The sequence below is a fragment of the Myxine glutinosa genome, chromosome 1 (genome assembly GCF_964187855.1).
Source record: "Myxine glutinosa chromosome 1, kmMyxGlut1.1, whole genome shotgun sequence".
In the NCBI taxonomy this organism is placed as follows: domain Eukaryota; kingdom Metazoa; phylum Chordata; class Myxini; order Myxiniformes; family Myxinidae; genus Myxine; species Myxine glutinosa.
Genome location: NC_136261.1, coordinates 75,174,585 through 75,246,673, shown reverse-complemented (window position 1 = coordinate 75,246,673; position 72,089 = coordinate 75,174,585). Strand labels below are relative to the sequence as shown.

At 44.5% G+C, this 72,089-nt stretch overlaps 1 protein-coding gene across 3 annotated transcripts; it reads right to left on the bottom strand.

The window, feature by feature from the left end:
* Nucleotides 1-17,449: 17,449 nt before the first annotated feature.
* RPE65 (retinoid isomerohydrolase RPE65) lies at nucleotides 17,450-54,200 on the bottom strand. Of its 3 annotated transcripts, none has more exons than XM_068113345.2 (13): nucleotides 54,098-54,200; nucleotides 44,217-44,367; nucleotides 44,007-44,114; nucleotides 43,668-43,809; nucleotides 35,812-35,959; nucleotides 33,386-33,467; nucleotides 32,977-33,109; nucleotides 32,622-32,761; nucleotides 29,642-29,777; nucleotides 29,235-29,349; nucleotides 22,973-23,067; nucleotides 21,140-21,251; nucleotides 17,450-17,598 (listed from the first exon to the last, which is right to left on the bottom strand). In XM_068113345.2, the coding sequence occupies exons 1-13, from the start codon at nucleotides 54,198-54,200 to the stop codon at nucleotides 17,450-17,452; spliced, it is 1,614 nt and encodes a 537-aa protein (XP_067969446.2). The 3 variants fall into 3 exon arrangements, with proteins under 3 accessions (XP_067969446.2, XP_067969455.2, XP_078629556.1); XM_068113354.2 differs by having other exon boundaries at nucleotides 29,648-29,777; XM_078773430.1 differs by lacking the exon at nucleotides 44,007-44,114 and having other exon boundaries at nucleotides 29,648-29,777.
* Nucleotides 54,201-72,089: the final 17,889 nt, after the last annotated feature.

Here is a 72,089-nt window from a genome sequence, read left to right as displayed (position 1 = left end):
CAGACTAAGCGTTGTCTCTGTCGAATTATGACGTCATAATTATGGTACCAATGAAATCATCGTTAACAACACCAATTCCCCAATGGAGTTCTTTACAATGAGCCATGTTTAAATTTTTTCCACGCAGCGGTTTTGGAGATATAGAGGTGCAACATTTTTCGGTTTTTCCAAGATGGCACCTGTACCACATGACCTATGACGTCATGATTATCATTAAAATATTCTGCAGGAGGAGGCGCTCCTATGATGAAAGTTTCGTGCCCATCAGACCAACAGTTGCTGAGAAAAAAGATTCACAATGATCGGATAAGTGTTGTACTTGTCGAATTATGACGTCATAATGGAAGCATCTATGACAACATCATTAACATATCTTATTCCCCATGGTGTGTACTTGACAATGAGCCATGTTTCAATTTTTTCCATGAAGTGGTTTGAGAAATAGAGGTGTAACATTTTTCAAAGATGGCGTCCGTACCACGTGACCTATGACGTCATAATTATCAGCAAAAAAACCTACAGGCAGAGGCGCTCCTACAGTAAAATTTAATGTCAATCGGACCAACGGGTGCCGAGAAAATGAATTTTTAAAATGCAGACAGGTACGGCACACGGCACACGTACAGTGCATTCAGAAAGTATTCAGACCCCTTCACTTTTTTCACATTTTGTTATGTTGCAGCCTTATGCTGAAATCGTTGAAATTCATTTTGTTCCCTCATCAATCTACACTCAATACCCCAAAATGACAAAGAGAAAACAGGATTTTAGAAAGTTTTGCAAATTTATTAAAAAGAAAAAACTGAAATATCACATTGACATAAGTATTCAGACCCTGTGCTATGACACTTGAAATTTAGCTCAGGTGCCTCCCATTTCTCTTGATCATCTTTGAGATGTTTCTACACCTTGATTGGAGTCCACCTGTGGTAAATTCAATTGATTGGACATGATTTGGAAAGGCACACACCTGTCCATATAAGGTCTCACAGCTGACAATGCATATCAGAGCAAAAACCAAGCCATGAGGCCGAAGGAACTGCCTGCAGAGCTAAGAGACAGGATTGTGTGGAGGCACAGATCTGGGGAAGCCCACAAAAAAAATTCTGCTGCATTGAAGGTTCCCAAGAGCACAGTGGCCTCCATAATTCTTAAATGGAAGAAGTTTGGAACAACCAGGACTCTTCCTAGAGCTGGCCGCCTGGCCAAACGGAACAATCGGGGGAGAAGGGCCTTGGTAAGAGAGGTGACCAAGAACCCGATGGTCACTCTGGCTGAGCTCCAGAGATCCTGTGTGGAGATGGGAGAAACTTGCAGAAGGACAACCATCACTACAACACTCCACCGATCTGAGCTTTATGGCAGAGTGGCCAGACGGAAGCCTCTCCTCAGTGAAAGACACGTGAAAGCCCGCTTGGAGTTTGCAAAAAAGCACCTAAAGGAATCTCAGACTGTGAGAAACAAGATTCTGTGGTCTGATGAAACCAAGATTGAACTGTTTGGCCTCAATTCTAAGCGTCATGTCTGGAGGAAACCAGGCACCGCTCATCACCTGTCCAATACCATCCCAACGGTGAAGCATGGTGGTGGCAGCATCATGCTGTGGGGGTGTTTTTCAGCAGCAGGGACTGGGGGACTGGTCAGGGTTGAGGGAACAATGAACGGAGCAAAGTACAGAGATATCCTTAATGAAAACCTGAAACAGAGCGCTCAGGAACTCAGACTGGGCCGAAGGTTCACCTTCCAACAGGTCAATGACCCTAAGCACACAGCCAAGACAATGCAGGAGTGGCTCAGGGACAACTCTGTGAAGGTCCTTGAGTGGCCCAGCCAGAGCCCTGACTTGAACCCAATCGAACATCCCTGGAGAGACCTGAAAATGGCTGTCCACCAACGGTCCCCATCCAACCTGACAGAGCTTGACAGGATCTGCAGAGAAGAATGGCAGAAAATCCCCCAAATCCAGGTGTGCAAAGCTTGTCGCGTCATACCCAAAAAGACTCGAGGCTGTAATCGCTGCCAAAGGTGCTTCAACTAAGTACTGAGTTAAGGGTCTAATACTTGTGTCAATGTGATATTTCAGTTTTTGTCTTTTTAATAAATTTGCAAAACTTTCTAAAATCCTGTTTTCTCTTTGTCATTATGGGGTATTGAGTGTCGATTGATGAGGGAAAAAATGAATTTAAACGATTTCAGCATGAGGCTGCAACATAACAAAATGTGAAAAAAGTGAAGGGGTCTGAATACTTTCTGAATGCACTGTACGTACCCGAATGCCTAACCGTGATTTCGCTTCGCGAGCACAGGGTAACTACTCTCTGAGTGAAAGACCCCTGCCTTACTACCGTCTTACATCTCCTCTTCTTTACTCCCAGGTGATGTAAAAATGTTGTCATCGAGGTGGGGATTTGAGCTAAACTAAATACATGTACCATGATCCGTATGTGCCGATTAGATAATGAGATCAAATGGTCTTGAGGTTTTAGGTGAAAGTTAAGAGTAAGCAAAAGACAATGGTGGCGGACACGTATCGGTCGACATCGCGATGCCCAATTATGTCCAGTTCGATAATGTATTTAAATCATAAATTTCGGGTTCAAAGAACCAAAATAAAAAACAAGAAACCAATGCTGTAGTTGGGTGCAGCCAACTCTTATTGAGAGCTCATTTGGGAATCAGCACTGGGACTATTGAATGTTCAGGTGACCATCAGTCGGAACATACCAGGTAGATAGGCCTATATAACCAGCACAGCACTCCAATATGCTTCCTTCCATAAAAAAAGTGATTGAATTAGTACATGATCTTGTGTAATACAAGTAAAGGTCAGTATTTTCTTGGAACAGACGCTCAGATTGAGTTGTGTCAACAGGAGGCGCTGAAGCATCGTATCGGATACTATTACACGTGCCAAAGGCTAAGACTACGTTGTGGGTCATTGTCCTTCGGGATAACATCAATTTATCTTATCCTAGACCAGAGGTACCGTAATGAGCTCTGCAGAATCATCTTAGATGTTGCATCCTAATGTTCACAATCAGTAGCCGTAAATCTATTACGTACGCAAATATGGAGGAGATTTTTGTTTTTGGTTTTAGTTCCCTTGAAAGGAATTTGTGTAGGAGGAGGCCATCGGGCCCATCAAGCCTATGCAATGGGTGCCAACCTATGGTTGTTTGTATCCATTTCAAATGCCAAGCATCAAGCAAGTAAGCAGCACGTGTCATTTTAAGTCTTTGCTATGAGTCGGCCTGGGTCAGGTTCAAACCGCCGGTCTCCATACTCAAAACGGATGCTCTAGCCATTATTCAAATGGAGGTCGAATGGCTTGGTGGCATAAAGAAAATATTTAGCAGATCTGTAGAGTCTGTCTGGATAATAGAGGGTCACTTGCCTGGTGTTGTGTGGGCTGATGCTTGTGTGTGCTGTAACACAACCAGATAGGGGAATAGTTTTTGTGTATTAAGTTATTATCGAGTTCATCTGTCTGTCTCGTGCTTCAGGAATCCTTTTGTTGTCTCTTCCCGTCATTTTATATAAATAATACATGACCTCTGACCTTTGCCCTTTGACCCCAAAATATAATCAGTTCATCTTTACCTCATTATACATACCTGCACCAAGTTTGACTAAGATCCCTTTAGCCGTTCTCAAGTTATCACGGTAACAAAAACCTATCACGGACAGACGGACGGACAGACAACATGAAAACATAATGCCTCCGGCGACTTGGTCGGCGGAGGCATAATTATTTAATTTCCCAACAATTCTTGCCCACAAATTATCAGGCTGTTTGCACTTCCCGGAGGAGGGAAATTAAGGTCAATGATTAACTCTGGGAACAACAGCACGCAACACACGCTAAAGTTGACCTTAAGCCGGCTGTCCCCTGAGTATTGCTGCTCTGACATTTGCAGTTCCTACCTCGGCTGTGGTCACATGGTTGGACGCTGGCTGGAAATGCTATCTCCCCGGTGAGCCATTCAACCCTCTAACGTAGGTCTTCAACCTATGGGGCCAATCAGTGCTCCCCATGCCAACTAGGCTCCTCCCTTCTTGCCCAAGTGTCAGTGAGGAGCACAAAATGTCTATGGAGTCACAATCCAATCACATCTCCACTTACCTGGCATTGTCCAATGGCAACCATGTGGGAACACAATTACACACACCTTAACCTCTCTGCCTACTAATATGACAAGTGCCCTCAGCCAGGAACCCACAAAGAGGACGTATTGATCCCTACCACGTCCTTACTTATTTTGATAAAAAGTACTGAAACTACACAAACATCCTTACAGTTTTAAGACTATTATCGAGGCCACCTCGATAAACAACTTTATTTGAGACAACTATCGGGCATGCCTCTTCGTGGTGGTTGTATGCTCCAACACAAGTCGGGTATTTTTATTTTTTGTACTTATTTTTTCTTATTTCTGCTTTTTATTCACTTTGCACCCTTTTGTACCTTATTTTCATTCTTTGATTATTGTACTTTTTGCTTACTTTGGTTTTTTAACTCTATTAAAAACGTTTTGTACTTTCTTTTTCCTTTGCCTGTGGTTTTATTTACTTTGTTCAAATCTTTTACTTTTGCTTTACTTTTCACTTTATTTATTTTTACCTTTTTATTTTTGTATTTCCTTTTATACATTTTTACTCATTACTTTTTTTAAAAACTTTTTTCCTTATATATATTTTTTGTATCTTTTTAGTCCCTATAAAAGTTGATTTGGCATTTTTAAAAGCTATTTTTCTTTTTCCTTTTTTAAAACCTTTTCTACTTTTTATTAAAGTTTTCTTCTTTTTTGTACCTTGAATTGTTTTTGTTGCCTCAAATTATTTTGCCTTTTCAATTTAAAAAGATTTTACAAATATTTTACTTATCGTTTTTTTGCTTTTTCTTCTTTTTTCTTTTTTAACCTTTTTTTATTTTATTATTTTGCTTCCCCCCCCCCTCCCTTTTTAAGACTTTTTTTTCTTTACACGAGTGGGGCTCATGGAAGAGCAAGATAGAACTGACAGTTGGACAAACACCAAGGGAATGAATGAAGAGGAAGGGATGAAACACTGGGACTAACAAATTAAATAACATGGTTTAAGGGGCACAAAAAGATCATGGCTCAGAATTTGGGATGACAAGAGTTGGGAGTGCATTGGTTGCTTGAAGTCCTGGAGGGAAGAGTGAGTCAGTGCAGCCTCTGTAAGGGGGTTGCATGGATGGAAGAAACAAGGAATAAAAGAGATGTTGTGTGCAGTCAGCCTGGACTTTGGACGTTTAACTAGGAGCGCGTTAATAGAAGAACAGGTGCATCCTGGAATTTCTGGGGAGGGTCAGAGGACTGAGAGAGAGCAGAGGGAGCAATTTTAGAGAATATATAGTGGAAAACAAGACACCACCAACCTGCCAATAGTCTGAGAACAACAGACTCTGTGCTTCAACCTCATCACAAGAGATTCCAATAATTGAGAGCATTAGATTCCTCAGAATCCAGGAAAGAAAGATCTGATATGGGTTGGACAGTCCATAGTGGAGAGCAGTAGTCCATCGAGCTACAGACAAAGGTCTTGTCGACTATGTGAAGCTCGGATTCTCCATGGAAAGATTTGGATCGAAGCATGTTGCCCTGTTTGTGGATAACTTTGGAGGCCATATTTGCTGTGTGGTCAGCCAAGGAAAGGTCATGGCTGACGGTGAGGCATAAAGGTTCAAGAGACTGAACCTCTTTCAGTGGAAGCCTAAGGAAATGGGTGGATTCATGTGACTATAATTTCCGGAGTGATAGGGTGAGACTGAGATTTTCCAGAATTTAAGGAGGATCATATGCCAGGAGCCTCTTGAGTGGAGGAGGCCAACGAGCCGACCGCGTGCCTCGTGGTTACAGCAGGTTCATCGGTATCTCAAGGAGATAGGGATGGGCCAGGCATCAGCCTGGGGGATGGCCAGATAGAGGCCCCTGGAGTACCGTCTGAAAGTGGATGCGGCGATGCGCTGCTCCGGCGCATGCTCCCATACCTGACCTGATATGCCAGAGACAGACATGACAAGGCACCACCATAACTTTAAGGAAGGAGTTTGGTTGGAGAGTTTAGCTGTGAAATTTGCAAGATGATGTTTTCTGGTTTGCCTCATCATGGACACACACTTTTTGCGATCCTTACAGAAAGAATAAAAGTTGCCCTCAGTCGGGTTAGCTTTACATGCAGAAAAAAAGCTGTCTCACCACAACTGCCTCCTCACATGATTCATTGTAACAGAGTCTAGACTGGAGGATGGATAGGAAAGTCACAGACAGGTGAGATAAACCAGTGCATGAGCTTAACTAGAATTTTGTGAAAGTATTAAAAGGCAGAATGAATATTAGGTGCTGTCGAGATAGTAGCCCAATCCTTTTGTGAGAGGGCAGAGCAGATCGAAGTCTGAGTTGGCTTCAGTACACATGAGTATCCTGCATTGTGGAGGTTGCTCGGTTGATCCCTTACAATATCCAGAGAGACATTTCCTCTTTTGCTTTATATATTTTTGTCTTTTTAACCTTTTTTGCCTTTTTCTTCTCCTTTTTTAACTTTTCTTTCTTTTTCTTACTTTTTTTCCTTTATTTTTATTTTTACAACACATCCCCCGTGCAGTGGGAGACGAGGTTTTGCGTGTGTGTGTGTGTGTGTGTGTGTGTGTGTGTGTGTGTGTGTGTGTGTGTGTGTGTGTGTGTGTGTGTGTGTGGTGTGTGTGTGTGTGTGTGTGTGTGTCTATCCGGGTCGTAACGTTTTCACCATTTGAGCTTGTGTCATCAAATTTTCAACAAAGTTTTTTTTTGAGAATATGGAGAAGACAAATTCTTAATTTTGTTAACTGGCAGCATCACCTAAAATCATAAATTTTCATCCAATTGACCTGAAATTTCAAATTTATCATTTGAGTTTAGTCATCAAATTTTCAACATAGCTTTATTATGATAATATGGAGAATACAAACAAATTATCTGATCAAAATGTCAAATGTCAGAGTCCCATAAAATCGTCAATTATCATCCAATTGACCTGAACTTTTAAGAATTTGCATATTAGGTCACCAAATTGGTTCACCATTCCAAAGCTAGAAGCCGATTTGTTTTAAGATGAAAAGGTCAAGGTTGCATAAAATCGCCAATTTCCATCTGATTGACTGGAAATTTTAAGAATTTGCAAATGGGTCAATAAATTGGTTTACCGATAAAAAGGTCAAAGGTCAAGGTTGCATAAAATCGCCAATTTTCAATCGATAGACCTAAAATTTATAGCATTTGCAAATTAGGTCACTGAATTGGTTTACTAATCAAAAGCTAGAAGACAATTGTTGTTTTTTTTCAGATCAAAAGGTGCTGAATAAAAATGTTTTTTTGTTTTTGTTTTTTTTGTATACAGAGTCGAGGCTCTTGAAAGAGCTAACATTTATCAAAGAAAGAAATCAAACAAACAAGCAAACAATATATAAAAAGGGGAGCGGTCGACAAGATGGGGAGAGAAGGGGAGGAAGCACACAAACAACATTTGAGAGCAGGGACATCGGGAGATGTGTGGGAGGGAGAGGGCCTGGGGGGAGGCAGGATAGGTATAAAACGGAAGGACACCAAGGACTTCCAGGAAAGAAGACAAAAGTCACCTCAAAAAAGTGGATTTGGGGTGAAATTAGCGGGGGTAGAAAAGATCAAGGTTTTGGATTGGGGAAGATAAGAGATGGTGGTGAACAGCCGTTTTAAAGACCTGGAGGGAGGAGTGGGATTGAAGAGAGTGAGGGAGTTTGTTCCAGAGGCGGGAGAAAAGAGGAATGAAGGAGTGAAGGTGAGCAGAGAGTCTTGATTTTGGCAGTTTAACCATAAGAGGGTTGCAGGCAGATCTTGTGCGACCTGTAGGAATATTTGGGGGACAGAGCCCAGAGAGAGCTGGGGGAGCAAGGCCGGAGAGGAGTCGGTAGAAGACGGAAAGACCACCAACCTGCCTGCGGTGAGTCAGTGAAAGGCCCTCGGAGATAGCGTCATCGCGGGAGATTCCAATGATTCTGAACGCTTTGGTTTCAACAGCGTGAAGACGAGATAGGTGTGAGGCAGGAGCACCAGCCCAGAGGGGAGAGCAGTATTCCATTGAGCTGCAGATGAAAGCCTTGTATGTGGTGAGGAGCTCAGGTGTGCCAAGGAAGGACTTCGCACGACGGAGGATGCCCAGTCGGCGACTGGCTTTGGAGGCCAGCTTGGAAATGTGGTTTTCCTAGGAAAGATCATGGCAGATAGTGAGACCCAAAAGCTTGAGTGACAGAACTTCTTGGAGAGGATTATTCAGAAAGTGGATGGGAGGGTTGTCCAGTCGGTCTTTTCGGAGAGACATCGTAAGAGTGTGAGATTTGTCAGGATTGAAAGACATGTTCCACTTGTTTGCCCAGTCTGTGATTTTGTCCAGGTCTGCAGAGAGTGAGGAGGCTGCAGACTGCCGATCTGAGGGATGAGGAATGGAGCGGCAGAGAGTGGAGTCATCAGCAAAGAGATAGAGAGGATTTTCAAGAGTCAGAGAGATCATTGATGAAGATCAGAAAAAGCACAGGGACCACAACACTGCCTTGGGGAACTCCAGCCTGAACAGGAAGAGGAGATGAGAGAAACCCATTCAGGGCCACACGTTGACTACGACGAGAGAGGAAGTCCGCCAGCCATGCGTGGAGATTTCCATGGATACCAAAGGAAGAGAGTTTGGTGAGCAGAGCGGGGTGCCAGACCGTATCGAAGGCACGTGATATGTCGAGGAAGACGGCTCTAATTTCCTGTTTGACATTGAGGACCTCCATCCATTGTTGAGACAGCAGAAGCAGCATGTCCAGAGTAGAGTGACCTGGTCTGAAACCAAATTGATGATCAGAGATCAAGCCATTGGAGAAGAGGAAAGATTTCATATCCGAAGCAATGATGGATTCCATGACTTTGCTGATAATTGGGAGAAGGCTGATTGGTCTGTAGTTGCTAGGATCTGTTTTTGCACCTTTTTTGTGCAAAGCGGTGATGTTGGCTGATTTCCAAGCAGATGGCAGTTGACCTTGAGCAAAAGAGAGGGTGAAGAGAACAGAGAGAGGGAGTGAAAGAGCGGAAGAACAGGATTTTAGGACCCGTGGGCTGATGCCATCAGGTCCAGTTGCAGAATCAGAGTCGAGGGTTGACAGAAACTTTTCCACCTTGTCAGGAGGAAAGGACACGGAGTCCAGGAGCAGCTGGGTACGACTGGGTACAGAGAGGGATGGGTTTGGGACACAAGATTTGGAGGCAAACACAGAGTTGAGGCATTCTCTGGTCAAGACAGAATAAAATTGTCAATTTTCATTTTGTATTATTAAGCTTTTTACATCATGTTTCGCATACAGAAGAAGAAGAAGACGTCTGAATACAACGCGGACGCTTATACAAAGGATACAAAGCAGGCTTTACATTCTCAAATGCTTTCTCGTTATATTATTGGTTATTTTAATTGTTTTTTTTTTTTGCTTGTTTGAAGTTTTAACCTTGTTAAATTTTAACGTAAATGTTTTGTTCTTTTAACTTCTTTTTTTTCTTACTATTCATGCTTACTTTAAACTTTTTTCCTTTTTAAAATTTAGCTCGACAGTATAATTTGTGATACAAACAAAACTCTGTGGAGTGTCACACAAACTGCTGGTGGTGGTAGTCAATGAAGAAAAAACGAAAAACACAGTGAAGCGGTCCATGAAGCCGTGTAACTATATGTCTACTACTGCAAAGCCGCAATGAGCCGGCGAAGCCAAAGCCTCTATTGAACTTTTTCGCAATTGTTTATGCATACTTACGCATCCGCAAGATGGCGGCCTCCATGGAGCGATTTGGTGCGTCAAAGCTTCGAAATTCCCAAAGGATCCAGCAAAATCTGGCTTTTCAACATAATACGCGTTCATTCACAACACCGGCTTAGCCGGCTATTATTATTAATTACATATTGTCGCGTTCCTGGGGTGAACACTCCTGGGGACGGATAGCCAATCGAGCTTTACACTACAAGGTGTTCAATCCAATGGCGGTTTGAATACGTGGGGGATGAGGGTAGCAAAGCTCTTACCTGCACAGATCCTATACAGGTGGAAAATACGACGCTTTGGCACACAGTTCGTGCGCGGGAACCAGGCCTTAGCATGCTGTTCGTTCACTCCAGCCTCACTCGTCCTTGTCGTCCGCTTCACACAGCACCGACGTCTCTCAACGCACCCTGACGACGCACAGCCAGCACCAACGAGCTAAGGAAAGAACAATGCTGTTGCGCGAACCAATGAAAGCCGGGGATAACGAAGACAAAATGCGCAACCGCGTCCGCCTTCCACGAACACCAGGAAGCGAGAGGGATATACAACTGCTCGTAATGGAGGCCAGCCCGGAGAGAGGGAAAATGTCGGGACCCGAGTCTTTTGTACCCAGGGCTCTTATGTCATCCGACGACATCACGCCATGCCCCATCAGCGAGTCCCATCTCATCGCTCTATCATACTGGACCAATCACTGCTCTTCAGGGCGTGGCCTCACGGACTTGCCTGCTTGATGTTCCGATGTGGTGGCTGGCGGCCCCAGCGGTATTGTTCAATGTCCTGTTCCGGTTGTTTTTATTTAATGTTACAATTCATGCCGATTGCTTGGCTTGGCTATGTGTGTGTAGTGCATTGTTATGCCCCTGCAAGACCGTGGTATAGATGTCATAGCACATGTGCGTGATCCTCAACTAGGCAGTGGGGAGGTACCATACAAGCAAGATGGTGGGGGCGCTTCAGGCTGTGATGCCCACAGTCCAAAAACAAGTCCAAGCGCGTGGGGATGAATAAATCTTTTTTCTTCTTTTTTAGACCTGGAGAGAAAATAGTAAATGTTTTTTTTTTTAAAGGAGGCAGCCGTCAAAAAGGAAGTGAGCGGGGACGAGAAACTAATTTATTTTCCTTGGCCTAATAGAGAAGAGGAAATCAAATTGGTGCTACTTTTGTTCCTTTTTGTCAAATCATAAAAGTCTTTGTTCCTTCATTAGGCACAGTCAATGGAATGTACTACTGAACAGTATTTTTATTCCGATAAGGGTGAGAGAAGGGCAAAATTGTCGGAAGAAAAATGCAGAGTGGAGTGTGAAAGGGAGACGGATGGAAACCGGATGTTGGGGGTTGGGACAGGAACACACCACAGAATTACCCAAAATAGATTTGTATGTTATGGATGTTTTAAGTGAATTGAAGCTCAAAATGAATCACTACTACATTTATTATTCCCAAAAAATTGGAACATTAAAGAAGGAGGTGAGGAGATATCAATGTACAATATTGTCGCACAGACCCCTTCGGTTAACACCAGGGCTCGCGGATGGACCAGAACGGATTTACTTGAGGCGACGACCAAACACGGATTCGGCTATAAAACGCGGGAGGAAGAAGGGAAGTGGAAAGCTGCGGTAAAAGCGCGTACCTGTGGAAGGCGAACGAACTCAAACTGCACAAGATTTGCAGGGAATGGAAAATAATACAAGGGTTTATTTGCAAAGGTCGGGACAGGGAAAACGCGATACTAAATAAAAGTCCTAAGTTGGGATCCCACACACCTCACTTCAGCAACGAGACACAGGAAGGAATTAAAGGAAAAGAAACGTCGTGTGGTTGTGAATGTGGTGCGTCCTTATCTGTCTGTGGTCTGTCATCCCCACTTGGCTCCAAACTAAAAAGCACACCACGAGGCCCCTCGCTCCAGCACCACAGCACCGCGAAGACCCGGGCCAACGCCCACTCCAGGCTCCTCGTCGACCGCCCACGAGGTCCGTGCACCACTCCAAGCTCCAGAAGCACCGATCGCACACGAGGCCCCAAAGCACCAAAAACACCGCTCCAAGCACCACGCAGATGGCGAGCAAACGACCACCAGGACCTCTTAAGACCAAGAAGGACCGCAAGAGCTTCTAACGCACCGAGACACCCAGAAAGCACAAGGGTTCGAGCTGGACGTGCAAGAGGGCCAGAGGGACGTGCTGCACAAGAGAGAACTGGATGTGCCAGAGGGCCAGAGGGACGTGCTGCGCAAGAGAGAACTCGATGTGCAAGACGGAAAATGTTGTTTGGTGCGCCCCTAATATAACCATGCGGCGGTGACATCAGCCTTGGCGCGCCACCCAATCAGTGCCCTCCACTGAATCACAGGCCTGTAGCGTGGTGATAGCTCATGCTACTCGATGTGGCTAGGCCTGCCGGAGGTGTAGCTGGATGCGGCCCATGCGGTGGTGCCCCGAACTGGCCTCTTGCCTGTTTTCTTCCGAAGTCCTTGTCAGGGAAGGGAATTTAATTAATATGTGCACCACAGGGCCTGTGTAAGTGTTTATGTTGGTGTGCATTGCCATAAGGGACAAAGGTTTGATCACCAGGTGTGACACACAGGGGGTTTATCTTAATCCCTACACTATCTAACACTCGAACATCCTGGTATGTTCACAAGCAGACACCTTATCCCGACAAACCGGACGAACATAGAACTTATTTCAGGTAGATTCCCTATCACGACAGTCGAAGCATGTTACCTATTCAGATCTACCTGGCTCTAGATATTGCTTTACCCCACGACATAACAATATGTTCAGATTAATTGCAAGCTCACTGGGAGACGTTAGTGCATTTTATTACCATTAACATCATTAATGTTACTCACCTGTTTATCACACTAGTACACCCGCAGGTTTGATCACCAGGTGTGACACACAGGGGGTTTATCTTAATCCCTACACTATCTAACACTCGAACTTCGGCTATATACGAACATCGGCTACATCAACTGTTTATTGTGAGATCCAGAATCAAATACAGACTACACAGCTCAAAGGTAAGTGCACTACCTCTGCACCATCCTCTCTGACTCTGCTGTTATGCTAAAAGCAATACTTAAAAGAGACAGGAGCAGAAAAAGGTCATTCCTCTTTGGCGTATATAGATTACAGTCGATCTATGGTCGGGTCTCAAGAACATTGGGTGTGTGTTCATTTACCAAGTTTCTTGTGGAGAGATCGCCAAGTTGTTTAAGCATTTGAGCAAGCACTCCATTCAAAACCGCTAAGGAACGGCTGGCTTGGCAAGCGCTAGCTAGCTGCTTGGTAAATGAACACATCCCGAGCTTCTCCCTTTCAGTTTCGTGTTAAACAGCAGGAGCGAGTTTCAAAAGTTGGCTACGAAAAATGCCACTGTAGCGGCAGAAAGGGCCATGTTATTAACCCAACATTTGTGGGTTATATAGAGTACAGTAGATTTTCGCTCAGTTCTGTAAATAAACCTTACTTCACCGATGTCGGGATTCCTCAAAATTTCTACATTTAGTGTTATAAACAGCATTAGTGACTGTTTATAAAGCTAATCATACGTGTTTATGGTTCATATAATATTCATTAGTTCATTACTCCTGGTAGAGGCTGTTGCTCCCATGAAAACACCATAAGCTATTTATATACGTTGACTCGCCGGAAAAACCCCTTGGGGAGGTGGGATATTATTGGTATTAATATTGTTTTGTAATAACATTAATATTACGCTATTATCGTTAATTTTGTTATTCGAAGCGGCCTTGGAAAAATGCCACGATAAAGCTAACTTAATATGGCTATACACCTCAACACGCAACCATTGACGGCAATGGCGGGGAAAACCCACTGGGGGGAAACCCCCTTGGGGAGGAGGGGCAAATGAATGCGCTACAACCTTCATTTTGTAACCCTTGGTCATCCTGTCAAGTTTGGTTGAGATTGGATAACTAAGTAATGACAGAATGTATTTCTTAGTAGGATGATTCATCCTGCAGATAAAGTGCAAGTTTAGTGATGAATTGGTGTCTGTTTACACTGACCCTCAGACAGTGTGATGAGACTTAATTTTATAGTGGAGCTCTTTCTGGCCGCTGAAGAATTTAAATGTTGTGGTGGTACTACTACCACCACCACCACCACCACTACTACTACTACTACTACTACTACTACTACTCCCTATTATGAGGTCAGTTTGGGAGAACTTTTGGCCCAAGCCTTTCACAAACACAATAGCCAAACCTGACCTTCGACTGACAGTGATTTGCAGCAGGAATTTGTAGTTTATTCAAAGTCCTGGTGATAACTACCAGACTTTTGTTAAAGACACCAAGTTGATCTATAATCTCCACCAACTAATGCAAGCAGACAGGGCACCCAGTTTAACGTCCATCTGAGGCATGGCACAGTTTATAATGCAATTATGCATTATCTCTAGGGCATCCGAGGCATGAACACTCCGTAATGCAATACAATGCTGCGAAAGACGAATTCAACTGTTTATTGTGAGATCCAGAATCAAATACAGACTACACAGCTCAAAGGTAAGTGCACTACCTCTGCACCATCCTCTCTGACTCTGCTGTTATGCTAAAAGCAATACTTAAAAGAGACAGCCGAATGGTAAGCTGTGTTGACATGCCGGTAAATGTAAGGGCCCTCTACTTAGTATTCCATCTAAGGCAGGAATGCAATGCTGTCCAAACTGTCACAACAACACATCCTTATCAAGCACATTCGGCTTTTCAATGTTGGAAAATATGCACATGCAGGGCATAGGGGAGATCGATCTCAAAACCTTTGATTTCTTGTCTGTTCACATTGACCAAAGAAACACATGACTTCACTTGAGGACAGACTCAAATCTTGGAACTCTGCTCAAAATCAAAAACACAGTACTTAGTGATGAATTTTCAAAACTGTTTCTCATATGTTTTAATAAACACACCTATTTCCTTCAAAAGGTAGTCACACCCATTGACTTTTTTGACATTTTGTTGTGTTACAGTCTGAATTTAAAATGGATTAAGTTGAAAATTTTGTCCCTGATCTACACATAATCCCGTAACCCCATAATATGAAATTGGAATTAAAAAAAAAATCTTTTAAACAAAATAATTAAAAATGAAAAGCTGAAATGTTTTGAGTCAATAAGCATTCAACCCTTTGCTATAACACTGCAAATTGAGCTCAGGTGCATCCGATTTCCTTCGATTATCCTTGAAATGTCTCTACAACTTGATTGGAGTCTACATGTGGCCAATTCAATTGATTGGACATCATTTAGAAAGAAACATACCTTTCTATATAAGGTTCCACAGTTGACAGTGCATGTCAGAGCAGAAACTCCACCATGAAGTCCAAGGAACTGTCCATAGACTTACGAGATAGAATTGTGAGAAGGCAGAGATCTGGGGAAGGATATAAAACAATTTCTAGTGTTGAAAGTTCCCAAGAGCACAGTGAGCTCCATCATTAGGAAATAGAAAGAATATGGAACTACCTAGACTCTTCCTAGAGTTCGCTGTCTGACCAAACTGAGCAACCAGACAAGAAGGACATTGGTCAGAGAGGTGACCAATAACCCAATGACCACTCTGACAAAACTAGAGTTCCTTGGCTGAGATGAGAGAACCTGCAGGAAGGACCACAGTCTCCATAGCACTTCACAACTCTAAGCTTGATGGGAGAGTGGCCAGACGGAAGCCACTCCCGACAAAAAGGCACACGACAGCACCCTTGAGTTTGCAAAAAGGTAGGTGAAAGACTGAGAGCATGAGGTAAAGATTCTGTGATCTGATGAGACGTAAATTGACCTCTGGCCTGAATGAAAAGCACTACGTCTGGCAGAAACTGAGCACAGCTCATTACCCATATGACAACGTCCCTACCGTGAAGCATAGTTGTGGCAGCATCATGCGATGGGGACGCTTTTCAGTGGCAGGGACTGGGAGACTTGTAAGGATAGAGGGAACAATTAATGGAGCCAAATACAGGCAAATCCTTGATGAGAACCTGCTTCAGAGTACAAAAGACCTTAGACTGCAGCAAAGATTTATGCTCTGACAGGACAATGACCCCAAGTCAAGTATACAGCCAAATCAACACTGGAATGGCTTCAGAACAAGAACGTGAAAGCCCTTGAGTGACCCAGCCAAAGCTCAGACTTGAATCCCATTGAGAATCTGTGGAAAGACTTGAATATTACTGTTCACCGACGCTCCCCATCCAACTTGACAGAGCTTGACATGCAAGGAGGAATGGGAGAAACTCCCAAATCCAGATGTGCAAAGATGATACAGACATACCCAAGAAGACTCGAAGCTGTAATCACTGCCAAAGCCGCTTCTACAACATACGTATTGGCTCAAGGGGTTGAATACTTATGTAAATGAGATTAATTAGACATCTGTATTTCCTTCATAATTGATTTGTAAAGATTTCTAAAAAAAAAAAAAAAAAAAAAATCCACTTTGCCTTATGGTTCAATTATTATTCCCTATTTCGGACTAAGTCCAATGTCCGTCTGTCTGTAGTCTCTTGCTCTCATAAACTTGGTCTCGTCGGTCCGTCTGTACATCAGCAACCATATCTCGGAGATGTATGGAACGATTTTGTTCATACTTGGCAAAAAGATAGCACATGACAGTATACATATGCACATCATTTTGTTTCACGATGCGATCAAAGATGACTGCCTGGCGGCCATTTTAGTTGTAAAAAAAAAAAGCTGATGTTGAACGCGTCCTCAAACATCTCTCGGATATGCATTTTTCCGATGTTGTTCAAAGTTGGCACACAGATAATGAATGATGGCTTGCATATGCACGTCAATTTTTTTCGAGATCAGATCCAAAATTGTCGACAGGTGGCCATTTTGTTACTTAAACGTGTCTCCAACAATTTATCAGGCATGCATGGACCGATTTGCTTTAAACTTGGCACAAAAACAATACATGACTATATACATATGCAGAAGATTTGGTTTCGTCATCCGACCATGTCATGATGACCGACTGACAGCCTTTAACTCCGCATAGCAAAATTACTAAAACTACGGTGGGGGCTTTGACATTTTATGTCTTTTTCTTCTTATATGTAGATCAGTGACAAAAAAACCTCAATTTAATCCATTTTAAATTCAGGCTGTAACACAACAAAATGTTTTAAAAAGCAAAGGGGTGTGAATACTTTCTGAAGGCACTGTACATACAATGTACATGCTTTGTATTATTAAAATCAAAGCAAATCCAATAATGCCAACTTTCTATTCATCCAAATATTTGGAAATTGCACCATGCCTGGAACTCATGATGTATGAACCAAATTCTCATGCATTTGCTCATTGGATTCTTGCCGATTAAATTAATATCTGAGAGTACTAGCATATCACTGTTCCTTCAACAATCCTGATAATCAAGCACCAGTTACACCATGACAGTTAGCCCAATGGCAGCGAAGTGTACAGTATATGAATTCGCGATTTTTATTCGATACTGTACCTCTTAAAATACAATGATATTGAAAACAAAATTTAAGGAAAAATGAAAGGTGATGTATTTTTCGACTCATGGATTTTCTTCAAAGCTCTGGGTTTAATTGCGTTTTAAGATACTGCTAGGTCGACCTATGTCTTGAACATCCCATGGAAAGTGACAGGAATGTTCCTATCGATCTCAGCTCGGGCAAGTTCGGTGAGATCACGGGCATCAAGAAGTAGCAAGAACGCTGGACTTTGCGCAGAGCCTGGACTCACCACTGACGTCACAAGCACACCTGTGCAGGGTTGGCATCAGTGCATGTCACCTGTTAACTCAGCCATTAATATACAAATTCAATGTGAAATCTTTCATTGCATCTCCAAAGTACAACATCCTTTATAATATAATGTTTGACATGCTTAAAATACTGTATATTCAATGTTACATAATGATATTTATAAGCAATTATGCACCAATCAAGACACAATTGTTCCTTTTTACAATATCTCATTCAACAACATCAACTGATATCAATCTTGTTAAACACTAACAATTGGATATAATTTGTTTGTGCAAGCGCCAATCTGGATCAGCCACCATTATCCAATGTCCAAATCTCCCAATTGCCACGCCAACCCCAGTCCCACTACACCTCCATATAAATTCATGCCTTTTTTTACTACTTCCTTTTTACAGCTTCATTTTCCTTTACAATTTATTCTTTGTGGCACCTCTATGTCTCCGAAAGCGCTGAAAAGAAAAAATTTAGACATGGCTCATTGTAAAGAACTCTCCATGGGGAATAAAATATGTTAATGATGATGTCATAGGTGCCTCCATTATGACGTCATAATTCGACAAGTACAAAACTTCATCCGATCAAGATGGAATTTCTTGAGCATAATCTAGGAAAGAATTAGTTTAGAAAAGAAAAAAAATGACGTCATCGGTCACGTGGTTCGGCCGCCATATTTGTTTTAACACAAAAGCCTTAAAAACCACTGAAAATACATCCTGGCGAGGGTTTGCATTCTCCGATTGCTCTTTTCCTTGTTTTTTTTTGTTATAATTCCATTTCCTTTTCCTCTTCCATTTACTTCCACATTCACTTACTGTTCTTCCTACTACTTCTGATGCTTTTTACAATGCCAACTTTTTTTCTCTTTCTCTTCTTTCCAATATTTCCCAAACTCTTCACTCATCTACAAATCCATTTTGCTTTTGAAATCACTCTTGTTCACTTATCACTTGTTCCATGGATGGGGAGAGTGATTTCACAAGCATTGTCTGCCAGGTGGAAACATTCCTCAACTCAAGACAACGCAGATCGATCACAACACCAGCCATCGACACTAGCACATGTCACCCTGAACAAATTACAAATTCCTGTCCTAACTTAAAGAGAGCATTACATCAGTGGCACAGCAACACCGTCAGCCAATGACACCATCCCACAGCCTTGTGCTGCATACAAAAGAAGAAGCCCCAGTGGAGTGACGTATAAAAGGCCCAGTGCCGTTTGTAATATGTCTCGATGCAGTTCGAAGTTGTTATTTTTAAAATATGTAGATAGAGTCAAGGCTCGTGGAAGAGCTAGTACACTGACTGGATCAGGATGCAACAGAACAAAATGAACAGTAGAGAGAGAGAGAGAGAGAGGGGAACCACCATCAGCAGGATTGAAGGACAAACTAGAGAGAGACTTGGACTGCATCCATCCTGTCCACCCCAAGAATCCTCTTCGACCACTCATTCCTTTCCACACCCATTATTTGGGCTGGGAAAAAGAAATACAATGGGTGTGAACAGGAATGAGTGGTAGAAGAGGATGCATGGGGTGGACAAGATGGATGCAGCCGCAAGCTCTCAGGAAAGAAAAACTGCAAATTTGGAAGGTGGACTAGGGAGTGGATTGATGGGTGTAGAAAAGATTAAGGTTTTGGATGGGGGATGATCTGAAATGGTGGTGAACAACTCTCTTGAAGGCCCGAAGGGAATAATGAGATTGAAGAGAATGTGGAAGTTGGTTCAACAGGTGGCACAAAAGAGGAACGAATGAGTGGCGGTGAGCGGTGATCCTGGATTTAGGTAGTTTCACCAGAAGGTGGTTGATGGCGGACCGCGTGAGCCTTGCAGAAACCTGGGGGGGGGACACCCACGGAAAGACCACAGGGTGCAAGATCAGAAAGGAAGTGGAAGAAGACAGAGACCACCGACCTGTCTGCAATGGGAAAGTGTTATGCCCATAGACTCGGCTTCATCGTGGGAGATTCCACTCATCTTGATTTCCTTTTCATCTTGGTCATCTTGGTTTCTTGGCCTTGGTTGCCACAGCATCAAGCTGAGCAAGGTGTAAAGCAAGTCTGGCAGCCCAGAGGGGAGTGCAGTACTCCATCAAGCTGTGGACGAAAGCTTTGTGCAGATGGAAGATTGCAGGATGATCTATTTTATTTATTTACATATTTACATCTATTTTATTTTATTTACATTTACTCTGCACAAGTAGCAGAACCTTTAAACCACAGCCCATACCTTTACAAACGAGTACATAAGAACATCAGATTGCCCTCATAGTGCTACACCAACTCACTCATTTCACACATTTTCTTTCTGTTTGGCCCAATGTAGATCACATGACCTGTTATGGTGTTAGTACCAATGTATGTTGTCCTCGTGTGCATGGAAACATATCCCATTCGCTTTTCTTATTACCCCGCACACGCAAAGCGAAAAGTGGGGTTAAGTAATTGGTTCACTTCTCTCTGTCTGCCAGTCCTTCTGTCTGTCTACCAACGTCAGTTTATGATCGAATACCAACTCAATTTAAATTGAATGTTATATTTTGAACATAAATAGGAAAACGAACTTGTAGTTTAGCAGTACTTTGGCTCTAAATCCATCCTGATCACGCATGCGCAGAGAGTGAGATAATCTTTATAAGCGTTGAAGCCGCTTCAATATTTGCCTATGCCCATCCTTCAAAAATGAAGAAGAATCTTTCAAAACCTGAAGTTTTTTTTAATTCTGAAGGTTTCTAAAAGGTAATTCTAATTCTAATTTCGTTCATTTATAGGCTTTGCCCATTTCATATTAAAAATGCCAAACTGAAGCACTTCCTTCAGACACAGGTGTGATTTTTTTTTTAGTACGTCTATCTGCCTGTCTGGCAGTCAAGCGAAATTGAAAATCATTCCAAACATGAAACTTCCTGTTTTTAAGGACATCATAAAAGACACAAACAACAGGTTACGAATAAATAATGTAATGTGTGAGATAGGGTGGTGTAAAAGACTGCATCAATGGTGGTAAACTTCCAGAATAAATTTTTTATACGACCTTTACAATCTTTATTTTATTTCATTTGAATTATATGGTTGAACACTATGTGGGGTAAGGTGTTCTATGAACTCTCTAGTTGTAACGATCGTTTTTATGTGCTGTGTTTGGATGCACATTCACGTGTCGTATTCAAACTCATGGAAACTCACTCTTATTATACAAGTGTGGTCTTCGATCCACTTCCTTTTACACACTTACATTCCCTGCCTAAGTTTCCTATGCCCTTACGACTCTGTACACCCTGCTTCCCTTTTCTTTTGTATACATAGTCAAGGCTTGGTGCACGAAAAAGGCCAAACCCTGCTCTGCGGGGAAAAATGGCCTCTAAGGGTGGTTCTTCTTCTTCTTCTTCTACACAGTCAAGGCTCGTGGAAGAGCTAGCGAGAACACAGAACGGATCAGGACATGACATTTATGATGCTTGTGGGATTATTGTGAAAATTTGGCGTTTACATGGTAACTCAACACCCCATTACAATAGATTTGGGGCTATTTACCGTCATCCTCCTCTTCACTACCAGGCCGTGCGATGAAGATTGGCTCCGATGGGTATGTGCCAGGGGTGTGCCACAGCAACATCTGCTTGGTCTTCACGTTCAACTTGTAAATCTGCAATCACATGTTCAAAACAAGGGATCAGTGAAAAATATAAAAATAAATGTGTACGTTATGATATAATTATTCAGGGGAAACATCTAAATACGGTGTTCATTTAACACACAAAGGTACGGTACTTTATGAGTTGCGTTCAAAAGGTATTACGACCGAGATAACAATGCACCTCCAGGTATTTCTTTTAAACTCGTAAAAGCCCGTCAAAAGTAACAGGTTGGATCAGCTTATTCGTCAGTGTGCAGCCTCGTGAGTGTGCCAAAGTCTGAAGCCTCGGCCTAGTGTCAGGTGTGCTTATATCTTCTTTATTTATTAGACATCCTTCGGCTGTAAATGAACACTCGTTTAACTCTGTGCACTTTGCACATCACGTGCAACAAATTTCACATCCCTGCACCTTGCATTTACTCTTTTAATTTTTTTAACGCTTCTGTACACCGCCCTTGAGGCTCGGTTTGCAAGCCACCGTCTACAATTCCAATAGAAGAGACATATTTACTCTTTTATCCTCAGAAATAGGCCGAAGTGAACAAACATTTGTGTTAAAAGATCGGCCTTTAAAACCTATCCTTATGAAGGGGAACAGACATCTGTACAAACACACAAACTGACATTCTGTTTTATATGGTAGATATGTATGTATGTATGTATGCATAATTAGAAAGGAATTATTTATTTTTCCTAATTATATCTACTTGTATGTTGATAAATGAGGAAAAAGACTAATTCCTGTTTCTTGGATTATTGTATGTCGTTTGTATAACTTTTTGAACGTCTCACTTTGCAGGGAAGAGTCTATGTACAAACCTGTGTCTACATAATATGTGCAAACTGCCACCTAAAAGGGGAAGTGTACAATGGACGATTGTAAAAGTTCCCATATTCTATACGAGTACATTGATTTTAGGCAGCAATCATGAGGTTGGATTTGAGATAGGAAACCTCGTATAATGGCAAATGTCCCAATGCTGGTAACAACACTTAAGAAACACCTGTTGGTTACGTCCACAGAGGTGAAGGTGTGTGGCTTAATTTGAATTTGGGAGAAGATTGGCAAATGTCTCACTCCAGGACATTCCCATGGGAATTTGGTGCAGGGGTTTTGGCCCAGTGGGAATTGCACGAAATTATAGACCGCATTAGCCGTGGGAGCGGGGTCGACTGTGGACTCACCAAGGCTCTTTCCAGGACACTGCACCATCTTGCATTCTTTCAGTAGGGTTTCCTTAATTACGACCACCCTATAAACCCTCGCAGCCATAAACATGACTTCACACCAATGTTACTTTGTGCAGCTTTTCCATAAGAGGATTGACTCTCCATAGGCCCAGAGCCAACCTGCCACCACGCCTTAAGTTTGGGGCCACAAGCCTATTAAATCCCCATGGGAATGTCGTGGGGCATTTGCATAAAGAAAGTATGGATCATCGGGTATTTATGGTGGGGTAGGGCCCTATCTACATTTGTTGTTCTAGCACAAGAAGGTGACCTTATTTGGCGACCAAAATTTACATCGTCAAGGTAAAAACTTCCATCGATACAAAGGCAGAGCTTAAGTTAAAAGCAAAGAAGAATGAAGAAACAAACTTTATATAAAGAGCACACACATACAAATATTCCATTATTCACAGAAATCTTGTTCTGACACACCAAATACCTGTTTACAGGAGGTTAGTTATAAAGGTAGACCCAGTCACTGGCGAACATGAACATGGTACCTTATCAGGAACGAAATGGTTCAGACCAAGGCCGTAGGCATAAGTGTAATTCTTTCCATTGCACCTTTTGTAATTTATCTGTGGGAAGTCAAAAGCTGAAACATATAAAGAGATTGATGTATGGTCAGCAGGTGCACATAAGTATTACAAATGTAGGCAACAGGTAGGTGGGTGTGTTCCAGAGGCGACACACCCATATACCTGTCCATTTAGTTATGTCAGTTGTTTTCACCCCTGTCCGTCTGTCGTTTGTTTGTGAACAGGATGTCTCAAAGAGTTATAGACGGATTCGGAGGAAATTTCATGCACATAATTCCTTCTTGAAGTCCTGAAGGGGAGACTGAGATTGACCAATCTCAGGAATAGCAGAGGGAGTTAGACATGAGGAAAAGTGGGAAGTAACAGGCCACCTTTAATATGTCTGTGATGTGGGATCCTGTTCTTCGGGCGTCATTATGGGAGATTCCAACAATTTTGAGAGCTTGAGATTCCAGAGAATACAAGTATACTAACCACAGTGGGCAACAAGGAGCAGCTGATGTTTCGGGTGTTCGCCCTTCATCGTAGAAAAAAGTTAACACCCATAATGTCATCTTCTCCTTGCTTCCCATGAGGTTTAACATACTTCAATCAACGTCCTGTTGATTTCATCCATTGCAGATCGACACGAGCATTCACGATGATCGACACTAGCATTCACACCATGAAGACAAGCGAAGCAGGTAAAACAGAGATGCCATTCTCTACACATGTGATCACACCTAAATTCATATTTTTTTTCAGGTCTGCATGCATTTTGTTCCCTTATAATTCACCAGTTTTGAAACAAAATATATGAAAATACACCAAAAAGAAGTATGGCACCTCTGACAGCAGTGAATAAGAAAGTGTTTTGTTGCCTCTAAACAATTGCACGCCTGCATGGTTGAACTGCAATGCAACTTCCACAAATCCAACGGAAGGCAATCTCATTTCCTTTCACAAAGTTGAGATTCCCCCCCTCTCCCCATCTTTGTGTGAACAAGTGTGTGTCTACCCTCAGGAGAGCCAGGAAGCAATATCTCTCTACTCTCAAACCTGTCTCCCTCCTCCAAATCCTGGTGGCGTCTGGTCAAATCTGTTACTGGTGTTTGTTTCCTGTCCATCCCCTCCCTTACCTCAAACAGCTACACAGCTGACACCGCACGTGAAAACCCCGAATGCCTCAACTCTGTGTTTGCCTCAAAATATTGTGTCCCAAACCCGTCCCTCTCTGTACCACTGTACGCAGTCGTACACAGCTGCTCCTGGACTCTGTGTCCTTCTCTCCTGACAAGGTGGAGAAGTTTCTGTCAATCCTCGACTCTGATTCTGCAACTGGACCAGACGGCATCAGCCTACGAGTCCTAAAATCCTGCTCTGCCGCTCTTTCACTCCCTCTCTCTGTTCTCTTCACCCTCTCTTTTGCTCAAGGTCATCTGCCATCTGCTTGGAAATCAGCAAACATCAACGCTTTACACAAAAAAAGATCCTTGCAACTACAGACCAATCAGCCTGCTTCCAATTTATCAGCAAAGTCATGGAATCCATCATTGCTTCGGATATCAAATCTTTCGTCTTCTCCAATGGCTTGATCTCTGATCATCAATTTGGTTTCAGACCAGGTCACTCTACTCTGGACATGCTGCTTCTGCTGTCTCAACAATGGATGGAGGTCCTCAATGTCAAACAGGAAATTAGAGCCGTCTCGCTTGACATAACACGTGCCTTCAATACGGTCTGGCACCCCGCTCTGCTCAAGAAACTCTCCTCCTATGGTATCCATGGAAATCTCCACGCATGGCTTCCGGACTTCCTCTCTGGTCGTAGTCAACATGTGTCCCTGAATGGATTTCTCTAATCTCCCCTTCCTGCTCAGGCTGGAGTTCCCCAAGGCAGTGTTCTGGGCCCTGTGCTTTTTCTGGTCTTTATCAATGATTTCTCCGACTCTCTGGAAAATCTTCTCGATCTCTATGCTGATGACTCCACTCTCTGCCGCTCCATACCTCATCCCTCAGATTGACAGTCTGCCGCCTCCTCACTCTCTGCAGACCTGGACAAAATTACAAACTGGTCAAACAAGTGGAACATGTCTTTCAATCCTGACAAATCTCACACTCTCACGATGTCTCTCCGAAAAGAACGTCTGGACAATCCTCCCATCTACATTCACGTGAAAAAGTAAGTACACCCACCCCATGTAAAGTTTTGACTTTTTCCAACATATTTCAACATACAGCTATTTGATCTTCATTTCAACAATATCGATAGATAAAGGTGATATAATCTATCTATAATTCCAGTAATCTCTGTACGTCTGTACGTCTGTTTGTCTGTGACCGCTGTTTCTCGACAACCACGGGTCCGATATACTTTTAACTTGCCAGGTATATTGCTGGGGACCCGAGGATGTGCCTTTTCAAGGTTTCATATTAATCGGACAATTACTTACCGAGCTATGTCCAAAAAACGATTCAACCAATCAGAGAGCAGCGAACGATCGCGTGTGCCGAACGTGGAGGACACACTCTGCCTCGGATGGCACATTTGAGAGCGTATTCATTTATTTCACGTTTGCAAACTATGTTGGCGTTAAACTATGTTTTAAAACTAATAAAACCGAATTTGCGATTCATTCGCTTTCCTGCGCGTTTGTGCACGCGATGGCGATTTCTTTACCAAACTCCGGAAGCCGTTCGCTTTGGACCAAACCATTGCATGTAAATAGAGGGGGGGGATTGTCACCGTACTCGCAAGCCGTTCGCTTTGGACCAAACCATTTCATGTAAATAGAGGGGGGGGATATAATTTTAGATATAGATATAGTACGGGCAATGCCCTAGTATAACAAATGTCATGAAACATTTACATTTTGTAGTCCATTGTATAATTTTTGGGCTCTGTCCAAAACCTTGATCTTTTCTACCCCTGCTAATTTCACCCAAAATCCTACACTTTTTTTTTTTTTTTTTTGAAATACCAACTTCTGTCCTGGAAGTCCTTCGTCACCTTGTGTTTTATACCTCTCCCCCCCCCCCCCCCCCTTCCCACGCCTCCTCCCCCCAAGCCCTCTCCCTCCCACACTTCTCCCTGTTCTCAAATGTTGTGTTTGTGTGCTTCCCCTTCTCTCCCCCATCTTGTCTTCCGCTCCCTCTTTTTATATATTTTGTTTGTCTGGTTGATTTGTTTGTGAAATAAATGTTAGCTCTTTCACGAGCCTCGATTCAGTATACAAAAAACAATTTAAAAAAAATAAAAATAAACATAAATGCAAATTTCACATGTGGAAAAAGTAAGTACACCCTTGGCTCTAATAGATGGTATTGCCCCCTTTGGCAGGAACAACCGCAAGTAGGCGTTTCTTATAACTGTCTACCTGTCTCTGACATCGACTGGGAGAAATTTTTGCCCACTCCTCCATGCATAATTCTTTCAGCTGTGCGATGTTTGAGGGGTTTCTTGCATGCACAGCTCGTTTCAAACCCCCCCAACCCCCCACAACATCTCGATGGGATTTAGATCTGGGCTTTGACTTGGCCATTCCAGAACCCTCCATTTCTTTCTTTTCAGCCATTCCTTGGTGGATTTACTGGTATGTTTAGGGTGATTGTCATGTTGCAAGGTCCACCTTCGGTGGAGCTTCAACTTTCCGACAGATGGCCTCACATTATCCTCAAGCACCCTCTGGTACAATGAAGAATTCATAGTGGATTCTATGATGGTGAGCTGCCCAGGCCCTGATGCAGCAAAGCTGCCCCAAACCATAATATTTCCACCACCATGCTTTACAATTGATATCAGGTTCTTGTGGTCAAATGCTGTCTTTGGTTTTCGCCAAACATGTCTTCTGGTACTGTGGCCAAATAGCTCTACCTTTGACTCATCTGTCCAGAGCACATTGTTCCAGCACTGCTGGTCTTTGCCTAGGTGTTCATTGGCAAACTTTAGTCTTGCCCTCATGTTCTTTCTGGACAGCAAAGGTTTCCTCCGGGCACACCTCCCATGTAGATCAAATTTGTACAGCCTCTTTCTCATGGTAGACTCGTGCACTTTGACATCAACAGTGGCAAGAGCTACCTGTAGGTCCCGTGATGACATTCTGGGGGTTCTTAGAGACTTCTTTCAGCATTTTGTGGTCTGCTCTCGGGCTGAACTTGCTGGGGCGGCCTGGCCTGAACAAGTTGGCAGTTGTTTGGAATCTTCTCCACTTGTAGATAATCTTCCGGACAGTCGAATGATTGATTTCAAATTGTTTGGAGATCTTTTTAAATCCCTTCCCAGACTCGTAGGCATCTATAACCTTCTTTCTGAAGGCCTCAGAGAGCTCTTTTGATCTCGGCATGGTGACGCCGCACACTTCAACAACAAAGAGCAAACCAAACCAAATGTCTGAGGTTTAAATAAGACAGGTTCCTCCAAGATCCTCTCTAACGATGTTCTAATCATTTGCACCTGAGCTGGTACACCTGATTCTAATTTTAGGTATTTGAAGTAGTGATAAATGTAGGGGTGTACTTACTTTTTCCACATGCGAAATTTGCATTTATGTTTATTTAAATTATACAATGGACTACAAAATGTAAATGTTTCATGATATTTGTTATATTATATCACCTTTATCTGTCAATATTGTTGAAATGAAGATCAAATAGCTGTATGTTGAAATATGTTGAAAAAGTCAAAACTTTACACGGGGTGTACTTACTTCATTTGACTGTACTTTCTCAACAATCCTCTCCAATAAGTTCTGTCACTCAAGCTTTTGGGTCTCACAATCTGCCATGATATTTCCTGGGGAAATCACATTTCCAAGCTGGCCTCCAAAGCCAGTCGCCGACTGAGCATCCTCCGTCGTGCGAAGTCCTTCCTTGGCACACCTGAGCTCCTCACCACGTGCAAGGCTTTCATCCACAGCTCAATGGAATACTGTTCTCCCCTCTGGGCCAGTGCTCCTGCCTCACACCTAGCCCGGCTTCACGCTATTGAAACCAAAGCTTTCAGAATCATTGGAATCTCCCGAGATGAAGCTAACTCCTTGGGCCTTTCACTCACTCACCGCAGGCAGGTTGGTGGTCTCTCTGTCTTCTACTAACTCCTCTCCGGCCTACCTCCTCCCCCCCCCCCCCCCAGCCCCGTCTGTGCTCTGTGTCCCCCAAATATTCCTACAGGTCGCACAAGATCTGCCAGCAACCCTCTTCTGGTGAAACTGCCAAAATCAAGACTCTCTGCTCACCTTCACTTTTTCATTCCTCTTTTCTCCCGCCTCTGGAACAAACTCCCTCACTCTCTTCAATCCCACTCCTCTCTCCAGATCTTTAAAACAGCTGTTCACCACCGTCTCTTATCTTCCCCCATCCAAAACCTTGATCTTTTCTACTCCCATTAATTCACCCCAGATCTACTTTTTTGAAATACCGACTTCTTTCCTGGAAGTCCTAGCTGTGTCCATGTGTTTTTTTTACCTTTCCCACTCCCACAACCCTTTCCCACCCCCACAACCCTTTCCCACGCCCACAACCCTTTCCCACGCCCACAACCCTTTCCCACGCCCACAACCCTTTCCCACGCCCACACCCCTTTCCCACCCCCACAACCCTTTCCCACCCCCACAACTCTTCCTCCCCCCAAGCCCTCTCCCACCCACAGATCTCCCAATGTCCCTGCTCTCAAATGTTGTACTTGTGTGCTTCCCCCTCTCTCCCCATCTTGTCTACCGCTCCCTTTATTATGTCTTATGTGTCCGTTTTATTTTTTTGGTCATTTATGTTAGCTCTTACACGAGCCCCGATCTTGTATACAAAAAAAAAAAAGAGGGCACTCCGTAGAGCGCACACCTCCGCCAGGTTGAACAGTTTACATGTTGTATCCCACTGATAGGTCGGAACTAGATTCTAACCTGAACCAAAATCAAATCCGCTTGTTCCTGTTACCTAACCAACTCATTCGCCAAGTTTTGGCAGAATCTGTCCACACATTCTTAAAATATCCTTCAATATCTCGTTTTTGGCCACATTTCTCAATGCTGAAGAAAAGAACCGCTTAAAATAAAAACAAAAACTATCAGATCCAGATCTTCACCAGAATCTAAACAATTCGTCCTTGGCAACTACCAAACCTCTCCACAAAATTTCATGTGAATCCGTCCACAACTTTTTGAGATATCCTGTTCACAAACAGACAGACAGACAAACAAACAGCCAGACGGGTGAAAACATTACCTCGTACACCTTTGCAGGTAATTTACCTTGTCGAGGACCAGAAAAGAGTACTTCTGGCTCAAGCCAGACAGTCCCATCGTGCCGCAAGGTGGCGGTGGCTGTCGTGTGCAGTACTCGAACCAGGTTCTTGTCAATTTCTGCCTGGTTAACCAAACATGATCAAGATCATCACAATGAAACATACAAATATTAATTCCATGATTCCCCGTTTCATCCATACATAACCTGTTTATAGTATATATTTCTGTATTATTACGTAAATTCCAGGTGATGTCAGTAGGGATAAATTTATTAAACGTAAAGCTGATAGAAGAAAGAGAAGGTAGGGAAGGTGGAATTAGGGCAGAGAAAGGGAGTTTGTGAGAAAACAAGAGTATATGGTCTAGGGAAGAGGGAATTTTATACCCATCATGTGGAGGAGCACAGGTCACACCTTTACCTCGTCCAGGTGCAATGGTAAAACGTATCTTCTCACTTCAGGTTGTGGAGCTTCCAAGGCGCAGTTCTTCAAGTTCTCCCACTTGTCTCGAAGATTTGACAGGTACAGGTAGTTGTACACAAATTCATACCTACACACGATGCAATTGAGCTCCTTATTTAATTACATTTTTCCTATACCTTTTTCATCGATTTATCAACAAATGATCTTGATGACCAGTAAGTATATTTCCTGGCCTGGTAAACCCATATACCATCAAGGGCATGCAGACACTTCATTGGGGGTGGGAATGACGAGGGATTGAGTGCTTATATAACTTGTGAACCACTTAAGCATGGCCATGGGCTGCAGGACTTCCGACATGAACCATCTACGAATCCTCTTTAACGGCCACAGTTATTCCCACGTCCTTGTGGTGATGGCCAGGGGAAGCTTGGCCCAAGTCTTTCATGAACCGACTGGCCAGGCCTGACATTCGACTTAAATTAGAGCAGGCATTTGTATTTTGTTGTATAAGACTGCTTCAATAGCTCTAAACTTCCGGGATTTGTTTCACGATTTAACGAGTTTTAACGAAATTTGTTTTAACGATGTTTTAACGAATTAAACGGTTTTAACGATGTTTTAACGAATTAAACGGTTTTAATGATGTTCCACAAATTTTTAAAACTTCAATTTTAATTGAAGTGTATACTTGAACGCTGCGTAGGGTAACATGTTTTATGAAGTCTCTAGTTCTGGAGTGTTTTACAAAATGATCTGACATGTCATTATGGACATTAAACCAGGCGTCCTGTCTGCCAGCATTAGTTGGTGAGCGTTAAAGATCCTACAATGCACCGGCGGAGTTTTGGGGAGAGGGCAGGGGGGGGGGGGGGCAATGCCCCACCGTTATTTTTATGCCTCCGCCGACAAAGTCGCCGGAGGCATTATGTTTTCGGGTTGTCTGTCCGTCCGTCCGTCTGTACGTCCGTACGTCCGTCCGTCTGTACGGGCTAAACCTCGTTTTTCTCAAAAACCATGTCTCCGATTCAGACGAAACTTTCAGGGTAGGAGTGACACCCATGCAGAATGTTCTGATAATTGTGACGTCATAGGTTACGTGGTATGGCAGCCATCTTGGATTAAAAGCAAATGATTCAAAAATTATTTCTCAGAAACCACTGAATGGAAAAATTTGAAACTTGGTACATTGTCAAGTACTCCCAATGGGGAACAAAAGCATGATAATGATGATGTCATAGGTGAAGTGATATACCAGCCAAAAATGTTTTAATCGAAGAGTATCCTGATTTGAGAAGTGAGAAGAGTAATCTGAAATTGCATGCACATGATCTATGACCCATTTTTATTGAAATATTAAATTTATGACATCATAGGTCACATGGTTTGGTTGCCATTTTGGATTGAAGGAAAATATAAAATAATTATATCTGAAACTGCTAACCCTATTGATGCAAATTTTACAGCACTGTTGCATATAGTTTGAAAATGATGTCATAGGTCACGTTGTTTGGCAGCCATCTTGGATAGAAAAACGAACCTTATCCAATCAACACGAAACTTCACAAACGTGATCCACTACCCGTACATATGCAGAGTGATGGCATCTACCCGTTGTGGGACTATGCAGAGGCATATTGGCGACACAGTCGCATTGTTCTAGTTTTCAGTAGTTTACAATTAAGATAAAAACATCCCATATTTGAACGTGAGTAACAAAGCGAAACGGAACCCTCGTGCATGGATTTCTTCCCCCAGCCACGGCAGATATCGCGGTATTTGCATAGATTGACGTGATTGGCTGCATCCTTTTTCAAATGAGATTAACAACTTTGAAAATTGTGATTTTTCACAAATGAAGGATTTTCACAAATGAAGCCACTTCGGACCGAAGATTTTCTGCAATGAGACGGATTAGAAACTGTTTGTGCTGAACCATGGGGGAAGAAAGATTTTCTTCTCTGACTCTTCTTCACATAGAAGGCAATTTAACTGTGAAGCAGATTCTAGAGGACATTGTGGACATTTACGCTAATCGCAGGGAAAAACGATTGTACCACTTACTTTAGTCATTAAGGTAAGAACATTATTTATATTAAGACAATGCTTATGTATGTGTATCACCGGGTAGAGACATGATTCATAAAGTGCTCGAGTTCTTTTTTATTCAATAATTTGTTGTTATGCGAATAGTCATATTGGTGGTAGCCGGTAAACATGTCAAACCAGAATGCATCTGAAAATGCAAAGCCTGTCCACATCCTTTTATATTCAGACGTCGTCCTCTTCTTCTTCCACCTGCTCAAAATAATGAATACAGTTTTTTTTAAAATACAAAATGAAAATTCATGATTTTATGCAGCCTTGACCTTTCATCCTTAGATCTTCAAAATAATTAGTTTCTAGCTTTCGATTGGTGAACCAATTATGTGACCCAATATGCAAATTCTTAAAAATTTCAGGTCAATCAGATGAAAATTGACAATTTTATGTGACGGTGACCTTTGATATTTTGACCACCAGTTATTAATTTGCCTTCTCCATATTCTCATAGCAAAGCTTTGTTGAAAATACGATGACAAATTCACATGGTAAAAAGGTATGGCACGGACGGACGGACGGACGGATGGACGGACACACACACACACACACACACACACACACACACACACACACACACACACACACACACACACACACACACACACACACACGTCAAACTATGCCTATGCTAGGATGTAATTTGAGAAGAGCAGTCAAGTTATCGCCAGCACTCTATATTTTCAAAATTCCTGCCCTGGCTTCCTGTGACAGAGTGGCGACCCAACCAGGATTGTAACCCCCAGGAATTTTTAACCGAATTTCATGCATATACAAGACAACATGAATACAACCGCGTTTATTATTTGAAAAATTGTATCCACGTCAATCCAAATACATCATTTATTTGCATCCGAGTTTCATCACTTACCCTTTCCAGCAGCACAAATCGGCAACAATCTGTCCGTCCTCCTCATACGTGTTGATATGATGGAAGATGTTAAAGGCTGAAGTTCTGTATGTTGTGGGCAACACCTCGCCTGAATGTTTGTCTGCAACGTGAATCCAGGTCTAAGGGGTGAATAAAATAACAAAACAACGTATGATAATTATATTGACGGAAAAATCCGAAACAAAAACGTTCGGCATTCCACAGGGTGATCAAAAAGTCTCTATGCACCTACAAGTAACTAGAGAAATACAGATGCACAGTGACTTTTTGATCACCCTGTACTACAAGACAATCCGCACTGCTTTGTCAGGTAGAGCAAGTTTTGGACACCAACCCCGACGGTCTCGTCACTCTCAAAGCAGTCCATGTAGTTAGAGCCACGAGGACCCCAGGCACTGAGGAACTTCCACAGATTGATCTTCACTGGCTGTTCCACAAACACAAAGTAATTTTCGCTTTTGCCAAAGCTGGTGGGGTTTGGGAAATATGAAGAGGTGCAAATAAAAAGTTGTAAATAAAAGAAATCAGTTTGAAGTGTTAAAAAAAAACAAAAAAACTTTGCAGATTGTTCGAAATTTGTGCTCCATAAGTTGGAATAGAGGGATTAAATGAACTTCTTCACTTAATTCCATGACTTGACTTGCAATGTGAATTCCTTTCCAGATATATGGACACCTTTTCCACCGCCAACATAATTATCCCCACCAATTCGAACCCAATTTCGCCATGAGATTTTTTCCTACCTGTGCACATATGAAGGTTTGAAGCGCTCCCTGCAAGGAAAACTTGTCACCACTTTCAGTTTTTTCAAAGGATCTTCTTTATCTGTAAGAAAGTTTGTGTGTGCTGGGATTTCGATGCTCCAATATACTCGCACTACACCTGGTAGGATGGCAAGTTGATTCGGATTCGATAATATGGAGGAATAAATGCAAATCCATGCAGACAGCTTATTAAAACAAACTTGCCTACTCTTCGTGAAAAACATCCAATGGGATCTTTAACGTCCACCTACTCATCCTAGCAGACGGGACACTCGGGTTAATGTCCATCCGAGGGATGGTGCACTTTGTGATGCAAGGCCCTGCTTGTGAAGCACAAATCCGACTGTTATAGTTGGATCGGGAATCAAACCCAGACAAGACAGCTAAAAGACAAATGCACTACCTCTGCGCCATCTTGTCGGACTTCAATCTGTCCCTGGATATAATATGCCAAATGGCATTTACCTGAATCTTAAATACAGATGTGAAAAGCTTCTTTTTTTTAAAGACAAAGAGCTTTGTTTTACAAGTGCTGCAAGTTATTACAAAGGTAAACATGTCATATTTTTATATTCTCTATAAATATCGAAAATGGAAAAAAACATTGTCTGAGGATGAAAAAGCAATGGGAAAAGGGATTGAAATGCACCCACACGAGGGGGCTATGAGGTCACATCAATGATGAAAGTCTCCAGAAAATGCATGCCGCTTTGGGGGTTGGGGATGTTTCCCGGAGTGTCACGGGAGAGGGCGGGGAGGGAGCGTTTCAGAACCACAGTCACATGACACCACCTTCATGGGCACAGCCATGTTGGATTTCCTTTTACCATGACAGGATAGCTTCATGGCAGCTACATTCAAGTGTAAGGTGTGCACAGAGGGAGCTGCAGATGGAGGAAATGTTGAGTTGGATCTTGGAGAGGGCGTGAAGCTGGAAGGTGTGAAAACATTTTGCTACCTCGGAGGAGACATGCTGAATGGAGAAGGTGGATCAGACTCGGCAACGGTTGCTAGAGTGAGAGGTGCATGGAAGAAGTTTCGGGAACTGAGTGGCGTGCTGACGAGAAGAGGAGTGTCGTTGAAGCTGAAGGGAAAGGTGTATGCTGCATGTGTGAGAAGTGTTATGATTTATGGGAGCGCGACATGGGTAATGAACGTAGAGCAGCAACGAAGGCTAGAAAGGGTGGAAATGCGAATGGTTCGGTGGATGTGCGGAGTATCGTTGAGAGAGAGGAAGACAAATGATGCCTGTGATGGAGCCTGTGATGGTTGCTGTGAAGAGAAACAGGTTGAGATGGTTTGGTCATGTATTGAGGAAGGATGAAAGTGACTGGTTGAGAAGAGTGATGGAAATGAATGTAGAAGGAAGTAGAGGACGGGGAAGACTGAGAAAGACTTGGCTAAAAGTGGTGGAAGAAGAAAAATTCAGGCAAGAAGGTTAACAAGGAAAGATGCAGAAAATAGGGCAAAATGGAGAAGATCGTCATGGCTAACAAGGCTAACCACTAGCAAGGCTAACCCCCACTCTAGCATGGAAAATTGCCTTAAAATGCCTGTTGTTGTTGTTGTTGTTGTATGACAGGACATGTCAACTTAGAAAGATCTTGCTTTCAGTTGAATTAATCCAAAAATGGCAGAGGTGCTGTTTAAATCGTTAATTTGATGCCATGAGTGGACATTTTCAAAAAGGAGGAAGCAGGATGAGGATGTGCAGTGTTAGGCTTGCGCCAGACACAACACTTTGAATTTAGACCAAAAAGATCAATCTTTGTCTTGCCTGACCACAACCCTTACCCACATGCCTGCAGTATCATTACGATGCTTTTTCACAAACTCCATGCGAGCTGTGTATTTTTCGATGCATATTTTTCAATGGCTTCTCTCTTGTCACCTGTCCGTAGAGGCCAGATTTGTGAAGGGAACAGGATATTGTTGATTGATGAGCACTGACCCCCATCTTGGACCTTGTAGATCACAAGCAGGGCCTTGCAGATCTTTCAAAGTATTTGTTGGATATACAGTGACATCCCGAACCAGTTTACTGCTTGCCCGGCTGCTGGGTTTGATGGGCGACCTGATCTGGGTAGAGTCTGGGTGGTATTATATGTCTTCCACTTCTTAATGATGGATTTCACCGTACTCAAAGGGATAAAGGGATTTTGGACAAGAGGTTGCAGAGAAAAACATTTTTAGAGCTAAAATATAGACGCAGACACACACACACACAGACAGGGGCATTGCAATAGTCTTGCATCCCCTTCGGAGCGAGACTAATAAGGTCAGGTGGAATCACAATGGTAAAAAGTTTGGAGGGGATGAATACTTTTGCAGGCCACTGTAGAAGAAGGAGACATATGTATATAGTTTTCCATTTTATTCCGCTTGTATAAATAAGTATTTCTCACCCTCCTGCAGTGGAGGGATCCGGATGATGTTGTAAACAAAACTCATCCTTTTCCCAAAGCAGTTCCCAATGTTGTAAACTGTCCCATCAGCTTCAATGTGTGGATGTGCAGTTACGCCGTTTATGACGCAATAGTCACATAAATCTACCTGCAGTCAAATTCACACACAGAGGTAACATGTTTCAAGGGGGAAGAAATCTTACAAAGCATGTTTCACAACACAACTGCTTTCAATCGAATTTATAAAACACCTCTGCTGTAACAATGTAACTGTTGTCTATAACAAGTCAAGTGAATCCACTTGGATTCCGCCCAGGTTGGCACATGGAAATTATGATGTAGCATAATTATCATCTCGGGTCAAGATTTGAAATTATGCCATGGTTTTTGTAAAATTGCTACTAGTATTCACATTATGTACTTTCACCAAAACATACATCATCATAGAAACATACATAGAATTTGGGTCCTCTGGGTCCTCTGGGTCCTCTGGGTCATTTGGGTCCTCTGGGTCATTTGGGTCCTCTGGGTCATTTGGGTCCTCTGGGTCATTTGGGTCCTCTGGGTCATTTGGGTCCTCTGGGTCCTCTGGGTCATTTGGGTCCTCTGGGTCATTTGGGTCCTCTGGGTCATTTGGGTCCTCTGGGTCATTTGGGTCCTCTGGGTCATTTGGGTCCTCTGGGTCATTTGGGTCATTTGGGTCCTCTGGGTCATTTGGGTCCTCTGGGTCATTTGGGTCCTCTGGGTCATTTGGGTCCTCTGGGTCATTTGGGTCCTCTGGGTCATTTGGGTCCTCTGGGTCATTTGGGTCCTCTGGGTCATTTGGGTCCTCTGGGTCATTTGGGTCCTCTGGGTCATTTGGGTCCTCTGGGTCATTTGGGTCCTCTGGGTCATTTGGGTCCTCTGGGTCATTTGGGTCCTCTGGGTCATTTGGGTCCTCTGGGTCATTTGGGTCCTCTGGGTCATTTGGGTCCTCTGGGTCATTTGGGTCCTCTGGGTCATTTGGGTCATTTGGGTCCTCTGGGTCATTTGGGTCCTCTGGGTCATTTGGGTCCTCTGGGTCATTTGGGTCATTTGGGTCCTCTGGGTCATTTGGGTCCTCTGGGTCATTTGGGTCCTCTGGGTCATTTGGGTCCTCTGGGTCATTTGGGTCCTCTGGGTCATTTGGGTCCTCTGGGTCATTTGGGTCCTCTGGGTCATTTGGGTCCTCTGGGTCATTTGGGTCCTCTGGGTCATTTGGGTCCTCTGGGTCATTTGGGTCCTCTGGGTCATTTGGGTCATTTGGGTCCTCTGGGTCATTTGGGTCCTCTGGGTCATTTGGGTCCTCTGGGTCATTTGGGTCATTTGGGTCCTCTGGGTCATTTGGGTCCTCTGGGTCATTTGGGTCCTCTGGGTCATTTGGGTCCTCTGGGTCATTTGGGTCCTCTGGGTCATTTGGGTCCTCTGGGTCATTTGGGTCCTCTGGGTCATTTGGGTCCTCTGGGTCATTTGGGTCCTCTGGGTCATTTGGGTCCTATATTCCTATCCTATAACATATATATCTCCTATAACCTATCCTATAAATATAGATTTGATGACGTCATGTTTACACATCTGAGCGACAGAAATGAGCGACAGAAATGAGCGACAGAAATGGGTGACAGAAACTAGCTTCACTTTTGAGCGCCCGAAATTCCCAGGCAAACGCTATTAGTCTAGTAGGAAGACTAGGTCCCCCTGCACCCCCCGGAGATATACTTCTAATCAGTGTTTCTAGATTGGAAAAAATGTGTAGAAAATGACTAGCTATGGCCCCAAGCTGAAAAAATGTCCCACATACCATTTTTATGCAAATTACTGCTGCCATTATCAAAAAAACGATTTTTGACATATCTCAGCCAATATTGCAGATAATTGAAAAATGAAGGTGTCTAGACCCATGTTTTGAAGGGCATAGATCATGATAGAACTATTCATAACATGATTACATGTGTCTATGGTATACTAGTATGCTAATTAGTGCTTTATTTACAAAATAATCACAGTTTTACGAAATAATAGACTCATATTAAGGTCCGTCTACACAGACGTTAACACAAAGTTTTATTTTTCTAAATATTACAACTGTCAAAATAGTCCTAGCACTCAATGTGACCACTCTTCTCTTGCTTGTTTTAGATAAACATCATTAGCATTAGTGCTAATACTTTTTGGCATGGTACTTTTTGGCATGGTACTTTTTGATGAGGAGTAGAGTTGAGGGGTCTTTGAGGGCTTCATCGAGGTGCTCTCGGTTGCAAGACTGGGTCATTCTGAGAAGCACAGCAGGGTCAGAGATCATGATGTTCTCCTCCTCAGTGAATCTCTCCATCAACAGCCTCTCCATTGCCTCACACACTGTTTTGAGGCAAAAGAGGGACTTTGCGTAGGCCTTTCCACTGAGAACACCTTTGAGAGATCCACTTGTTACTAGTTGTGCCTCAAAGAGAATCTCTGCATATCCAGAACCACGCATCTTGTGTCCAGTGAGCATCCCGATGTAGTTCATGGATGTGTGGAAGGGTCCAATCGTTACTACATGACTAGCAAATTCATTTGGCCAGCGCCAGATGATGGGAAGGGCTTTCATGCAGACACCCAGATCAAATGTATTCAGGACCCATCTCTGACCCACCTCAGCAGTTGCTGCCTCGGAACGCTTCAGTAGCTCACGAACAACTGCGTTGTCTGTGATCGGTTGGTGGATAGGCGTGCAGTAGTCGACTGTTGATTTGCTGGGTGGGGGAGAACCAGTTGCAGAGGTGAAACCCCCTAGCCCAGGCACAGGCTGCAGGCCACAGCTTCCGATGTATCTGATGAAGAGCCAGATGTAGTACTCTTGCATCGTAGTGGCATAGACTGTGTCATTCTCTGCTGGCGGTGTGAATGATGAGCCTTCAGGGAACTTCGGGCCAACGCGAGTAAAGTGCAAGGGTGGGAGAGTTTTTGGTGTGTCGACCTTCAGGCTACGCTGTTGTGACCTATTGATGGTAGGTAGCATTCGGTCCTTGCTGCTCTCGAACCCGGGCTTGACCTCCTGCACCATGATTCCTCCAGCACTGTTTACAATGTTGCTGCCGTGCACACTGGTAGTGGTTTTATTCAAGTTGTCCCACTCACAGTGGAATACAAGGTTGCCCTCTCCTGTCACAATTTGTGGTGTACGATAAGTTGAGACTTCATCCAGGACCTTGGCGAGAGCAGTTTCCAACTCCAAGGCGAAATCGTAGCTCTCAGAGTGTCCAAGCCTGTGTAGTATTGTGGTGAGCTGTTTGCTTCGGAACAGGTGCCTTACAGTCACACAGAGGAGAATGTGCTTTGGTAACTTCCATTTTCCATCTGACACTGCACGGCACAGATCTTGTCCAATGGAGAAGACCAGACGCTTCACCTTTTCTGTCTCGATGCCCTCCTTGCCAGTCATTAGCACGCTGAGAAAGCGGACAAGGTCTGGAGGTAGGATGTCTTCAGGATTGAGCTCCATGTCTTCAGCTGTTGGTGGCCATGGTTGGTCTTTACACTCTCTGAAAGCCTGTAGAATACCCTGGCGAAGTTGGAGGGCAACATTTTGGTTCTTGTTTGTGCTTCCGAGTGTGAATGCTCGTGCGAGAGCATTGGAAACTGTTATGTTTGAGCTGTGCACAAGCCAGAAAGAAATGACATCACATTTGTCATGATCAACCTTCGTGAAGTGGATATGCTCCTTGATTGGGTCATTCTGTAGGCGTTTCAGTAGTTTCTCTGACCGATAATTTGAGTTCTCATATCCATTCAGTTTCAGTTCCTCGACATAGAGCAAGCGCAAGGAAGAAAGCTGTAGAACTTTATTCTGCTGGATGACCTGGGTTTGAATGTGTTCCAGTACTGAGTTGAATGCCTTTTCATGGGCGGCTGACATGCAAGCCTGCTCCTTTGGTGCTTCGGCTCTGTGAATCGCACGCTCATAGTTGTAGAATGCTGTGCGGAAAGCTTTAAAACATGACGGATGGTGTTTGGCCTCACATGCAAAGAGGTCTTTGTTTTTCACCTTTCGATGGAGTTGATAGAGACCCATTTTCTCAGCCCGTGTTTCGATTTGCTCCCATGCATTTTCTTTGTTTTTAAAGGATGGGAAGGTTGTAGGCCTCTCAGTATTGCGATGAGCATCTTTGGTCTCAACTTTCTCACAAAATATACACTCTGGCGGGAAGATGGGTTCAGCAGAACCTCCTGGTTTACGAGGAGAGTGATGCCATGATGAGGTTGATGGCCCTGGTTCTGTATCATCTCCCAGACGATGAAAGTGGCGGACAAAGTGCTTATAACACTTGCTGTGATATCCTACTCTTTCTAGGTCATCAGGAAGAGTTGCCGGGATCTGATCACATACTGATTGCATACGACATGGGGAGTCATGCGGTTGGTTGAGACGTCTATCCCGGATCTTTTGAAGCAGTTGCAGTTTTTCTGAAGCAGATCCTTTAATTTTACGGAGGGGCGTGAAATCCCCATGATCAGACATGGATGGTACATGAAGGATGCATGTAGGAGGAGAGCTTTGGGCTGCAGGTTCTACACTCCGTTTTCTTTTGGGCATGCTTGCTGTCGATGTCTACCATCACTGTTAAATGACAAATAAGAAATCACGAATGATGTTAAAAGTGCCTGTGAAAGGAGGCTCTGAGTTTTCAGTGAGGTAACAGAGGTTCTGAGTCATGTTCTACACTAGGGTACTTTTTAGCTGACTAAACCATGTTTAGTGGCATCAAAAGTGCTAATAGCTAAAACATCTAAATTCTTCCACACTAACGTTAGCTATCTAGGCCAATGAAACATTGTGCTAAGTTACTGTAGCTAGCTCAGCTGTCGTGCCTCTTTCTGGTTCAATTCATATACAGAAGTCAACAGATATGTCTCATGTTTGGCATTAACAAAAGTTTAAGTTACACCGACATTAGGAACATACTGTACATAGATGAGGCTAGCTTTAACGTTAGCTAACATGGTGCTAGCTGGCTCAGCTGTTATTCTGCCTGTTTATGATTTCATGCAGAAACTGAAGTCAAGAGTGTGAGTAACATTATAGTTAGCATCTTACCTGGCTAGATTGGAGGATGAATACCAAGAACAACACACAGATGGAATGGAAGACTGAACTTTCAACTGAGGTATTCAATAACATCAACGTTACCAATTGATACGAGCGCGCGACATTACCAATTGATACGAGCGCGCGAGCGCGCATGTTACATGGATGGAAATGTAAAATGGCAGCTATAGCAGCACTAATTTGGATCTCTAGTCTGTCATTTCTGCACTGTGATTGGATAACATAAAAAAATATGTTTGGGAGTTAACAGCAGGAGTTGGTAGATTTTACGTGGGCTGGGTGAGAAACCTTTAAATAAGCAAGTGAAAATCTCTCGCAATACAAAGTCAATGGTGGGAAGAAAAGTTGAGTGGTACCAATGTTACTGCCAATGTCCCGCCCCTATGCAAGACTCAGGAGCATCTTGTTGACATTTAACCTTGAAAATACCTGGGTTTAGACCCCTTATGTACCATGTTAAGTTATCTGCAGTATTAACGTATCCTTATCATTTGTAAAACTGATTATTTTGTAATTACAGCATTAATATGCATACTAGTATACCATAGACACATGTAATCATGTTATGAATAGTTCTATCATGATCTATGCCCTTCAAAACATGGGTCTAGACACCTTCATTTTTCAATTATCTGCAATATTGGCTGAGATATGTCAAAAATCGTTTTTTTGATAATGGCAGCAGTAATTTGCATAAAAATGGTATGTGGGACATTTTTTCAGCTTGGGGCCATAGCTAGTCATTTTCTACACATTTTTTCCAATCTAGAAACACTGATTAGAAGTATATCTCCGGGGGGCGCAGGGGGACCTAGTCTTCCTACTAGACTATATAACGCACCAGGTTTACAACCTGTGCGTTAATACACTAATACGTCCTTAGTGAGATCGTGTAAGTTTTCTTTTTTGTTCATGAAGAGACTTTTTGTGGCACTACCTGTTCAGAGTAGCATTTTCATGACACCCCAAGCTGCTTTGAGGGCGTCAATACGAGTCAACCACAAAGTGTCAACTGGTGTCACATGCAGATTACTGATTACCCCCACCCTGAAGGTCATTATTGAGCGAGTTGGATTTTTACCGACAATCCAATGGTGACATGGCAACTCAAGCCTAGAATCCTCAATAGCGCTGCCTTCCACTGTAATTGAACCCCTCTGGTATATCAGTCCAGTGTCCGATCAGCACCATCTGGCCTTCATTAACTTCCAAAAAAGATTTATAGGTGCCTTTGCTTTGGATACAAATCATAAAGTAATTGATGTGGTTAGGATGAATCACATGGGCGATTCATGGCCATAAGTAGGAGTTGCAGTGGTGAACGTCGTTCACTTCTCTATACTGTAGGTAGAAGAATCTCAGTGACGTTAGGAGTGTGGCACCCAGGCTCACTAATGAGTCATGTGACCGACTTATCGATGGAATGGCTACAATTAACAATAGTCCTCAAAACAACATTTAACATTCAACAACATTCAACTGATGCATTGGGATGCATCATGTGAAGCTACTGATGCGTAACAGTTCTACCGACTCCGTCTACCGACTCCTCTCCGGCCTTGCTCCCCCAGCTCTCTCTGTGCTCTGTCCCCCAAATATTCCTACAGGTCGCACAAGATCTGCCAGCAACCCTCTGATGGTTAAACTGCCGAAATCTCGGCTGTCTGCTCACCTTCACTCTTTCATTCCTCTTTTCTCCCACCTCTGGAAGAAACTCCCACACTCCCTTCAATCCCACTCCTCCCTCCAGGTCTTTAAAACAGCTGTTCACCACCATCTCTTATCTTCCCCCATCCAAAACCTTGATCTTTTCTACCCCCACTAATTCACCCCAGATCCACCTTGTTTGAAATTCCAACTTCTTTCCTGGAAGTCCTGGCAGTGTCCATATGTTTATACCTCTCCCACCCCCCCCCCCCCCTTCACATGCCTCCCCCCAAAGCCCTCTCCCTCCCACAGATCTCTCGATGTCTCCATGTCTCTCGGTCCCTGCTCTCAAATGTTGTGTTTGTGTCCTTCCCCCTCTCTCCCCATCTTGTCTACCGCTCCCGATGTTATTTGTTTTGTGTGTCTGTTTGTCTTTCTGTGTGATTAATGTTCGCTCTTTCACGAGCCTCGATCTTGTATACAAAAAAAAATAAAAATAAAAATTGAAAGGCTCAACACAGGCAAAGTCGCAACATATCCAGAGTAACAATGCGTAGGATAAGCCTATTGAATACGAGTGAATTTGGAAGTGAAATAACCCCTAGTTTAGGATAAGAAAGCCCCACAAGAAGAAATCGCACGTGTCCACTGGGGTCTCCACGTCCACGAATGGCTCAATGAGACTTTTTCCGACCAGTGGATACTTTTCCCGACAACATGAAAGCCCGCTTGGAGTTTGCAAAAAAGCACCTAAAGTTCTCTCACACTGTGAGAAACAAGATTCTGTGGGCATTCATGTGTCTTTAACTTAGGAGAGGCTTCCGTCTGGCCACTCTGCCATAAAGCCCAGATCGGTGGAGTGTTGCAGTGATGGTTGTCCTTCTGGAAGTTTCTCCCATCTCCACACATGATCTCTGGAGCTCAGCCGGAGTGACCATCGGGTTCTTGGTCACCTCTCTTACCTTACTGATCTCATCATTATTACAGGTTATTGATAATTATCAGTGATATTGATCATTCATGATCAAAAAACCATTGCATTCATTTAACAATATCGATTGCAATGGTCATAAAAGGTTTTGATTTATTTGCATCATAATACCTTTCCCAGAGTTTCCAGCGTGTCAGGGTTCACCTTTGTGACGTAGTTTGTTTCTGTGCTTGCATAGAAACTTTCTCCGATCGGATAAACATTGACTAAAGTGTTGTCTGTAATCTCTAATCCTCGAAAATAGGAGAAGAACCTGGAAAATAGAAGAAGAAGCCTCTGAACAAAAATGGTATGTAAAATTAAAAGCTTTAAACCGTTGATTCAATTACATTAGGATGGATAAAGTACCAAGATGAAACATGGCAACACTCAAAACATCCAGCTGAACCAATAAGCACGATGGAAATGGCCCAAATGAAAGATCATGGAGATTCATCCTCAACTCCTCACCGTGAAAAAATGTTTTTACATGGATCTGGGTATGCAAATGTTCCAAACTCGGTGATAACGATACGCTTTTCTGTCATTGCTCTCACATAGCTGTCTGTCAGCAGGAAGCTGCAAACAAGCAATAAATGTTAAAGAAAGATGGATTTCAAAAACTTCAAGAAACAAGTAAATTCAGGCCGTTTACGCAAATTAATGCACGCGACCACCTACCGGCTGGTGTATGTCACCTGGCCTTTGCGAATGTCAAACTTGTGCATTAGGGCCTGGCCATCGAACAGGTGCAAGAACGGTTCAGAGCCCACCTCAAAACAACCAGGACCGAGACGAAGCAAGCTTCCATTGAGCCAATCGGGAATGTGGCCTAAAAGAGACAACGAGGAGCATTTGATGTACATCATGTATTAACAGTCAACACAAAGGGTTAGTGATATTGCAATGCGAAATAGACATTACTTGCAACTCCTTCCATTGGAAAGACGTGGTCAGCTGTCTGGATTTAATGTTCTTACAAGTACAATGGCCAATTGTCAACATAAATGTTATGGTACATATAATTTCATAGAATTTTCCCAGCTCTTTGTGGGTAATACATAAAAGTTCCAAGATGTTAATGATTGTTGTTGTTGTTGTTGTTGTATATCCCCAGACAGTTCTCTTGAACAAGCCTGTGGCATGGAGACAGCCGATTGATCTCCCAGGAGCGACCCAGAGATCTCCCACATCCAAGATGGTGTAACCTCACCTTCACCAAGTCAGGACCACGACAGTGTTAGAGAGAGAAAAGCGAGAGAGAGAAAAGCGAGGGAGAGAAAAGTGAGAGAGAGAAAAGCGAGAGAGAGAAAAGCGAGAGAGAGAAAAGCGAGAGAGAGAAAAGCGAGAGAGAGAAAAGCGAGAGAGAGAAAAGCGAGAGAGAGAAAAGCGAGAGAGAGAAAAGCGAGAGAGAGGAGAAGAGAAGAGAAGAGAAGAGAAGAGAAGAGAAGAGAAGAGAAGAGAGAGAGAGAGAGAGAGAGAGAGAGAGAGAGAGAGAGAGAGAGAGAGAGAGAGAGAGAGACTGACTTTGACTTTTGAAGCTCTTTTATTATAAAGGTAAGAAAACCATTCAAGTCATGCAAATGATAAAGTCACCACAATTCCAAACATGTGCAGCCAAACAACAACAATAAAAACACCAAGCACTAAAATAAAAAACTTAACAAACCATTATCAAGTTTACAAAACCCACCCTTTGCACACCATTTTCCCACAAAGGCTTGTAAATCATCTTTCATTTCGCAAAAAGAAAATTCCAAGCGTAACCTTGCCATGACCAGAGCCTTAAACACAATTACCACATCACATAAAATATCAGCATTTGCCAGGAGCTTTGCTTTTCTTGTTTTGTAGATTGCTAATTTTCCAATAGAAATTAAGAAATTAACAAGAGCAGTCTCAGAGCGTTTTTTTTAACTAAGTGGTGTTCCAAAGATAAAAACACGTGTAGAAAAAGAAAAGTTCATACGATTAAAAAAAGTTGATAAAAAACCAAAGAAGGGAGAGAGTCTTGCACAATCTACGCAAGCATGGAAAAGGTCTTCAGAAATCATACAAAAAGGGCATTCCACTGAATTATCCTCATTAAAACGATGCAATAAAACATTGGAGGGCAACACCATATGGGCGAGACTCCAAGCAATATCACCAGTCCTTTTAACAATCGGTGAAACATACATTGCAGACCATTGCGGATGGGAGGGAGACCCAGAAGGCAGTTTCTCTTTCCATCGAGCCCCAAAAGAAACCGGCTGTAACGAGGGAAACCGGACTGAAATACACAAACGATACAGTCTCTTTTTATCCTTGCTGGAAAGTGGCGATGAGGATAACAAGATAGATGTTGTGGCGCTATCAGCTGGCAGGCTAGAGCTAGCACAGATCTGTGGTGGTGTATGGTGGTCACCAATGTTGGCGGTTGAGCTCAGGCCCAAGTGCCTAAAAACACACAGGATTTCCTGTAGGACCTTGGCGACGCTCCTCAAAGATCTGATGCCAGTTCTTACTTGAAGATGTCCTGCGGAGAACCAACTATTCCTGTTACAGTCACGAAGGTCCCGAGTCGTTTTCACGCCAGCACTCACAAAACGTTGCACAAACGCACGTGAGCGAGGAATAGCAGGAAAGAGGGCATTGTAGAAAAGGGGTTCCCGGAGGAACCTTTCACTGTTGTATGTCCCCATTTGCCGAGTTACTGAAATGGACTGCCAGACGTTCAAGACATCTTGGTAAAAGTCAGGGAGCAGCGAAGCATCGACATGTTGCAGCTCCATGAAGAAGAGTTCACAATTGTACCCAAGCATGCCGGCTTGTTTTAATATACAGTTTGCAGTCGATTTCCAGGGCAAGGCTTCCAGAAATATAAAACGACGAGCTGTAGAGACTCGGAAGGCCATCACCCGACAAAGAATGTCCACAAGCGCATGACCTCCTTCTGCCAGTGGAAGGCAAATAGTCTCTGGCTTTAGCCAGTGTTTGCCATCCCAAAAGAAGTCAAGTAAACATTTTTGGATTGACGACACCAACGTTGCAGGTGGCTGCAAGGCAATCATTTTATGCCATAAGAGAGGGGCCACCAGGTTGTTAATGACCAGGGCACGACCTCGGAAAGACAAGGTCGACAAAATTCCTCTCCATCTGTTTAATTTATTGCTAATTTTGTGGAGCAAACCATCCCAATTCCTTTTGACAAAACCTGGGGTTCCAAGATAAACACCGAGGTATTTCACACCTTCTTTTTCCCATGTCAAATTCATAGGGAGAATTGGAAGGGCAGAAGGTGGCGTACCGCCGACCCAAACTGCTTTGCATTTCGACCAATTCATTTGCGTTGTACATGCTTGAGAGTAGACCCGTAGACACTCAAATAGCAGAGCAATGTCATTATTGCTGCGAACAGCAACACATACATCATCAGCAAAGGCCGAAATGACAACGGGATTTTCTGATGGAGTCACTGAAAATCCCATAAGTGAAGATCGTAAACGAATCAAAAGGGGCTCAATGCAAAGAGAATACAATATTCCAGATAAGGGACAGCCTTGCCGAATTCCCCTCCCAATCCGCAAAGGTGAACAGAGACCATCATTGATTTTGATCAAGCTAAAAATGTGATTATACAATAAGGATACATATGAAATAAAGGATGCCCCAAAACCAAATTGCTTTAAAATGTGAAACAAATACTCATGATTAACAGAGTCAAAAGCCTTTTCTTGCTCAATAAAAAAGAGACCGGTATGTTGTTGTTGAAATGCACACACATCCCACAGGTCTCGTACCAAAAAAATGTTATCGTGCATAGATCTGTGCATAACACAGTACGATTGATCCTGATGTATAACTGTGCTTAAAACAGTCTTTACACGGTTAGCAAGCGCTTTGGCAAAAATCTTGTAATCTGTGCAGAGAAGACAAATTGGACGCCAGTTCTGTATCAATTGCAGGTCGTTTTTCTTAGGGATAAGGCAAACAACTGCACGTCGACAACTAAGGGGTAACAATCCCTCACGCAGACTGTATAAAAACACTGAGTGCAAAGCAGGACCAAGCATGTCCCAAAAGGTTTTATAAAATTCAGCTGGTAGCACATCAAAACCAGGAGCCTTATGATCAGCAAGGCCATCGAGCGCAGTTTTAAGTTCACCGAGTGTAATGTTCTCATCCAAGACATGCCGTTGATGCTCATCTATCTGCGGTAAATTGGTCGTAATATTCTGCATTGCAGGCACATCATTAGGCTTATAGGAAAACACATTCTCAAAGTAAGACCGAACAAAATGAACAATCTCCGTATTATCACTAAGAATATGCCCATCACTAGCCCGAAGACTAAGCATTTGCTGGCTCGCCTTGGTCGTCCTCTCAAACTTAAAGAAATCTTTACAACGTGTCTGAGGACAGTAAACCATTCACTCTCAGCCTGACTAAGGCACCAATACCATTTTCTTGAATTAATTCCTTAAGCAGAGTTTGTTTTTTCAAAGCAGAGCAGAGCAGAGTTACCCTTCCTCCCGTCCATGGTACACGGAATCTTGTGGTGAGGCTGTTGCCCAGAAACAACTTGCCTTCGTCTCCTGGAAAGCAAATCCAACGGAAGGAAATCTCATTTCCTTTCACAAAGCCCGAAACAAGTGTGTGTCCACCCTCAGGAGAGCCAGGAAACAATATCTCTCCGTTCTCAAGACCGAACTCTCTTATCTGTCTCCCTCTTCCAAATCCTGGTGGCGTCTGGTCAAATCCGTTTCTGGTGTTTGTTCCCCCTCCATCCCCTCCCTTTCCTCAAACGGCTACACAGCTGACTCCGCACGTGAAAAAGCTGAATGCCTCAACTCTGTGTTTGCCTCTAAATCTTGTGTCCCAAACCCATCCCTCTCTGTACCCACCATACCCAGTCGTACCCTGCTGCTCCTGGACTCCGTGTCCTTTCCTCCTGACAAGGTGGAAAAGTTTCTGTCAACCCTCGACTCTGATTCTGCAACTGGACCCGACGGCATCAGCCCACGGGTCCTAAAATCCTGCTCTGCTGCTCTATCTCACCCTCTCTCTGTTCTCTTCACCCTCTCTTTTGCTCAAGGTCAACTGCCATCTGCTTGGAAATCAGCCAACATCACCGCTTTGCACAAAAAAGGTGCAAAAACAGATCCTAGCAACTACAGACCAATCAGCCTTCTCCCAATTATCAGCAAAGTCATGGAATCCATCATTGCTTCTGATATGAAATCTTTCCTCTTCTCCAATGGCTTGATCTCTGATCATCAATTTGGTTTCAGACCAGGTCACTCTACTCTGGACATGCTGCTTCTGCTGTCTCAACAATGGATGGAGGTCCTCAATGCCAAACAGGAAATTAGAGCTGTCTCCCTCGACATATCACGTGCCTTCGACACGGTCTGGCACCCCGCTCTGCTCACCAAACTCTCCTCCTTTGGTATCCATGGAAATCTCCACGCATGGCTGGCGGACTTCCTCTCTAGTCGTCGTCAACGTGTGGCCCTGAATGGGTTTCTCTCATCTCCTCTTCCTGTTCAGGCTGGAGTTCCCCAAGGCAGTGTTCTGGGCCCCGTGCTTTTTCTGGTCTTCATCAATGATCTCTCTGACTCTCTCGAAAATCCTCTCTATCTCTTTGCTGATGACTCCACTCTCTGCCGCTCCATTCCTCTTCCCTCAGATCGGCAGTCTGCTGCCTCCTCACTCTCTGAAGACCTGGACAAAATCACAGACTGGTCAAACAAGTGGAACATGTCTTTCAATCCTGACAAATCTCACACTCTTACTATGTCTCTCCGAAAAGATCGACTGGACAACCCTCCCATCTACTTTCTCAACAATCCTCTCCAAGAAGTTCTGTCGCTCAAGATTTTGGGTCTCACTATCTGCCATGATCTTTCTTGGGAAAACCACATTTCCAAGCTGGCCTCCAAAGCCAGTCGCCGACTGGGCATCCTCCGTCGTGCGAAGTCCTTCCTCGGCACACCTGAGCTCCTCACCACATACAAGGCTTTCATCCGCAGCTCAATGGAATACTGTTCTCCCCTATGGGCCGGTGCTCCTGCCTCACACCTAGCTCGGCTTCACGCTGTTGAAACCAAAGCTTTCAGAATTATTGGAATCTCCCGCGATGAAGCTATCTCTGAGGGCCTTTCACTCACTCACCGCAGGCAGGTAGGTGGTCTTTCTGTCTTCTACCGACTCCTCTCCGGCCTTGCACCCCCAGCTCTCTCTGTGCTCTGTCCCCCAAATATTCCTACAGGTCGCACAAGATCTGCCAGCAACCCTCTGATGGTTAAACTGCCGAAATCTCGGCTCTCCGCTCACCTTCACTCTTTCATTCCTCTTTTCTCCCGCCTCTGGAACAAACTCCCTCACTCCCTTCAATCCCACTCCTCCCTCCAGGTCTTTAAAACAGCTGTTCACCACCATCTCTTATCTTCCCCCATCCAAAACCTTGATCTTTTCTACCCCCGCTAATTCACCCCAGATCCACCTTGTTTGAAATTCCAACTTCTTTCCTGGAAGTCCTGGCAGTGTCCATATGTTTTATACCTCTCCCACTGCCCCCTTCCCACGCCCCCCCCCCAAAGCCCTCGCCCTCTCTCAGATCTCTCGATGTCTCCATGTCTCTCGGTCCCTGCTCTCAAATGTTGTGTTTGTGTCCTTCCCCCTCTCTCCCCATCTTGTCTACCGCTCCCTATGTTATATGTTTTATGTGTCGGTTTGTCTTTCTGTGTGTTCATGTGATTAATGTTCGCTCTTTCACGAGCCTCGATATTGTATACAAAAAAAAAAAAGAAAAAAAAAAAAAAAAAAAAAAAAAAAAAAAAAGAGGAGTTGACACCGTCTTTCGTCACTGAGGACCTCAGCACCTTCCTGCAATCGTAGAATTTCTTGTTTCAAGGCATCAATACATAATTGTTTACTTTGAGAGCAATTGGTTTTGTATTGCTGACAGAAAACACGGATCTGCGCTTTAGCATAGTCCCACCACTGACAGAGATTTAGGAAACGATGTTGGAAATACACAACCTTGTCCCAAAAAACCACAAAGGATGATTTAAAGAAAGGATCGCTCAGAAGTGAGGTGTTAAAAGACCAATACAGGGTGCGGCGTTTGAAGCGAGGAAAGGAAAAGCACAGTTTTACCAAAGAATGATCAGAGAAGCCTGAAGGGACAATAGCCGTATATGTCACAAGGTTGACAGCAGAGTTAGGAATATAAAATTTATCAAGACGAGCAAGTGAAAGATGATTTAGTAAAACCCGACACCAGCTAAATTGCTGCAGGTTTGGGTGTTGTTGCCGCCATACATCGTTGAGGTCATGCCACGAAATTATACTGGAAAGAGGCCTACTTGAAGCTGGATGTGGCTCTGCACTGTCCTATCTAAAGTTGGGTTTAAAGTACAGTTAAAGTCACCCCCTAAGCACAACAACGTATCAGAAGAGAGGTGTCTCAGGAAATTAAAGGACTGATTAAAAAAAGTTTCTCTATCTGTACTATCGCTTGGAGCATAGACGTTAACAAACATAAATCGTTGCTGATTGTATTCAAACTCTACAGAGGCTAGATAGCCTGGTACGATTTCCTTAAAGATAGGGGGGGGGGGGGGGGGGTGAGACAGACAAACGTGACCTGACAGAAAAAGCAATACCCGCACTCACAGAATCTGTATTACTAAAAAACCAAGTGCCAATCAGCTGTTGCTGCCAATCAGCCATGCAGTCTGCAGTGGCACGAGTTTCTTGCAATAAAAGTACATCAATCTTTTCCCTCCTGGCTAATTGCACAGTTTGGGACCTACGCAGCTGACTGCGCCCACCATTAATGTTCAAGCTTGCTATGTTCATAAAAACATAGGCAGAAACACAGCCATTACAGGTTTAATTCTTTCCTTGCTGTGACAAGGTACCTCTTCAGTCTTTTCAGTGATTGATCAGAAATATGAAGGGCCGCAGATTGTTGTACAACTTCCTGAGCCCCACTAATGAAGGCGTGAGTGTCAACGAAGAAATCGCAAATTTTCACGCGCTTTTTACGGTAAGTTTTTTGTAGGAAATCCACGATTTCAGCAGGAGGGACAGAGCCTCCAGAGACATGCTCCGATGAGAAGTCAGCCTCACCATCACTCAGTGAGGCAACGGAAGAACCTCCAACAGTCACAATCGTTGTATTGAGAGTCCATTGCCGAAGCAACGGGCTCATCAACGTGACAATCTGAGACTTCAGCACTATCACCCTGCTGACCATGAGCTTGACAAGGCTCAGCTGCCTCAATGGAGGATTCCACAGACAGATCACTAGTTCAAACACACTCACCACTCCCCACAGAGGGAGGGGTGGCACAATCAACACAAGCTTCAGCAGGGGACACACATGGAGGCTCAACCTCACATGGAGGTTTACCCTCAGAACACTGGAGAGACTCAGGTGCTGTCTGGCCAACACATAAATTTTCAGCATTTATCACATTACCCTCAGAGTATTCTGAAGGCGGGGGAGGTTGAGGAATTTCCTCAACTGGAGGAAACTGCTGAGGAGGAGGTCGCGCTCCACCATAACCTTCACTAACCACTTGAGCGAAGGTTGGAGGACCGGCCAAGACCTTATTATCAGGCTCGTTGAGGTCGCTAGAAGGTGGGAGGGTTCTTTTCCTGGTTCTCTGTTTGTCTACAATGGGGTTTGCATCAGCACCACCCATATTGTTTACATCATCGACAACGATCTCAGTAGAGCCTTGCTGTTCATCACCATTCAGGCTCGTGGCTCTATCTGTGGACTTTTTCGGGCACGAGTCTTTTAAATGACCATATTGACCACACTCAAAACAGACTAGAGACTCTGTGGAGACAAAGACCCGATAAGTGTGACCTTCGACCTTGAAGGGCAATGCCGCATTTAAAGAGGTTACACCACGCGGTAAGATCATCTATCTATAATTCCAGTAATCTCTGTGTGTTTGTTTGTACGTTTGTACGTTTGTCTGTGACCGCTGTTTCTCGACAACCACGGGTCCGATATACTTGCAACTTGCCAGGTATATTGCTGGGGACCCGAGGATGTGCCTTTTCAAGGTTTGAAATTAATCGGACAAGTACTTACCGAGCTATGGCGATTTAGCCGTTCGCCGTTCGCTTTGGCGTTGCGAATGGACCAAACCATTGCATGTAAATAGAGGGGGGGGTTCTGTGGTCGTTGCGAATGGACCAAACCATTCATGTAAATAGAGGGGGGGGGGGGGGGTTCTGTGGTCGTTACTGCCACGTGGTTTCAAAGTTTTTTTTTGTTGTTGTTGTTTGCACGCATGTTTTTTTGCACCCACGTACGGGCACGCCCTAGGATGTTTACACACACACACCCCTACACAAATTTTTTTTTTTTTTTTTTTGGCAAGGAACGGGCACCCACGTACGGGCACGTCCTAGCTTATATATAGTACGGGCATGCCCTAGTTTATACAAAACGACGAAAGGACATGACGTGTTTTAACCGGTTATTTTTCCCTCGTACAGGAACCATAGTAACTGAAGAGACGACAGAACCAAGTTTGTTTAGTTCAGTAACCAGGTCTTTGTTCTTAAGGAACGGAGGAGCGTTAGAGAGAGAAACCCGAACTGCCGGCGTGTCGAGTGGACAAACCTGAACAAACACGTCGGGAGCAAAGAGCCCGTGCTCGACTATTTGAGCAACCATGGGCACTTTGGAAACAAAGATTACCACGCGTTTATTCATGCGAGAAGCCGCTTTTACATTATCCAAACCGATTAACTCTCCGACCGCAAGGATAATGGCCTCGACATCGATTCCCGACGGAGGTGAGCAAACTAACCCATGCTTCCGGGTTAGCGCTTCAAGAGATGTGTAACGAGAGCTATCCGCCATCGTTTACACGTTTAAACAAAGGATAAATGTATAAAGGGTTAATGAAGCCAAAAAGCTCCAGTAAACAAACGAAAAATAAAAATATTTACGAAAAAAGAAACGGGAAAAGTATTATGATTTGTAACACGAGGCGAAAAAAAACCGAAGAGGGAACCACCCTAAGGGGGAACCTTTACCGGTCTCACCACGTGTGCTCTCTCTCACTTTCTCACTCTCGAGGAGGGGGGGGGGGGGGGGGGGGATGATGATAACGTGGAAGGGTGACACACAAAAGACGGCACAAAGGTGAAGACGAAGAGGTAAGGGGAGGGTAAAGATACAAATCACGAGCACGGAGCTACAATGCCAAAACACGAGCAGACGCCATGACACCGCACCCAACAGGTGGCGACAGAGCGAGAGCGAGAGAGAGAGAGAGAAAGAGAAAGAGAAAGAGAAAGAGAAAGAGAAAGAGAAAGAGAAAGAGAGAAAGAGAAAGAGAGAGAGAAAGGGCTGGTTCATGTGGACAGATCGGCACTCTGACCATGACCGCGCTGCCCTGACGAATCCGGGTAACCGGGAAGAATTGGTCCCCGACTTGTATTGGAGGGTACAACCACCACGAAGAGGCATCCCCGACCGTTATGTGTTCATGGTGGTTGTTTTGTTTGCAGAACTAAGTGTGTACCGGCGAGATACTGGCCTTGGATGGTGGCAGGAACAGAGTTATCCGATTCTTCGACCGTCTCGTATAGCGCTTTGTAACCCCCGCTTGGATGCTCGAAGCTGTTTATGAACAAATTCATTAGCGGATGTGCGGCTCCAACAATTGCACAGGCAACAGAAAAAACAAGATGCGTACTAATTGCACAGTTGGCAGAATTCGAATTATAAGCTGCTAGAGGATTTCAAACCCTGACACTCACCAAGACATGAGAGAGGGAGTGAGAGAATTTTTATCTTCTAGCCAAGCAAGAGTCCTTGGGTGACACCCCTGATGAATAACCTTCCTTTTATTATTGAAACTCAGACAGAGTCTCCATTGTGAGTGCAGCTTTGAATTCCACTCAATGAAGGATTAGATCGACAATAACAGCATCAGGTGATATACAACCAAAGAAGACACTGTGTTCACAGCCGAGAGGAGAGTTATGGAATAATCTACAGTACGTCACGTAAAATGTGTTGAAAAGAAGAATTCAATGTTTGATTGCAAATATTTCAACTGCTTGGAAGAAAGTTAATCTTGATCTTGTAATTACTGTTCTTTCGAACCTCTCATAAAACTATTATCCCTTGTGTATAAACGAGCTTTCCTAATCTTGGCCCCTTGCTGGAATTTTTCTAATCCCTTGCCTCTTTCTTGGTCTTATAGGGCTAATCCCTCTCTTGTGATTAAAGGCCTTGCCACTAAGGCAACAGCAAACAAGCACTTTTTGAAAAGCTTCTGAATCTCTCTCTTTCTTTCGGAAAACTTACAATTCTGCCTTTTGCTCTTCTCCTTGGGGTTTTTTCTTTATCTTAGTTATATAGTGCTCTCGTGCTCTCTCTCTCTTTCTCTCTCTCTCTCCACTGTGATAAGGAAGATCCATTCCTGGATTCAAAATAAACACACATTGTGGCATTACGGCTTCAAATTCATGGTACTTTTACCCACTCACGGGAGGGATTTTGCGCATTCCTGTGGCTGGCGTTATGAAAAATTCTGCACGGGAGGTATAATTTCTGTGAGGCCTCGCACATTTCTCCACATCCCAGTTTTCCCTGCGCTGTTTTTTGCTTCGCATTTTGTCCCGGAATAATCTAGTGTTACATAGATGTTACATAGAAGGTACACGAATAGGGTTCTTCCTGTTGTCGATAAAGTCTTTGGTCAGATTACAAAGCAAAATGTTCTGCATGTGTAAACTGTCATTATATTGTCCTTGTGCCAATTTCGAACAAAATCGGTCCATGCAATGCATGGCCGAGAAATGATTGAGGACGTGTTCAACATCGGGTTTTTTTACAACTAAAATGGCCGCCAGTCTACAAGTCGGCCATCTTTGATCAGATCCCAAAATAAAGTGAGGTACATGTTTTTGTCACCATGTACTGTGCTTCTGTCAAGTTTGAACAAAATCGGACCATGCATGTCTGAGAAATTGTTGGGGACACGTTTAAGTAACCAAATGGCCGCCAGTCGGCCATCTTGGATCTGATCTCAAAAGGAAATGACATCCATATGTGTCATCATTCATTATCTGTGTGCCAAGTATGAACAAAATTGGTCCATACATCTCTTGAGATATGGTTGCGGATGCACGGACAGACAGATGACATCCAATCCATAAGCCCCTGTTTCAGACTACGTCCAACGCCAGCTAATAACTCCTTCACTTATACCTATGGCTTATCTTCAGTTTAACACAGCCTTGTTTTATTCCTTCGATGATCTTTCTAAATTTCTTCTTTCCTGTTCCATTCAATTGCAAAGAACCACTTTCCCTATTGTTAGGGATCAGTCACTTCAGCCTTTGTTGTTATTATATACTTGTAGGATTTTTAGTTTCAGGTAATGTTGTTGTTAAGATTTTTGTGTGAAATGGAGATGACTTCAGTAAAAGGTAACAATGAATGTTTGTGAAGGAAAAAGGAAAACACGGCAAATCAACCGGAAGAGGAGAGAGATCGAGATCGGCAGGGAGAGGAGGAGACAGCTGTGAGTCGTATCGAGGCTGCGAGCGGACTTTTTTGATATCGGTCACGAATGAGTTGAGGCTTCCCGGGAAAGGGATTGCCCACGACATCGTCGCATATTGCGATTGCAATTAAACCTGCCTCTCAGGTTTTATCACCAAGGTTGAGTTATTGATGTAGGGAGCCAGCGCCTCCATTACAGGTCGATCCGCCATTTTGTCCTCAAATGGACTGTCGGCTTGGTGCCTCTTGTTTTGTCATTGGTATTCCCATAACGACATCATCGTGTGGATTGCCGTTGGTTTCCATGTCGGCTCAATTCCCATATCGACTTCTCACCTCGTATGCAGCCGTGCCGATACCTGCCTGTACTCGTCGTTCTGTACGGCTTCAACCAGCGTGGGGATTAGTGCATAGACTTTGGGGAATGTTACATTCCACTCACGTTTGTCATATCGTGAGTTTATTGCTTTGAGAGCATTGGGGAATGATGGTACCATCACATGTATTGTTTGTTTGATGCAAGTGATATTTTCATGGTACTTTCTTTAATAGTGTTATTATTGTGTATGTGAGAGTTGTTAATACAATTACTTGTTTTGTTCTACAATTGCATTTGTGTGGTTTTACTATGGTTTATTATAACACGAAAAATAACAAATCTTTCTGCCACGTTCCTTCTCAAGACTCTGCGGTGCACCGTGACCGGGGTTCGGGGAGGAACACGTAACACTATCCATATCTTATCCACATACTCGCCTCTAAGCTGTTTAGCCTGGGTCTGAATCACGATCCAGCTATAACATGTCATCCTGGTGTTTCACAGGCAGGGTGATTCATCAATATTTGTGCTGTCCCTCACATGGATGTTAAAGGGGTGTCCCGTGTGCTATATTAGTTGTTGGATGTTAAAGATTCCATGGTGTCTTTCACAAAGAATTAGCCAGCAATTGCTGGCACTCTGGTCAAATTACAAATGCCTGCCCTGGCTATCTGCTTGGAATGCAATGGCAAACCAAGTACCACCCTTCCCCAGCACCCAAGCACATGCCTTCAGGCAGAGAATACAATCAATGAATCAATCTGCTTAAACTCTTTACCTCCGCCACCGAAGGTGTGCGGAGGTTATGTTTTAACCCGTCTATCTGTTTGTATGTCAATTGCCTACAGGTCACAATGTCAAACCAAACCTTACGAAACTCCACCAAATGGTAGAGTTGGTCATAGGGAAAAGGCCTATTGATTTTGAAGTTATTATGTCAACATAGGCCAAAGGTCAACAACTTTGTCTAATTTCTAAAATCCTCAATTTTCATCCAATTGACTTGAAATTTGAAAAGAATTTACATATCAGGTGACTGAATTCAACCACCAATTATTATTGGTCAACTTTGTCCAAAAGGTCAACATAGGCCAAAGGTAAACAACTTAAGATGCGATTTCTAAAATCCTCAATTTTCATGTGATTGACTTGAAATTTGAAGAGGATTTCCATATCAGATCACTGAATTCGACCACCAATTATGTTTGAGGTCAACATAGGCCAAAAGGTCAACAACTTATTTTCGGGATTCTGCAAGTGCAATGCTATGCACGCCATATTTGTTTTTGTCTGTCTGTGAACAGGATATCTCGAGTTGTGGACAGCTACGCAGCTGCACTTTGCTGTTAAACAGGGCTTTAACCAAGCTTTGCAGCTACAGCTGATCATTTCCAACACGGCAGGAGGAGCAACGGGGCTTGCATCCAGGATGGGCATGATGACTTCCTCTCCCTTCTTATTCCATCCAAACTCTGTTATGTCCACAGCTGGTGGGTCAGGGCAGTCTGCTGCTTTCCAAAGCAGCACCTGTAGATGGGCACGCCGTCCATGGAGGAGAGCGTTGCGCTCTGTAGGAGGCAGTGTCTTCAGTGCTGGGGGGGTTTTGCGCTTTCGGTAGATGTCATATCTGGCGACGTTCAGAGATGTCGACTCCCTCTCGTTGTACAGAGCCAGGAAGAAACCACTCACTGCCTCTGTAATCTGTAAATCAGTAGCTCCCTCCTCTCCGATGAAGTGAAGCAGGTCACCAGGTACTACTCTCATGGCCTTGAGTGCGGACACCTTCCCTTTCCCCGCGGGATAGGAGGTGGTGTCACATCCGGAGAGAGCATGCATAGCCAGGATGGAGCGACACTGCTCACCGAGATTCTCTACTGTCGAATTGATGTTGAGAATAGTGCCATCCCATCTCTCCATCTGCAGGTTACATGTGATACCCACCTTCCAGCACCAATAGACCATGAGTACGAAAACATCAGTGTCGTCGCTGAGAATGCGGACAGTTTCAGCTCCGCGACTGGCTGCATCCAACATGTATGAGATGAGGGAGACGTCAGCCTCGTCATGAGTGACAATACTGTCTGCTTTGCTGACCATCTTGATGTGATCTCCTATGCTGTGTGTGCACAGGAGCTCACCCAGTCTCCGTTTGTTTGTCTTGTTCTTCATCACTTTGTCGCGGCTAGGTAGAGGGGTTGTCAGTGAGAGTCGGTACTCTGTTGAGCTCTCCCCAGCTCTTCTCTGCCTCTCGTGGTCTTTGGCAGAGACTTGCTCATACCGGTCAAAGATGACAAATGTTTCAGTGATGTAGCGATTAAGCCGGCGCCCCATGCTGGCTGCGAGGTCAGCCACAGTGCCTGACGATGGCCACACCACGTGGTAGATGAGCTGCGATGCATCAACGAGTACAACATGTGGTGGGTGGGGATTGGGGGCAAGGATTCCAAGACGCTGGACGATCACAGACTTGTTACCCTTCCTGAGGCATCCATACTCATCGATGATGGATGCAGGGACCGGGCCGAGCTCGTAGTCAAAGAGTGCAGAGAGCTCCATTCTTCTCTTGCTCCCCACCACCAGCAGCCGAGCAAACAACGCCTCAAGGTCACATATGATCTTCGCATTGACCTTCACTCTTTTTTTGGTGAATGTCATTGTCACCACCTTATTTGAGATGGGCGCATGAAATCTCTCAGGAAGTGATGAAGAGAACAGTGTGCTCATGTCCTGTCCGATCTTCAATGCATCTTGCACATTCACCTTTTCATCTGCCACCTGGCCATTTATGATATGGTGGAGGGTCGCGCTCTCTATGGTGAGTGGATGGGAGTTTTCCTGTAGCACTCTCAGGATTTTAGCCCGGTCCTCCGCGTCCAATTCCCGCCGTCCTTTACCCTCGTCTTTGTGTCTGTTGGGCTTCATTGTCTTATCCGGTGCTTCAGCATCGTCGTAATTCTCATCCAATGACTTGGAGAGATAGGAGCAGATGCCGAAAGATTGGATCCACACAGCGACCTGCTCAGGGTTGGTGGAGATGCCCTTCATGCCTCCTACTCCCTTCCCTTGCTTGATGCATGTCTGCTCCCCAAACATGTCTCCACTCACTGCAGCTGCACCATCAGAGTGGCGCCACACATGGCTTCCAGCGTAAAGGTCATCCTTGGCAGTAGCAGGAAGGTACTGCATGTCGCGCAGATGCCATGTGATCCATCTTGCGTAGTGGTGATGACCGGCAGCAAAGAAATAGGGCAGCATCTCTTCAAGGCAGTGTTGTTGCAGCATCCAATCACCCTCTCTTTCTGCTCGCCAGAACCTGTGAGCTATTAGGGTAGGGGTGATGAAACAATCCACCCATAGCCGGACTAAAAATTAATCTAAATACTCAATATCTCAAAAACTATAGCAGCTCGCGAGATGGGGCTTAGTGCGTTGAATGTGCCAGGTTACGATCTGTTCAAATAAACACTAACATTGAAACTGTAGCTCAACATGAGAGTAGGGGCACTAACCGCGCAAAAAAATGTTGGGTGAAAAAAAATGCACGGCTTTTACATCCCTTTTTTCACATGAAATTTTGATCGCAGGAAATTTTTATAAGAACACTCACGGAAAGCATATCTGTCTAAGTGTATTATGTCCAAATTTCATACAGATGCTTCAAATGGTTTGCTCACACGAAGCATTCAAACGGAGCAATAGAGCGAAACAGATATTTCAGTGTCCCAGGCCTATGTTTGATAGGGTTAATGCTATTAATGCTAATTTTGCTAATTGCCCAACATATGCAAGTTAGCATCCGGCAGTTTCTAAGTGCTGGGGACCCATACTGTACATTTCTAATTTAAAACGTTGGGGTACTCAACATTTCCGGGTTAACAAGAGGGCTCTATAGGCTTGGCAAGTAGACTATAGGACTTCAGTTATTTCATTTGTATGTGTTTTAGATAAGGCCGTGTTTCCAATAGTTGAATCTGCGTTGCGTCAATTAAATAAGAGTAGGTCCCCAATTCGTTCATTTTACAACCTCCCTCTCCAAGCGACGCCATTACACGCCCCTACAGTCGGTGCCTCATGGCTCTCCAATTTGTTACGCGCCTTTGTTAGCAGCGTTCCCTGCCTTGAGCTGAAGCTCGCTCAAACGCCGCCATAAGACACGTGGTGAGGCCCGAGAAAGGGGGCGGAACGGCAAGAAGAAGGTGTGGCCACGTCATCCAGTCATCAAAGGCATGGCCGGTAAGCCCTCACCTGCCAACCAGGGCTGAGGTAACATCACCGACAGGCGTGGCAGTTTGGCTCGCGGAGCGTTTTGCTGGTCGAGATATATAAGCGCGAACGCAAAGCCCTTTGACAGGACTCGTGCGAGAGCGGCGCTATTCAAAGGACTTGGAGGACTGATTCAGCGGCGCTCTTGAGAAAGGACTTGGATGGGAGAGTGCTGGTTGTACGGAACTGGTTGGAGGCGCGCGCGTTGTAAACTTTTGGATGAGAGAGCGTTGGTTGTAAGAGACTTGTTGAAGAAGGGCGCGCTTGTATTAGAGAACATTGGAGAGGGTGCGTTTGGCAGAGCGTGCATTTATTACATACGCCACAGGACACCAGCTTCCCCCCGCTATATGAACTGTCCGGTCGCGTTCAACCATACGCGGAGCTGCCTGCCGGGTTTCGCCCACGGGACCGGAGCCTGGACCCCATCGCCGGACCCTCTACCTGTTCTACAATCCAGCTACAATCCCCGTGTGAGTGTGTACGTTTGTCTGGGGTATTAGAATAAGACTGTTTTAAGACTGCCCTGTGTGCTGCTTCTTCCTCTCCCTATCCTGTGCATTCTTTTGTTTCCTCTTCTTTCTGTACATTTGTTAATAAACCCATCTTTGTTCTTCCTACCTTCTGGTTTCCTCTCCATCCGATCGCATCCGTCCTTTCTATCATTGGGTAAACGTGGCACGATTGGAACCGCTTAGAATCGGGTTAGTCACATTGTTAACGGCTCGGATCGTGGATTGCTATCCGCTCGGCATATTCCATCGTATCCGTGGTTCGAGCGGGAGTTATTTCCCTGCTTCGCGGTCGGTGTTGGTAATTAGGTATTTGGGACTAAATTGACCAATCAGCCTACCTAATACCGACTGGAAGGAGCGTATAACTTCCAAGGACTCGGGTCGGCCAGATAAAAAGACAAGGGGATTAACCCCCCCCCCCTTGATAAGGTGAGCGCCGACGATTGAGATCCGCAACAATTGGTGTCTGGGAATGGGATTTGGACCCGAACCAAATTTTTATATTCTGTGAAAAAATTGTCAAAATTTCGAGCGGCTGAAATTTTATTACAACATCTAAATTGGATCGTGCCATGGATAACCAAGGTGATCGGATGCCAGTGGGGGGAATAGAAGAGGAGTTAGAGGCAACCCAGGACCCCAGGGAAGAACAATTTGGAGAGATGGAGGAGGAAAGGAATGAAGGTGCGGTAGTGGGGGTTGCAGGCGCACAAAATGGCAGTGCCTCGCACATGGCGACAAGGGCCGGGCCCGCGGCGCAAGTGGGAGGGATGGACATGCAGGACCTCATGGCGCAGCTACAGGTGGTCATGCAAATGGAGATGGCAAAGAATAGTAAGCAGATGGAAAATAAAATGGATGCTCAGAGTATTAAACTGGGGGAGCAATTGGGAAGCCAAATCGGGGGGTTAGAAGTCAAATTGGGGGGATTCGAAAGCAAATTTGGGGGGTTAGACAGCAAATTTGGGGGGTTAGACAGCAAATTTGGGGGGTTAGACAGCAAATTTGGGGGGCTAGACAGCAAATTTGAGGGATTAGACAGCAAATTGGGAGGATTAGAGCACAAAGTAGGGGGCCAATTGGAGGACGTAAATGGCCAAGCCCGGGAAATAAATGAGAGGTTAGCGAGGGACAAAGCCACGTATGAGATAAAACAGATGTGGAGGGACAGAGACCGCAGATCGGGCGGAAAGGTTGCGGGGGTATGCGACGGGGTAGCGCGGCTTGAGGAGCGCGGGCTGAGTGAAGTTGAGCAGGGCAAAGTCACGTGGACCGGGGTAGAGATCGCGACCCGGGGTATGGGGAAGTCGGCGACTGCCGAAATAGAAGAGAAAATTTTATATGTGCCGGCGGTCGTCGAGGACAAAGAGAAGGTAATGGTGATAGTGGAAATTGGAGTTGGAGAGGCGGCAGGTATGGAGGATATATCGGAGATTGAGATGGAATGCATGCAAAGTCTGTATTCGCATCGTGATGCCGTGCTTAATCACCAAAATGAAAGTTTGCAGGAGGTGGAGCGAAGAGGAGGAAGCGCCAAGGTGAGTCGGGCTGTATACGGCGCGAAAAGATTTGGCGCAAAAGTGTTTGGCGCGAGAGGATTTTTCGCGCACTTGGGATCCAGACATCACCCGGGCGCTGGTAGGAGGTCCGTGGTGCACTGTGTGAGAGGAAATGGCGCGAGTGTGAGGAAAAAGTGTGCGCCAAAGAGTGAGTGTGTTACAGAGTGTGAAAGTGAGGGAGAGTGTACTCGAAACAGAGTGTACGCGAACACGGGTGTGTACGCGAAACACAACAGAGTGTATGTGTGCAGAGTGCGCCACGGAGTGTGAGTTGGTTGTGGAGAGTGTGCAGGATTGCACATGGGAGCGCGTGATTGGGTGTGCGACAGGGGATTGCACACCCGTGGGTAGGTGTGCGCTGAGTGGGTATGTGCAAGAGTGCACACCCACGAGTGTTACGGAGGACGTAACGGAGGAGTTTGTGATGATGGTGTGTGGATGGAATGAGTGCGCAAGAATGTGCGCGAGAGTGTGGAACGAAAGAGTATGCACAAGAGAGTGCAGTAATGGAATTGACGGAGTGTATGGGATGTACGAGAGGCATTGGAGCGCCGGGATGTGTGAATAAGAAAAGGAACGCGTGGTGTGAGAATGCGACTGGAGCATCAACGCTGACCGGGGCAGTGCTTAGGCCGATGTATAGCTGACGCGAGCTCTCGGGGCGCGGTGTTCTTTGTGTGCTGCGGGGGACGGTGGGGATCGTTGCTGCGGCGATCTCGCAAGGAGCACCGTGCATGATCCGGGCCGGGCCCCGCCCTGCACGGTCGGTGCCACGTTTTACCAGGCAAGGCGACCAGCCCGGTTCGAGGGGAGGTAGGAGGGTTCGGAGCGGTGCCCCCTTGCGGTGGCGGCGCTCCGGCCGGGGAAGGCTGGGCCATCGCGCTTGGGAGCGCAAAGTGTTGCGCCGAGATGGTGCCTGGAGCCTTGGCCCGACAAAACCTCCTCCCCTGAATCCGAATGCCGGACGGACCCAACCTGCAGGAGGCAGACCACCCGTATACATGGCTCGGCTTTAAAAGCCGAGCTGTGATGAAAATGTATTCGCACCGAGAGGCTCAGAGTAGTGGACAAATGGCGATAGTGATGTAGAGGGATGGTAAATCTACCATCCCTTCTTTGGGCACATGAGCTATAGATTTATGGGGTTTGGTGGTGCAAACTAGCCAGGGAGGGTTAGGATAAATGTATAGGGACCTAGAGATGACCATAGGTGACCAAGATTTAAGTAGTGACATTGTACCTGTCGTGGGGACGTAGAGTAGAGTAGTTGGTTGATAATGACGTGGGATGTGCAGTAGTATAAAGGGATGACGGGGAGCACGAGTTTTAGAGGGGAAATAGATAGCCAGATGATGCTGTGTGTGTGAGAAATTGTGTTGAGACAAGTGGAATTGTGTTTGAGGTGTGTGAGCACAAAAGGTGTGCCAGAAAAGAGGTGTGTGGAATGAATGGTGTGGAGTAAATGGAGTGTGGAATGAATGGAGTGGAGTGCATGGTGCCAAGGAGTGGATGGGGGAAGGATGGACCCCTTCACGAGTACCCGGGGAGGGTAGTTTAAAAGTAGGTAGAGGGAGTAGGAAAATTTGGTTGGATATTGACATCTGTGGTGCAGGTAGTGGAAAGAAGTGGTTGATTGGGTGCATGAGTAAAGTGGAATGGCTGGGCGTGTGGCCTGTTAGTGCGTATGGTTGGTTGAGCACTCCGCCACTGGTAGTCTGTCGGCCAGGTGAGGCCGCAGGTAGGCTCTGGGAGCCAGGTGGAGTCAGTGTTCAGTTAGAGTTCAGCGGGGCCCGAGGATCCTAAGGAAGAGGACCCGGGTAGCCCAATGCCAGAGAGGGTATCGAGGGGGTAAGCGCCAGGGAGGGCCTTCCCCAGGTAGGTTAGGGTGAAGGAGCTAGGCAAGCTCGGGTGGCGACGTTCAGTGGCGGAGATGCACAGGTAAGTAGGACCTGCTAGGGGAACCACACGACCCAGCCCCGAAATTGTGCGAGGGCACAGTACAGAAAAATCTGGGGAGTGAGACCCCAAATTGGGAGAGCACCACAGACTGGGTAATGGGAATTGGTTTCTAGAACCACATAGTGTAGAGTGGCCAATGGATTGGCAGGGCGAGACCCCGGGTAGTGTTAAGAGAGTTAATGTCATTTAGAAGGATAGATAGATGAAAGTCTCTTCGCACAATCCGCATCCACTCACTAAGGTGATAGAACTCCACACCATGTTTTGCAAATGTTTGGAAATGTGAGACGCATCTTGACGTGGGGGAGATAGTTAGGCAGCTTAGCAATTTTTGGGGGAACGACTTTACAAAAGTACCATTTTTATTTTAGTGGTTGATTGGACCATATGCAATAGAATTAGGACCGGAGGCAAGACATATACAGTGTTTGACTTTTGCGCAAATACGACTCGCACAGCATAATATTAAGCAATACATTTATGCAAATAAATCATCAGCTATTGGAGTTAAACTAAAATCGTAAATACATAAATTGCTGCACAAATTACCTTGAACAACATGTTGTCTGTTCTAAAGCTATATTGTCATTACATCCTTGTAGTTGCGTACATGTTAGATATACAGACTTTGCATTTAATATGGAATTTTTTTTTGTGGGGGTGAACTTACTTTTCAAGATGTCTTAGAACCAAAAGTTCATTGGAATTATGTTGAAATTATTCTAGATTTTGTTAATGTGACCTTTAAAAGAAACAAAAACCACATTTGACATTTCGAAACAAATAAATTGATCCTTGAAAGTGATGTAAACTGATATCGAACTCAATTCATGGACAGTACTGTGTTAAACTTCTGTACGTTTTCCAGAAGTATCTCTTTATTTTGCACATTAGCCAAAATTTTTTAAACATAAACAAAAGTTAAATTACGACTGGGATTACGGACAGTAAAATTACAGTTCAGTACTTCGTGTAACCCCCACGAGCATTCAGGAGAGCACGTACACGTTGAGGCATGCTGTTCACGAGATTTGCCAAGGTTTGGACAGGAATCGCTTGCCTTGCAGTGACAATAGCCTGCTGCAATTCACGCACAGAGGTCGGCTGCTGGTCCAAGTGGTCGATTTGACGCGTTAATTCTGCCCACAAGTTCTCTATCTGATTCATATCCGGGGACATGGCAGGCCACTCCATATGCTCTACACCACGGTCAGCAAGAAAGTGTTGGATCATGCGAGCACGATGAGGCCGTGCATTGTCATCTTGGAAGACAAAGTTTCCTCGAAAGGCTGCACGAGCAAATGGAAGCAATGTTTCTTCCAGAATGGCCCTGTACTTGAACTGGTTCAGGTTTCCATTCAGAACAACCAAGTCAGTTTTTCCCCCTGCATGAAAGGCAGCCCAAACGGTTACCCCACCACCTCCAGCTTGGACTCTTGGCACTATACAATCTTTGTTGTAGGCTTCATGCACTTGTCTGCACACTCGGACGCGGCCATCTTGACGATAGACCAGAAATCTAGACTCGTCACTGAAGATCACGTGATTCCAGTGTCCTGGCTGCCATTGACGGTGCTCTCTGGCCCACTGCAATCGGCGCTGGCGGTGTTGTCTGGTCAGGCGTGGCTTTCTCAGGGGACGCCTGGCATGATAGCTTGCTTGAACCAGTCGTTGGTTGACTAGCCTTCTGGATACAGGCACATTTGTCAGTTGCTGCCACTCAGCCCTAAGCCGATTAGCTGACTTGGTACGGCCATTGCGGACTAACCGGTGCAGCTGGCGATCATCCCTCCTTGTGGTTCTGCGGGGACGTCCTGGCCTCGGTATTGGAGTAGGGACACCCCTCTGAGCATTTCGTTTCAGGATCTTTGACACCTGAACTTGAGTGATGCCATACTGTGGAGCAATAGCACGCTGTTTCATGCCGTAATTTCGTAAAGCCACCACTCAATGAAAAACAGCATTGTCGAGTTGACGGACCATCTCCAGAGGAAGCGGCAATAACTTTTGGAGACGTGCAGCAGTTGTTTTCCACTAAAACAGAACGCAACCACCCTTGTATACCCGACTGTGAAGCCAATCATCAAATGCACCTGTCCGTACATTTTGCCACGCCACCTGTGATATATTCCTGTTGTTGACTTCTTGCTGTGACAGACAATCAGTGACATGGTTCTTTTAACAAATAAATCACCAAAGTGTAAAAGAAACTCACCAGATTGATATACTGAGTTAAGAAAGTAAACCCAAGTCAAGGAAAAAAAAATTCCATATTAAATGCCAAGTCTGTATGAGAGGTGCGCGAGTCACAAGTATAACACATTTGTATAAACACTCGGTATTATATTACTAATTATTATTACATGAAAGCGTAAGATTTATTATGCAGGCATGCATAAGTTTTACAAATAACACTGCATGTAATGAAATAAAACTTAGCCTCCTTGTTGAAAATATATACATAATTGGTTTTTGTCCTTGGTTTTTTGTCCAATAAAAAGGTGAAGAACACTATATTTCTTGCCTCCGGTCCTAAATCTATTGTATATGGTCTAATGGACCACCAAAATAAAAATGGCGCTTTTGTCAAGCTGTTCCCCATTTTCGATAAATATGCTGCTAAGCTGCCTGACTACGACATTGTGTTGATATTCCATCTCTTCCTCCTTTGGAGGGATTGATAACGAATTTAGATTAGGGGAGATATGGGGGACAAGATGTAGAGACGAATTGTAAATTGTGTAAATACGGGGTAGGGGCAAGGGTAGAGTAGGTGACATGGGGGGTGACGAATGCTAGGGACGAACTTTCTCGGCTCGCTCTCCCACGCCCCTCATCGTGCATTGCTTTGTTTTTATGTGTACCCTTGCGCCCTTGCCCCGCTAATCTGCTTTGTCTTCCTTCCCCACTCATGGACCATGTTCTTTTGTGCCCGAGGGGAGTGTGCAGGTGCCGCGGATTGTGCACCCGCACCCTTGCTGCCTCCACTGATGCACCATATGGACCACACGTTCTGTGGCCTGGCACCACTTATGGACCACACGTTCTGTGGCCTGGCACCTCTGCTGCGACCGACCATTGTTGCCAGCGGTATCTGGCTTGCGGACCACTGTTTTAAGTGGCATCCATGCCCAGAAGTGGACCACCTGAGTTGGCCCTGCTGGCCATATAAATAATAAAAAGTGGACGCGGTGTGTGCCCTTTTTATCAATTGAAATAACATCAAGCAAGAAGGCAGCCAGAAACATCGGTCCAGCAGAGCAGAGAAGAAGAAGACGTCATCCTTTATTATTCTTGAAATGTGATGACTGTGCATTTTCATTTTGGTGCATTTCTTTATTATGGTGCATTTTATTAGTGCATATGGGTATGGTGTATCGGTGCAGTGCATGGCAATGGCATTTTCCTCTTCTCAAAAACATCTTCTCTTTTCCCACAAAAGACAGGTCCTGGGTTGCAGTGTAAATAATTAGTGTCTTGTAAATAATGCTCCCCACCGGCTCTATGTGTAGTTTGAAGACCATTCCGTAATTCGGTTAATTGTGGGCGTGAGTCAGTTAGATAGGATGCAGCGCAGCAGGTGGGACATATCTAGTGTTAAAACTGTCGCACTCAGGGTGAGGTTAAAAGTAGAGGGTAACCACACCTAAGTGTCACACTAAGTTAAAAGATAGCCCCTTTGTTTCTGCTCGGGCGGAGCCTGGAAAAAGGGGGGGGGGAGGGGGGGGGTGCAGTGTTGCAGTTTTGAGAACCCACACTTGTATATAAACTCTTGTAAATATCCCATTATTAAAAGGTTAAAGGTAGCACCCCTAGTTAGGCCACAAGCAACACGTAGGCCACCATAGGACTTCAGTTATTTCATTAGTATGTGTTTTAGATAAGGCCGTGTTTCCAATAGTTGAATCTGCGTTGCGTTAATTCAATAAGAGTAGGTCCCCAATTCGTTCATTTTACAACCTCCCTCTCCAAGCGACGCCATTACGCGCCCCGACAGTCGGTGCCTCATGGCTCTCCAATTTGTTACGCGCCTTTGTTAGCAGCGTTCGCTGCCTTGAGCTGAAGCTCGCTCAAACGCCGCCATAAGACACGCAGTGAGGCCCGAGAAAGGGGGCGGAACGGCAAGAAGAAGGTGTGGCCACGTCATCCAGTCATCAAAGGCGTGGCCGGTAAGTCCTCACCCGCCAACCAGGGCTGAGGTAACATCACCGACAGGCGTGGCAGTTTGGCTCGCGGAGCGTTTTGCTGGTCGAGATATATAAGCGCGAACGCAAAGCCCTTTGACAGGACTCGTGCGAGAGCGGCGCTATTCAAAGGACTTGGAGGACTGATTCAGCGGCGCTCTTGAGAAAGGACTTGGATGGGAGAGCGCTGGTTGTACGGAACTGGTTGGAGGCACGCGCGTTGTAAACTCTTTGATGAGAGAGCGCTGGTTGGAAGAGACTTGTGAAGAAGGGCGCGCTTGTATTAGAGAACATTGGAGAGGGTGCGTTTGGCACGAGCGTGCATTTATTACGTACGCCACAGGACACCAGCTTCCCCCCGCTATATGAACTGTCCGGTCGCGTTCAACCATACGCGGAGCTGCCTGCCGGGTTTCGCCCGCGGGACCGGAGCCTGGACCCCATCGCCGGACCCTCTACCTGTTCTACAATCCAGCTGCAATCCCCGTGTGAGTGTGTACGTTTGTCTGGGATATTAGAATAAGACTGTTTTAAGACTGCCCTGTGTGCTGCTTCTTCCTCTCCCTATCCTGTGCATTCTTTTGTTTCCTCTTATTTCTGTACATTTGTTAATAAACCCATCTTTGTTCTTCCTACCTTCTGGTTTCTAGTTAGGCGGATATGTGGCCAAATATAGGAGGATTGTGGCTTTTGTGGTAAAAGCACCAAAATTGGCACATTTGAAGGTTATTATATACTAAACGATTTCAGATATAGGGCCAAGCTCAATTTTTTCCCTGGATGCCCAGAAATGGCAAAATCCAATATGGCCGCCGTTCAAATTGTGAGAAATTATGAAGTTTAATATCTTCGCCAATAAATGACATAACAAGACGAATATAGTATCTATTTATATGTTTTCAGCTATGATGAATTCAATGGAATCATCGTTTTGATGATAACATGTACACAAATCAATATGTCAGACAAAATATGTAAATTAGTTCGCGAAAAAATGGGAAATGCAGCAATTTTTCAAGGTTTAGAAAATAATTTAACACACATGTACAAACAATCACATACTTTATTGTCAAAGAATATGACACCATAATATATAACCATGTGTGTATACCTTATCACATACATGTATATCGTTATTCAAAACACTAACATAGAAATGAACAATATTTTTTTAATGTGACCAGACGAGGAACAAAACAGCATATCAACAAAATAAGCAAAACAAAATGTTGAATAGACCATATATATCAAAGAAAAAATCTAGCACTGAGTGGCACACTTGACACATTTACTGTATAAAATAACGTAATTTTTGTATATAATTATAACTGATACCAATAACTGGACAAAACCTACACTACGAATCATTTGGTAATTACATACGTGTAGATCTACGTGTCCACACAAATCAAGAATAGTTAGCAATGGAACAACTAAACGACACAACTTAATGGCTATCATTATGATCACAATTACCAGCGCAGTTGCAGAGTGACGTGCACTTCAGATCAGCTTTGACACATTTGCAGAGTCCCCTGCATCCCTTCTTACAGCCACACCGTAGCAACTCTGAACAGGACACTGCTGCTTCTGGCAACAATGTCCACAATGGCTCCCATCCTCGTGAAGTATTCTTTTTCCATCCCCATGACTCTGGCGAAGGAACATCTGGAGCTCGTATGTGTGCCTGCCCCCAAACATGTCCTCCCTGGTAAATGGCACGTTTTGCGTGCTGCAAAAGCGCTGCGCTAGTTGGTGGGATGGCATCGATGGATCTTGCTTTGGTAGTGAATAGATGTTCCTGGCTGAGTCAGCAGAAGCTTCAAAACTCGTTCTGTCATATAGCAGCACTACGTACGACTCTAGTACTGACATACAATCATCATTGAAGCTTGCTGGCATTGCAACAAGTTTCGCAAATACTGCAGTAACTGCATTGAATGATTTCCATGTGTCAAAGGCAGTTGTCTTGCCCCTTCCAGCAAAGGAAGAGACCGTGTCACAACCGGTGAATGCGTGGAACATGGGAAGAGCTCGTGCCTTTTCTGCACCCAAAGATGCGGCGATTTGATGAGCTGGGATGTATCGAAGGTGTTTGCCAGTACCAAACGCTATCCAAAGTTGCGTGTTCTCGAGTTGCACAACAGTCGAGACAGCCAGGATGACGACATCCGTGTCCACTGTACGCAGCATCAGCCTGCGATAACCTTTCTCTGCTGCATCCATGACGTGCAGAAACATTCTGGTGTCGGCCTCTTCGTGAGTACAAGGTGCCAACGATGAGACATCCTGATGAACACGAGAACAAAGCACATTCTCGCCGCATGTTGAGAACACTTCCTTCTCTGTCGAAAGATTTTCCACCACTTGATGTGCCAAGAAATCAAAGAGCTCAGTCTTGTTGTCATCTATTCTCAGAAACTCCTGCCAGTTTCCTGGGATTGAGTTGGCTGTTGTGACACGCCTTCTGACGCCCTTTCCTCGTTTCTCTCTTGTTGTATACTTTAGACTATCTTGGCGATACACATCCCAAATAATGTCAACTCTGTTGGATTTTGCCAACTGTGCCTTGATGTACGGCAGGAACACTAGTGTGGCGTAGTCTTGGAAGGTTTTCGCTCCCACTGGCCTCAGCATATTGACGATAGCAGCTCCATCCAGTATGATGACGTCGACTGTTGGCGCCTCGCCTTCAGATGTACAAAGCTCCTCTAGACAGTCGGTTAGATCCGCTTTGGTACCAAGCCGTAGTTTTCCCAACTGAGACAAGGCTGGTGGGTATGCATGGTTTTCATGCTTGAAAAAGTTTTCCAAATCACCGTCACGTGTTTGGCATGCGATGTAAAGCCTGGAGAACAGTGCACAGTCACTCTTGAGCGATGCTACCATCGGTGTCGCTTTGGATGGAGTCCTTGTGGGTGGCCGGCTGAACAAGGCCAATCTGTTTTTGGGAATCGTATCCGATACAGGTGTTGTTCGCTCAATTAACCGCTGAGTGACATAGCTGTCATATTGGTCCTGACCCAGCTTCTCTATCCCACGAAAAGTTTTAGCTACAGCTTGATCTGGGATGTCTCTGGTATCTAGAACCAGAAGGTCGCCACTGTCTTCCATGAATGGATTACCGAGGTCTTTGATTACTTGCACAAGAGCCCTGATCTCGCTGGCAAAGGAGACTTGTGCGGATGGTGTATGCTCATGATGCCTGACTTGG

Coding starts and splice junctions, on each gene's coding strand:
- RPE65 (XM_068113345.2), bottom strand. CDS start 54,200: ATGAATTTGTTCATAAACAGCTTCGAGCATCCAAGCGGGGGTTACAAA. Junction 44,368..54,097: donor TGTTCCTGCCACCATCCAAG/GCCAGTATCTCG, acceptor TGTCTCTTTTAG/GCCACATTCCCGATTGGCTC. Junction 35,960..43,667: donor CGCTGGAAACTCTGGGAAAG/GTATTATGATGC, acceptor ATTTGACTGCAG/GTAGATTTATGTGACTATTG.